Genomic DNA, 72,089 nt, shown 5'->3' with positions numbered 1-72,089 from the left:
TAGATGTTTTCTTTATCTAACACAGAAACTCCTTGTATTAGATGCAGGCTGTAGGAAACAATTTACCTTTGCATTCTTCCCCATTTGCCTTTTTATGATCATTCTGGGCAATTCCTACGGTGAATATGCTGCTCATTTTTTGGCTAGACAATTAGTAACTTCACTAGCCACATCTGTCACTGTATTTAGGTCATGGCCAGATTGGCTTGGAGGTGGGCTTCCAGAGCTTAAAGTCAGGACATAGGATAAGGTTTCATACTGAGGAGCTGTAATGGAAACAACTCACTGACGCCATTCCTCGATCCAAGATGGCGGCGCCCTGTCCTCCCACATGGTTCTTCCTGGTCGCAGCACTGTGACACCAGCCCCTTCTCGCCAGCCGATTGAACTCCAGCGCCGGAATGGACGCCAGTGTTTGAACGATAGCGTAAACACACCAGCGTCAACATCATGACGTCATCACGTCCAATTTTTGCGCCAAAGGAGGCCTATTTAAAGGAGCCTGAAGACTGCAACAATGCCCAAATATAGGTTTCTCTTTGTGCATTCCTGGGTGAGATTCTAGTATTGTTATATTGTTTCCTCTGTACCGACCTTTGCCTGTTTAACCGTTTTGACCCTATCCTGTCTGGCTTGAGCTCTTTGCCTGGACTCTGACCATTCTATTGCCAAACCCTTTTGTATCTTGAACTTTGTTTGTTGAACTGCCTCCTCCTTGGTCCGCACTCCATACTGAGCCTTCGGGCCCTTACAGGAACAGGCCAAAATGCAATAGCAAGGTATCAAGTGTGCTGTCAGATTCAGGCATAGGTCAGGTCATTGATGATGATTAGAACAGGCAATCCCAAGAGTTATAAACTGGTTAATCAAGAATTTTAGCAAACATACACAGACCCGGATTTCTCAACAGGTTTGCACAAACCCAAGTCTCCCACACCTGTCCCTCCTCCCTCCTTGCTCACCCCTTTCTGCTTGCCCTGCTTGTTTGTGTGTGTGCTCTCATAGTTCTGGTGACATTGTGAGTAAGAGATTTAAACAGCTGAATCTCCTGCATGCCAAGTTATTAAAAAACAACTGTATGCAGCCCCTAAAATTGCGCTGTCCTAGGCCAAGGCCTTTGTGGCCTTCCCACAAATCTGAGCCTGAATATACATCACGGAATGTGACAGTTAAGACCTACATTCAGGCATTTAGGCAAATTCACTAAAGGAAGAATTTTTGCTTGTGGAGGCTTCAACACACTTTGCGCCACTTCGACAGCCTTTAATTTGCTACCACTACACTAATTCACTAAAATGCGAAGTTGCTTCTCGGCAGCTGAACACTCGCAAAGTTTCCCTAGCGTAAATTCATCAGCGAGAGCATTTCATAGCGATCTTTCGCCAACATTATTTTCTGCCAACTTCGTTAGTACTCTTACTCTTTTTGAATAGGGTGGATACATATAGGCATTATATATGTTTTTATTAGAGATGTTGGTGCAAATGCACTTACAGTATTATTAAAAATGTTCAAGGGAGCAAAACACATGCAAAAGAGATCCTCTATTGTCCTAGACATGAGCCCACCCTAAAACAAATGTGGCATGCTCCTCAAATGGTTAAAAAAATATTATAACATATATTATTATAACAAAAATATTATAATTTTTTGGCATATATCTTCATCTTTTTAGAGCTAACATAAGCTGGTGAAGGAAACTCTGGTGAAAGGGGTAACGTTATGGAAAATTCTCACTTTAGTCAATTTTAGTGAACGATCATTCGCTGTTAATCAAAATGTACTCTTTCGCTTGTGAATTGTCCTCTACGCCTGTTAGTAAGTTGGTGTTCTCCCTGCGGATTGGATTTCTGCTGAAATTTCACCAGCTACTGCCCTTTGCCCCAAAAATAAAGTAAATCTGCCCCATTGTGCTTGTGCTTCTGGGGCTCTTTTATTTTGATTTTGGCTTCAAGCTGTAGTGCAATGACATCCCATGATAACGTTGTTCAAGATGGCAGGCAGGTTTATCATATGAAGTGATACTGGAATATGTGACCACTGGCTTGAGCTTCTCATAACATAGGGAATGATCAAAGGCTTACATGATGTGAGCACTCACTAAGGCTCTGAATCTGTGCCAAATTTCCTTTTGGCACAAATTTCCTCTAACTATTTCTTATTTGGTATGGTTCTGAAATGGAACCAAAAAAATCTATTAAATTGATATATAGCAGTTTAATGACAAGATTAACTATCCATACCTAGCATAGAGAACCTAAGTAACCTGCAGAGTACATATACAAGGTATGACATAGCAGTGTAGACACTCAGAGGTCATCCTATATAAGGTGTCATTGGCCCACTCTAGGCCTCAACATCTAATCAGCTTCTAACATTCTACCAAACTTACATTTTTACTTCTGTTAAAAGGGAACCTGACAAAACAGTCCACTCCTTATTTCACCTGTTACTAAATTAACCTCTGTAATAAATCATTAAAATTAATAATATTAAGATAAATTGGATGTACAATATATCTGAGCATAAGTATGCAGGTCAAATGCAGGTATGCAGGTATGCAGGTATGCTGGAATCAGGACATTGAGCAGTACATGCTTAGAGGATGTTGGTAGTTGTAGAAAGCTAAATATTGAACATACCTGCACTAGATATAGTCATCTCAAGCTTTAGTAAGAGATACGTGCTTTACTCTTCAGTTCAGTAAATAAGAGAGTGCCTAAAAGATGAAATCTCTGATAATAGGTCCCAACTATCAAAGCATTGCAATATTTAAAGTGCAATGTTTGATTGTAAATCGCTAATTTTTTGGGCCCAAAATTCAGTTTTATTTTAAAAATCCTGGATCATTGAAGTACTTCCTTCAACTCATGTGCTGTGCTTGCTGCTGTGTGCATTTTTTGTATTGTGGATGGCACCACTTCTGGCATCAATCATTACACATGTCTGATTCACTTGGCACAAGTCAGTTGGACCATGGACTTAAGCAACTAAGAAAATCCTGGGATTGCTAGCAAGTCAAAGATGCTGGTGATTCCAGGTTTCCCTTTTGTTTTCCCTTTTCCAGGTTTCCCTTTTGAGCATTAATGATTCAGATGATAACAAACAGGGCATGGGCACTTTATATCAGGATTGCTACTTGTAAAATGAGATGACTGTATATTGTAAAAACCAGAACTTGAAAGGCCAAAAAAACCCCAATGTTTTTGAGCAAATGATACTTGCTATCATATTAGTATGGTTGCTTTTCATTCTGTTGGTTCATCTGACACTTGTGACTTTCCAGAAACTATTTATATTAAAGTTTGGCTTTAGAAGAGACTCTTTTTTTAATAAGAACAAGAAACAGCAGGCAATAAATCGTACAATAGGTTTTCCTGTTCAAGTTTTATTTAAACCATGTTTCATTTAACTAAAGATAAATTGCATATTCTTGCACTTAGCAGGCTTTTATGAACCTGTGTTATTCCCCATACTATAAAAATGCTACATTTTCATTAAATGCTGGTATAACATTTTAGAATTCCCTGTGGTTAATTTAAAGGGACAGGAAGGTCATATATATATATATATGCTGTAAAATTATACCATGGTGTTTTAGTTTTCTTCATTTTATCTCTAGATTGAATGAGCTACATTCATCTGGGGGCTCCTGGCCATGTTCAAAAATGGAACAATGGAAGTCTGTTGTTGCCACCACCATACTTACAGCGGGGATGGTGTGTTCATGATGAAGAGCATGGCATGTAGTCTCCCATGTACCTCCTTGCAAACTGTAGTCAAGATGACATGAGTTTTGGTTAACAGATACTTTTCTTTTGCCATTCTCCAACTGGTGAAGCATCTGGACAACAGTTTCCTGTTTCAATGTTGTCATAGGTGTCTAGGTGGTCTTCCTCACTAGTCTCCTTCTTGCACAGTTACTCAGTTTAGGTGGATTGCCTTTTCTTGACAGATTTACAGCTGTGCCATATCTCTTTCCATATTTTAATGACTTTTCAATCTCCTTACAGGAGTAGAGTGCTCCACCTGTTGCTCAATTAACCTTTTCAAGCCTTGTGCTGCCCAAAACGTTGCCATGTTTTAAAGTGTAGAATGAGCCAATAAAATAACCTTTTGCAACAGTGTGCTACAGCAATTTTGGATTTTGTTTTCAATCTTCTTGTCACAGAGTTACATGCATTAGCACCAATTTGTTAGAATCCCCAATGAATATATTCAATAACTTTTAAACCTTGGGTTGGTGCTTCTATTCACTAAAAAGTGCACAGGCCCAGGAAATGATTCCATTGATAGCCATATATCTTTCCTATCCCAGCAATCACCAGTGCTGTCCTGGACCCACAACCTTGAGGCTAATGTCACATGGGGCTGAAATGCTAAAAAACTAAGGTCAAGAATCAGCCCCAACTCTGGAATCAGCCCCTTACCTTGGCACTCAAATCCATGATGCAATGGATCTGGGTGCAGTCAATGTAAGGGGCTCGTTGCAGCTTAGGGACTGATTCTTGGCCTCCTTTTTTCTATGTCAATGCGCTTCTATGTCAATGCATGCGCATTATGAGCAGATTGCGGCACTCTCTCATTATGCACATGTGTGTGCCCCAACATGGACACTCGTACTGGGAGCTCCCTCCTGGTGTGAGTGTCCTAGCGCTGGCAGGCAACAATTTTTTTAAAAAAAAAAAAACTACTGTTACCCCCAACAAGAGTGTGTGCTCTATTAGCCCGCACCTTTGGTTGGGGATAACATTTTAGCCAAACAGATCCCCTTTAAAACGTTGTGCTAAGTTGGTAGATATTTATTTTGCCTACTAAAACCATTTTGACAGTAATTGCACTAAATTTTTTTAGTCTCTATAGTCCTATATAATGTGTTGCTTAATATGCAGAAACATTGTAAATAAATATATGTGGCTTTGTGAGAGTAAAAAGGCTGCAAATTGATTTTCAGAATAAAAATGTTAGAGTTAGGAATTGGAAAACAGAACTGTTTACATGGTATTGAACCGAAATAAAGTCTAGCAACAATTACTATATAATTGACAAATGTCTAGTTTGAAGACTGGAGTGGCATTTTGGCCAAAAACATTTGAAAGCAGGAGAGCTTCAGTGTCATCAACATTGTTGCTGTTTTACGACCTCATTTACGAACACAGCAGCTTGCACAAAAATGTGGCTTGCATCAATATATGCAGCAAATGTCCCTGGATCAACTTGTACTATGAGCTATCTTCCATAACCCTGTATTCCCTCACTTGCTAAAAAGCCATCCAACCCCTTCTTAAAGCTATCTAATGTATCAGCCAGTACAACTGATTCAGGGAGACAATTCCACATCTTCACAGCTCTCACTGTAAAAAACCCCTTCCGAATATTTAGGCGGAACCTCTTTTCTTCTAATCGGAATGGGTGACCTGGTGTCAGCTGTCAGTGAGGAACCAAGGTCCTGCCTATGTAAATGAGACACAAAGGTGGAGGAAAAAAATGGTGTGACCTTGAAAGGAAAAGGAAATAGAGTCAGAGCACTTAGCGTTTTCAATCTACAGGTGGGAAACAGAAGAATTTAAGAGTTTCAGCTCTACCACCTTAACAGACTCCAGGTCTATGCGTCTAATAGAAAAAAAAAGTGTGGCAAGTGAGGCGGTGTCAACAGACAAAAGGCAAGTGTTAAAGGAGACTGCATTTTGAAAGTGTGCTTGGGTCTCTCAGCTCAGTATCATATTATGTTCATCCCATTGTATCTACCTCCACCCTAATACTGCTCTGCAGAGAGTTGTGTGCTTTCATTGCTATTGCAGAACAAAGCAGTGTAAATAGATCCCTTCTAAATGCTCCAAAGATTTTCTGTTTCCATTTAACTTTAACCATTTGATCCCCTTATTTATAAGCGAAAGTGCCATAGATTCTTATTCTTTGGACAACTTACCAGCTCACAGTTCAACTTGATTAATATTACAGGTTTATTTGGCACCTTATTGAGCACTGGTCGGCTTTTGACACGCAGAAGATAAGGATAACATTGTTTGCAGGTGGAATTAAATGTTACAATAATAAAGTGACACATGCAGAAGTCTGTAGATTTTATGTGCAACTCTTATTGAGTTAAAAACAATGCTCTCTGCACAAAAAGAGACAAATTTCCATTCACAATAGTTTCTGTGGGCTGCTATTAGACCTTACTGGTAAAGTGCTAACTTTGCCTTCTGAAGAAAATTCCCCTGGGGTAAATTCAGTTTATAGTTTTAATTACATCCAACATAAGGGTTAGAGAAGCACATAAGAAGAGAAGAGGGTGGATGAGAAAAAGACTGGATGGTAAGAGAAAAGGAAGAGTGCAGGACAACCCTGGAACTGGTAAAGCGAATAAAAGATAAAAATTAAAGGGGCAAGAGGGAAAAGAACAAAAAGAATAGAGAAGTATGAGGCATTGGTAAAAGCTTTTTTAGACAGGGTAATCTCGAACCGTTGTATAGGTTATTGGTTGTTTACAGTATATGTATGTAAATTGCATGTATTCCATTTATTGTACAACACTGCAGAATATGTTGGTACTTTATAAATACATTGGAACCTCAATTTCACATCCCCTAATTTTAAGTTTTCCCTCATTTTCATTGTTGTTTTGTGGTCCTACCTATATATTATGCTTAATATATTTTACTGATAATTTACACAATTTTTTCTGGTCCTCTGTAAAATGGGGGTTCTACTGTATTAGCAACAAAAACACAGTGTAAATAGATGCCTTACGTGCATGTAACATGACTGCATAAGGCTACAGACCATTGCCCCGGGTCTCTAATATGTTTAGCGACTCCAACGGGGGAATGTAATAAAAATCGCTAACGGAAAAACTATTCGCAATGCGAAAAGTTATGCCTTTGCGCAAACAAATTTTGCTTTGTGCGAATTTAATATAGCTTTTGCGAGCCCGGAAACTGTTTAGCGACCACTTCCGACAGTGAAAGACCGTTTGCGAATTTTATAGTTTGCGCCAATGCGCAGTCAATGTAATAAAACTTCTTACTGAAAAAGTCGTTATGTTTGCTCCAGAAGATTACGACACCTTCAAGCACTTCTTATGAGTGCGCAATTAAAATTCGCAATGCGCAATTAAAATTCGCAATGCAATAACAGTTTAAGGAACAATATTACATTGCGAGTTGTGGATTTTTAGTCTTATTGGTGCGAATTATTTTGCTCTTTGCGACTTTTATTACATTCCCCTGCAAATGTTTTATATTAACATATAAAGGAAGTCATTCTGGCTTACTCAGATCAATACATCCCAGTCATTATTTCATTATTTTGAAATCACCATAAAATCCACATTATGCTTTGTCATGCTGAAATAAGGTCATGAAGTTTATGAAGTAAGCTCTGAGGCTTTGCATAACTCAAGCATGAGTTTCTGCCCTCAGTATTCTGGTTTTACCCACACACTCATCATGTTCTGCAGCCAGAATGATTTTTTATGTTTCTTTGGAAATTCTCAAAAAGTCTTTCATGCAGGGGTTTGTTGATGCAATATTATTATTATGAATGACTAATCCAAATACTTCCCAACATCAATTATGCACTGCCATTGCCTGCCAATGGGATGCTTAGTGCTGACTGCTGAAGGTCAAAGACATATTAAAGGGCTGCAGACCAACAAAGCCTTATCTATATATTGTTTCTTGAAAGTGTACCCTTATGGATGCTAACAGTGATGGCACATACAGTGGAATTCTACTGTACCTCACCTTGTGACCAAGTACAGAGTTCTAACAAAGCATCCATAGCATCTGCAGAAGTCACTTACTTTCCATCTTCACCCCATTTTCAGAATAGGTAAGGGACATCTTGGATGCTTACATGTATAAAGGACCTCTGTGGTCCATAATATTTCAAATCTAAAAATCGGGATGTATGTCCATTATACAGTCAGGGGCGTAACTATAGAGGAAGCAGACCCTGTGGCTGCAGGAGGGCCCCCCCCCTCATTGATGAGCAATTTGAACATATATTGGTAAAACAGGACAAACACTGGATATGTTGGGGGCCCTAAAATTAATTTGCTGTGGGGCCCAGCAACATCTAGTTATGCCACTGTATACAGTAGTCCCCAGTGATGTCCAGCCTGTTCAGTTACAAGTTTGATCTGTTATCTGATAACCTCTGCAGCTTTTTGGCTGTATCATTTTCCCTTCCAAAATAAGTACAATAAGGATATTAGTGAAGTAACTATAGAGATAGATACTGCAGGTTAACAGGGAGCCTATAAGGGGGGGTTGGGGGAGACCAGCGATGGACATTTTGTGTGCGCCGCTGGGGTCTTGTGGTTTCATGGGGGGCCCTGAAGTGCTAGGGAGAACTTGCGCTATGGAGACTGTTGCTCTCTACAGTTTTGCATGTCATGCCATAAGTAATGATGTACAAGTGACACCTATGTTCCTCCCCCCACCACTCTTAAGTTGAATCCTGCCCTAGGCAGCGCTCGAAGTGATAAAAAACCCTGATTTTTACACTTTGTACAGTGCATTATAAACTAACCCTATAGCATTTTGCGACCCCATCCTCACATTCTTCCATTGGGGGGTAATGGAATTCTGGTGGAAATCAAATGGTCCCAATATCCATCAATTTACAATGAAACAAAGTGAGGATCATTGTGAGTGTAAGGTGGGTTGGGGAAAGGTTCATATGAGTATCATAGTTTCCTTTTAATCTGGGGAATAAGGGTTTTAAAAAAAACACATTTATATGTATTTCTGAAAGTTCATGTAGTGTTTATGCACCTTTTTTTATATAACCCAAACTGAATGAGCATATGTCAACCAGGGGGTATACTTTCTCTATGAAGCTGTTGGAGTGACATTCACATCTGATGGCGTTGCTTGACTGTACAAATCTGCCATTTCCATAAAGTGTCCCACTAGAAATATGAATAAAACATTTCTAATTTGGCACCTGTTCAGGTAGTTTTTTATGTCTATGTACCTTAAAAAAGAATCTGTAAGATGACATTTAATGGCACCCTATAGGTTTCTCTAAAAGTGCTGACTTCTCAAAATGGTCATTTTATGAAACTTACAATACTTGGTATCTGGATTTTATATCACACTGTCTACACAATCTCAGCTCATTCGAAAACATTTGTTCAAACTCAACAAAGCAGTTGCAATGCAGTAACGCTCCCCTCTAGTGGTTATCCAGGTATCTGACTCATGCGAGCAGGAGGATTCTGTAGCATTCCAAACAACACGTATAATGAAGATCAATGAGATGTTTGTAAGAAACCTTTTTGCCAAGTTGCACTACACAATGTAAAAATGAGGCACATCTAACTTTCTTGGCAAACTACTAATTGAATTTGCAATGATAATTAAGAATGGTGTGCACAAGGAGAGTGTTTAGGCCTAAGTACCTTGGCACCCATAAGGCTAGGGCCAGATGATTGTGAATATCTGAGAATCCACTGCCCCTCTGCTCCTGCTCTGACTACACCTGGAAGCATTGTCTCAGCTCGGATGCAAGCAGATGTAGTGGTTTTCGAGCACAACTGGTCTGTGACGATTTGATGCATGCCACTATGGGACCCCTGGAGCTACAGAACCACCTGGTTCAGATATATATAGATCAGCAGACGCAACTGCACTTAATTCAGAACAGGACGGTAATGGCACCAAGCTCATACAGTGCCAGGAGCACATGTTAAATGGATGGGATTTTCGTGCAATTGAAATTAGCGACATGCAACCGTGCTTGCAGTTGTAAATGGCCCCTTATATCCACATAATGTTGTCCCAGCCTCCAATGAGTTGGAAATTCATTGGTGGATTGTAAGCAGAAATTAGCTAAATAAAAAAAAATATTTAGAACTTGACTTGTAATTCTGTCCCCTAGACAATTACTACTATGTAGGGTAAGGGGTAGGGGATTTTAGTAGAAAGGGGTTGTTTCTCCTTTAAGGGATCACATTCAAAATGTTGTCCTAGTGAATGGCATTATGAGCAGCAATCAGCATGGCTTTATGAAGGATAGGTCATGTCAGACAAATTTGATGAGGTAATTAAGATACTGGACAGATGATGAGGTAATTAAGATACTGGACGGTGGGGGGGGAGCAGTAGTTGTGATCTATTTGGATTTTGCCAAAGCGTTTGATACCGTGCCCCTCAAACGACTGCTTTCTAAATGAAGGTCTGTTGGGCTTAATGAAGTCGTTTGCACATGGATAGGAAACTGGCTACAGGATCAGGTACAGAGGGTGGTTGTTAATGGGACATTCTCTATTTGGAGTAAGGTTCTTAGTGGGATCCGTCAGGGCTCAGTATTTTGTCCATTTTTATTTAACTTGTTCATTAATGACTTAGGGGGTATTGTAAGTAATTGCAGATTACACAAAATTATCCAGCCCAATTAATTCATCCAGGATGTGGCATCCTTGCAACATGATCTTGACAAACTGGCAATCTGGGCAGCTAAGTTGCAGATGAAATCCTGTTGGTTATCTGATTTGTTCTGGTCTGACTTTGAAAGGGGAAAACCACAATTTTTCATGGAAACAAAACCTTGAATTTGTGAGATTGTGTTAAACGTCTGAATAAGAAATTATTCCAACTGAGACCTTCTGAAGTCAATGGCAGGTGTCCTGTTGATATCCTGATCTGAGCTGTGTTTCATTTAATAATCCAAAGATTTTGTGGTTTTGGGCGCCAAAACCAAAAAAGTCACAGTTTTCGGCAATAAATCTGAAAAATACATGATTTTATCAAGTTTTTTCCTGCACAAGAAAGTTTTGGAAAAATGTATTGATAAATAGGGGGAAAAGGTCAGTGCGGATTTGGTCAGAGTAGTTTTCAGAACATAGTGAGAACTTTTCGGATTTTGATAAATAACCCCTTCAGTGCTGATAAATGTAAAGTCATGCACCTGGGATGAAAAATTTATTATACCCTTAATGGAACTGCACTAGTCAAATTCTTAAAGAGCAAGCAACGGCGTCAGCAGCTGCAAGGGCAAATAAGTTCTTGAGCTGTATTATAAAGGGCATAGATTAGCAGGAGTTATTTAGTGTTATTTTTCCACTGTACAGAGCACTGATTAGGCCCCATCTAGAATATGCTGTACAGTTTCGATAGCTTTAAGAAGGGGTTGGATGGCTTTTTAGTAAGTGAGGGAATACATGGTCATGGAAGATAGCTCATAGTACAAGTTGACCAGGGACTAGTCTGATTTTGGAGTCAGGAAGGAATTTTTTCCCCCTCTGAGGCAAGTTGGAGAAGCTTCAAATATTTTTTTGCCTTCCTTTCTTCTGAATCAACTAGCAGTTAGGCAGGTTATGTATAGACTTAAAATGTTGAACTTGATGGACGTGTCTATTTTTTTTAAACCTAACTACTATAGAAAGACGAAAGACTACTACTATGGAAATAATTTTGCAGGCTTGCAAGTGTATATACATGCAAATACATATATAGGATCTATTATGCAGAATGCTATGGAGTTTTTTCAGAATTTGGATCATCATACCAGAAGTCTGCTAAAAATAATTTAAACATTAAATAAACCCAATAGGATTGTTTTGCCATCAATACTGAATTCATGCAGCTTAGTTACCATCAAGTACAAGATACCGTTTTATTATTACAGAGAAAAGGGAAATAATTTTTAGTAATTAGAATTATTTACTTACAATGGAGTCTATGGGAAATGGCCATCCAATAAATTTGGAGCTTTCCCGATAAGAGATACCAGTACGTGCAAAAGAAAATATTGTTCACACAAAGGAAAGTATATTTGCATGGTGTCTCTGATGAAGTACATAGTTACGAAACGCGTCAGACCATGTGTTAGCATTTCTTCTTTTAAACTGATGTAACCAATAAAGGATGAATTTTTAACCAACAACCTATGAGCGATCCTTTGACTTTGGAGTGTGCCGCAACGACTTGGATGTGTATATTTGCATGGTGCACAGTTTTCTTGAACAATCTTTATTACATTTCCACTTTAATGAGTAATGCATTTGCCATCTTAGAGACTTCCTGGACATATTTTGAGCAGTTGTCAAATGGAGTGCTGGGAATAAGTGCAATTTCCTTCCGTGCTGATTATATGTAGGAGCTAACTGTAAAATACTGATGGTTATATGATTCGCTCATAAAATGATGAGAATGAAACCAGGAATATATCATTTTTTTTACGATCCACAAAGTGCCCCCTTTGTTCACACCTCAAAAAAACTGCTGGAGGGGCACCTGCACCGTGTCACAGTATGAACTGTTCATCTTAGATTTGTCCTGATAGGAAGCATAGGGAAGGCAGAATACAGGGAAACCTCAGTGTGCCATACTCTGCCTGTCCTATGCTCCCTGTGTGTGTCATAATCTGCCTTCCAATGCTCCCTGTGTGTGCCATACACTGTCAGCCCTATGCATACCCTACTCTACCTGCACTGTGCTTCCTCATGTGCCCTACTCTGCCTGTACTACATGTGGGATGTGAGTCTGGTAAGGTTTGTTCACATTTGGAACTATTGTTAGGGGCCCCATAAGTGTCAGGTATTGCTGGGATTCAAGCCGGGGACCTTTGGGTTTCTGGCTCAATGCCTTAACCATTTGGCCAGGTGAGCAGCTTGTAGGGTTGTTCGCTATGTGTAACCTGGCCTCTCCAGCCCCAGCCCAGCTGCCGCCTGATTAGTTACAATCAGCCAATCAGGGCTGACTCTACCCTATTTAAGGTCAGCCCTCCAAACACACCTTGCCAGAGCATTGTTTCCCAAAATAGCAGTGTGGCATTGTCGCTAGCTAAGGGTTTCAGCTTTTGCCTTGTTCTGTCCTACATTGAACCTTTCCTCCTTATCCTTCCTTGTTCTGTTCCTGCCTGGTCTTTCCCTCCCAGTTCTGCTCCAGATCTACCTTTCACCTTGTCTTAAATTATTTCAGCCTTGACCTTGACCTTGCTTGGTCCTGATTTCTGCTTCCTGTTCCACCTTGTACCTTGCCCTGTCTTCACCTTGTACTGAAGAACAAAGATACCAGCACACAAGGCTTATTTGCAGGGACACCCTTGCTTTAAAGGAACAGTAACATCAACAAATAAAAGTGTTTTAAAGTAATGAAAATATAATTCCCTGCATTGGTAAAACGGCTGTGTTTGCTTCAGAAACACTACTATTGTTTATATAAATAAGCTGCTGTGTAGCAATGGGGGCAGCCATTCAAAGGAGAAAAGGCTCAGGTTACACAGCAGATAGCAAATAAGCTCTGTCTGTCTAATGGTCTTATCTGTTATCCATTAGTTAACCTATGCCATAGAGGTGTGTTTCAATTTCCGCCATTGCTCCACAGCAGCTTGTTTATATAAACTATAGTAGTGTTTCTGAAGCAAACATATCAGTTTTACCAGTGCAGGGCAACACTACATGATATTTTCATTACTTTAAAATACTCACATTTTTTGGTGTTACTGTTCCTTTAATTCAAGGTGCGGAAGTGCAAATTTTCGGGGCACGCCCCTTTCTCAAGCATACATTAGTGAACAAGGTATATATGGGTATAACAATTAAAATATTTGCATACATAATTAGAAATGTTTTTTTTCTCTTTTAAAAAAGTGCATGAAAAATCAACACAGTTGCAGTCCACATATGTCCTCTCATGTGCACGTAGTGGTGTATCCAAACATTGTCCGTAAATAGTGAAAATGTCCCAGTTCCAATAATGGTATAAAAAAACATAAAAAATGTGGTAAAGTATTTTTACAAAATCAGTAGTGTAAACGTAAAGTGCAACATAGTAACGCAGCTGCAGTTACATATAAAGAATAAAAACACAAAGCGGCAGTTAGTAGAACTAGAGACTTAATGGCAATTAAAGTTTATACAAATAGTTACAAGTAGCTACAAAATAACTCTTCCTGCATGTATGGGAAAGGGAATATTTATCTAGCACTGGGTGGTAATCAGAAAGGTTTTCTTATCTGTTAAAAAGAAAACGTCAAGGACCTTTTTACCTCAATTCCTCATGAGAAAGGGATCGAGTGTACTGGGATGTATCTGTCACAAGGGAATTTACCCACCCATATGATTCATTTTATATGTAACCTGCTTGAAAATGTCTTAACTAAAAATTATTTTCAGTTTATAGAGGAATATTATTTAAAAATTACAAGGCTGTGGCATGGGTGCCAACCAGTGGCGTAACTAGATATTACTGGGCCCCACAGCAAATAATTTTTCAGGCCCCCAAAATGTTTAGAGGTTGACTTGTTTCTCCAATATTTATTGAAATTGTATATGAATTAGGGCCTCGTGGGGCCCCTATACCTCCTGGGCCCCCCTGCAGCCGCAGGGTCTGCTTCCTCTATAATTATGCCCCTGGTGCCAACATGGCGCCCGCATATGCAAATATTTTCATGGACAATCTCGAGCAAATTTTCATTTATTCTAATGTACATTTTGCAAAGTTCATTCATGGTTACATGCGCTATGTAGACGATACATTTTGCCTGTGGTCTGGCACACAGGTTGATCTTCATGAGTTTTTGACATATTTGAATCAGGTACACTCCACAATCAAATTCACCTTGGAGTTCAGTCCCACTGAGATACACTTTCTTCATGTAAACATTTTGTTCACAGGTACATCTTTTACCACCTCACTTTACATCAAAAACCAACTGACAGAAATAATTTATTGAGACCAACTTCTTATCACCCTCCAGGCTTGTGCAAAGGTTTGCCCAAAAGCCAGCTACTTAGGGTGCAGCGGATAACCTCCACTGATGCCCTATATGACAAGGAATCAAGTGAGATGGTGAATACGTTTTCTGAAAAAGGTTACGATAAAAATAACCTGGAGACCAGCAGGCTGAGTGTATGAACCATTCCCAGGAAGGATTTGCTTTCTAAAAAACCTGTAAATCATATTATGACACAGAGAATTCCCTTCATTTCAACTTTCGATAGAAATTCAAAAGCTTTTCGTAAAATAGTACTTAAATACTGGCCCATTGTAAGTACTGACCCTAAATATGGCCATCTGTTCCAGGCACCCCCAATGTTCTCATACAGACGTGGCAGAAACATTGGCGACCTTATCAAAACTAGACCTGTCGATCGGCGAAAATGCCTGGCTTCGATTAACTCTAACGGAACTTTTGCTTGTAGAAATTGTGGCCACTGTAATGGCCTAATACCTGGCAACATGGTCACACACCCCCTACACGGTACTAAACATACCATAAAAGGGTTTTTTCACATGTGACACCAGTGACATGGTTTACTGCATTAAATGCCCATTAAATGTAAACCTGGGTGCCTTTTTTCTTCAGGATTTTACAATAGTTTTATGCTGTTTGTGCTGGTTTTTATTTGATAATCCAATAAATATGAGTTTTCAGAGTGACAAGTTCGAAAAAGTTGCACAATTTGAATTGACTATCGATGTTGTCACGGTTTTTTGTTGCACCGATTTTTCTGAAGTTTTATTGGTGAATTAAGGGGATTTATATTTGGTAGAATGAAAAAGTCGAGTTTTAGTAAATAACCCCTATAAAAGAGCACTATAAAAATCAATGATCTGAATATGTCATTGGTTTTTGTACCAAACAGCAGCTCTTAAAATGCACTATGCCCAATTAAAATTTGCAATGCAAAAATTCATTACACACGTTACATTGTGAGTTGTTTTGTTCTGTATGAGGATTTTCCCCCCCGTTTATGACTTTTAATAAATTAGTTCCATTTCATCATCTACTAAATCACTAATCCTGCATATAAGAATTACATATGTTCTAATTAAAGGGGACCCGTTGCCTTAAAAAAATATTCAAAATCCTTCAAAACTTCCTAGTCAAGCAAAATGAACTTAAATTACATTATATAAATTATTTGAATCTTGTTTCCTTCAGTCTGGGAATTCATAATTATAGCAAGCAGGCAGGAGCCATTTTGCGGACACTGTTATTAAGAAAAGCCTTGTATCATCTCAGAATCTTTGTGCACCAGAATGGGGGACCTGATGTCCATCCCCATGCCCTGGTTACACAATTAAATGGTGAAGAGAGCAGTGGGATGTGCGGAGAGCAGTGACATATAGGAAGTGCTGAATGAAAACTGAAAGTAATTGTCTGCTCCACCTCTATACCTAAGGCATAGAGGAGGGGCAGACAATATTTGATTGACAGCTGAGATTTTTAAAAGAGCTTACAACAGCTATGAATGCTTTAATAAAAAATAGAAATTGGATTTCATGTTTAATTTGAAAAAGACTTTTATTATACAGATTTTTGTGTCTGGGTGACAGGTCCACTTTAAGAAGAGAAGTGTGAATTAAACTGGAACATTCATCATGTTATGAATGATATATCAAATATATATTTAATATGTTTACCACAAAATAATTAATGAATTAATGTATTAAATAAATGAAGAAGTCAATTTCCCATCTGTCATCCATAATTACTTAAAATAGGAACATATGCCATGTACATCCCATATCCTCTTAATTAAAATGAAAAAGAAAGAAAAAGAAAAGCATCCGTAAAACTGTCCAGAAAAGCATCAGCAAAACTGTCAAAAGAAACTTTTCTTTTTTTTCAACTTACAGTGGAACCCCCATATTACATTTTTCAAGGGACCAGGAAAAAATAAGTCAAATCTGATCTGAATTCTGTATGTTGCTGTGGGTGCTGGATCAAAACTTTTACATAAATCTTCATATAGACCCACACTCCAATGTTCAGTGAATTAAATATTCTTTATTGCATTCATCTGTGTATCCAACTTTCGGCTCACTTTATGGCCTTTATCAATCCTTGTCGCTGTTGTTTGTCTGGCAGTTTAGTAATCCAGAAGCAGATTCTGAACTGTTACAATTTTCTACATTTAATTGTTACAATTAGTTGATACATTTCTCAGCAACAACTGTGAAATATCGGCTACCCCTCCCAGACCTGCTTTAGAAGGTGAGAAATTACACTTCAATATTAGAAAAACAGTCACAAATAGAAAGTAGAAAGTCATTGGAAAACAACTAAACTGAAAAAAGTGTTTGAAGGTGAACAATCGCTTAATGACCAATAGTATTTCAGGTACAGGTATGGGATCTGTTATCTGGAAACTCATTATCCAGAAAGCTCAGCTACTGGAAGGCCATCTCCCATATTCCCCATTTTTAATCCAAATTTTAATTTTAATTATTTCACAATGATTTACTTTTTCTTTAGTAATAAAACAGTACCTTGTCCCTGATCCAAATTAAGAAATTATTTATCCTTATTGGACGCAATACAAGCCCATTGGGAAAGATATAAAGATCCAAATTATGGAAAGATATGTTATCTTGAAATCCCCAGGTCCCAAGCATTCTGGATAACAGGTCCCAGACCTGTAGTTTTCTTTGAAGCTGAAATCTTGGTTTTTATAGCATGTGTTTGCTAGTCGTCATGGTTTAAATCTTTCTGATGGCTTCTTTAAAGTTACTTTCTTTAGCTCCACCTCCACTTCAGTTGAATGCTGCAACTTTTTGGAGACTTCCCAATAATATTTCATAGCTTCAAACTGTTCTAAAAACTGACTAAGGCTCATTTATGCATATCCATTCACTGGCTTTTAATCAAATTAAAATTACTAACCCATTCAAGGCCCTTAACAACTAAAATACACTATTTCATGCAACCTACATTCTTCTTCTGATCTTCACCTTTCGTCTCCTCTTCATCATATCATACCATTCCTGACTGCAAGCAGGGTTTGAACTAGGGGTTGGCAGAAGAGGCACATACCAGGGCACAATGGGGGGCACTAGGCACGTACCTCTTCTGTCAGTTGCCCCTAGTCTGTGCCCTTTTCTCTCCACTTTTCTCACTGATCCTTTAACCTCCACTTTCAGATGTGTTGTTCCTTTGTGCACATGCATGGATTCGGTGGAGGGGACACTTGGGGACAAGCAGCCGGCTTGGCACGGGACTAACTGCAAGCCTTTTGTGACTCTTCACTATTAATTGTTTTTCGTCTGTATTTAATTGTAAGTTCTTGTGAGCAGTGCCCTCCAGTCCAAGTTTATAATGCTTCTTTAATTATTGGAAGAACACTGCATAACTTGGCGCTATATGTTATATAAATGATGATGATTTGGCAGATATTTCTATTCTTTTGTAGCAACTAACAATTTCAAATGAGCTTTATTTAATATATAATTATGATTTGGGCTGAAAACCCAAACAATGACGGCAAATATCATATTTTCCTGGAACTCATTATGTACAAAATAAATAGATCCTTTTATTCTATGTTTTTGCTGGCCTTTTACATTTGAAGAATAAAGTACAAGTAAATAAACATTTTGGCCGTGATAACAATTGTCAGTTTGCAATTGTTTCCTATTTTACATTTTCACATATGGCCCTTCATCCCTGTAGGAAAGAGGCAAATGATATTAGGGATAAGGATAAATTTGAAACTGCTCACTTGTCTTGAAACACGCCATGTTCAAAATGTCTTCCCCCCACAGCAACATACAGAAAAATCTTCTCCAAAGAATAACCACATATTCAGATCTCAGCGCAGGTTTAGGAATGTAATTTCAGCAAATTATATGTCTTTTAAAACATATTTTTATAGTTTGGATGGTTGCAAAAGAGATGCAAATTACATTTCTGAAATCATTTCTAAGAGTAAGGATCAGAATAGCTTTAGAAAAGTGTCCCAGGAGGTAACACATCACCGTACCAACAATTCTCCCCCAAAGAACCATTATGCTAATTGTGTCCTTCATGTGGTAAGTACATTTAGTTCACTTGCCTTGTGCATGCTCTGCTCCTATTGGAGATTTCTGGGTTTTGTACAAAGGGGAGACAATAGCTTTGGAATTGAGAGGAATTCTGAGACATAAAGATTTGATTGCTCTGAGATCACAAAAGTCTCATTTACTGCCAGCATTGGAGCAAAAAAAAAAAATTGTTATCCAAAATATTTTTTCTCCTTTTAATCGGTAAGTGAAGAAATATTCTGGGAAAGTTGTATGTCTGACAAGCATGATTTGTATATTGCAGGGGCCACACTGCACAGCACAGGCCACAAAAGAAACTAGTGGGAGTGAAAATTGGCTTGCACGGGTGTGTGCATACTAGAATGCATGACATGCTTACACTAATGGTGCAATGATAAATCTGAATAAACTGTGCTGGCAAAATAGGGTAAAGATACTAAAGAAGAAATGTGGCTATTTTTTTAAATTTATGGTCACTTGTAAACCTGGCATCTAGTGATAAAGTTATTATACAGCTTTAGCTATACACATTTTGGGTGTTCCTAAACTAGAATATAAATATAAGGTTACAACAATATAATTCCAAACAAATTTTTTTTCCAAAGAAAAGAAAATGTAATTCTAATCATCTTTCCGATGTACATTAACTGAAAATGTGAAAGTTATTTCTATAGTATCCAAGGGCAGTATTTGATAGATGATAGATAGATAGAAAGATCTGTACATTTTTACAAAACAGTAATAATACACTGCAAATAAAGCACTGCAATAAATATACACAAGAATAGTTAAGGTACACTATTCTAATTCTGTACAGCTCAATTAGCTTTGCTAGCCAAAAATCAAACTCCCACTATGACCATATAGACCTGGGTACATTAATTCTGGGTCTAACACTAAATTCCAAATGATCTCAAATAGGGGAACAGGGTTGCTCACCAAGAACCAAGAAGTCCTTCACCTTAATGAACAACTGAACATCAATTAAGTATGTCAAAAGGAAAGTACATTAACTGAATATTCTGGTTTGAAAGTTTAGGAAGGTATTTACTAAAACTCGACTTTTTCTCACTGTAAAAAAAAAACGGACCAAAATCCCAAACCCAAATCCCCTTAATTTACCTATAAATCTGATCAAAAAAGACAGTTTTACGCTTAAACTGTGCAACTTTTTTGAGTTGTCGCCATAAAAACTTGAGTTTTCCAGATTATCATAATGAAAGTAACCAAAAGGCAATTGTTCTACCTATTTAAATAACTTTAACATTTACTTTAACATTTACTGAACTCCATGCCCCCCCCCCACTTTCATAGTCTATTAAAAGGAAAAGTATCCCTGTATGTAAAGGACTATGAACCCTTTTTTGGATACCTTGAATTGGACTTTTCTACATACACTTTGGTCCTGACCTATTACTGCTGCTAGGCCCTGACATAGGGCAATGGATGGATTACATTTTGTTGTTTCTCTTATTAATATACTTCTGTAACATAGTAACATAGTAACATAGTAAGTAAGGTTGAAAAAAGACACATGTCCATCGAGTTCAACCTTTTTTTTTTATATATATTAACTACCTATCTGCCAGTTGATCCAGAGGAAGGCAAAAAACCCATCTGAAGCCTCTCCAATTTGCCTCAGAGGGGGAAAAAATTCCTTCCTGACTCCAAAATGGCAATCGGACTAGTCCCTGGATTAATTTGGACTATGAGGTATTACCCATAACCCTGTATTCCCTTACTTGCTAAAAAGCTATCCAACCCCTTCTTAAAGCTATCTAATGTATCAGCCTGTACAACTGATTCAGGGAGAGAATTCCACATCTTCACGGTTCACACTGTAAAAAAACCCTTCCGAATATTTAGGCGGAACCTCTTTTCTTCTAATCGGAATGGGTGACTTTGTGTCAGCTGGAAAGACCTACTGGTAAATAAAGCATTAGAGAGATTATTATATGATCCCCTTATATATTTATACATAGTTATCATTTCACCCCTTAAGCGCTTCTTCTCCAGCGTGAACATCCCTAATTTGGCCAGTCTTTCCTCATAGCTAAGCTTAGTTGCCCTTCTCTGTACCCTCTCTAATACAATAATGTCCTGTTTGAGTGATGGAGACCAAAACTGTACGGCATATTCTAGATGGGGCCTTACAAGTGCTCTATACAGTGGAAGAATGACCCCCTCCTCCCTTGACTCTATGCCCCTTTTAATACAGCTCAAGACCTTATTTGCCCTTGATGCTGCCGACTGGCATTGCTTGCTACAGCCAAGTTTATCATCTACAAGGACTCCAAGGTCCTTTTCCATAATGGATTTGCCTAGTGCAGTCCCATTAAGGGTATAAGTGGATATTTTTACATCCCAGGTGAATGATTTTACATTTATCAACATTGAATCTCATTTGCCACTAATCTGCCCAGATTGCCAGTTTGTCAAGATCCTTTTGCAAGGATGCCACATCCTGGATGGAATTAATTGGGCTGGATAATTTTGTGTCATCTGCAAACACTGATACATTACTTACAACACCCTCCCCTAAGTCATTAATGAACAAGTTAAATAAAAGTGGACCCAATACTGAGCCCTCGGGGACCCCACTAACAACCACCCTCTGTACCTGATCCTGTAGCCAGTTTCCTATCCACGTGCACACGACTTCATTAAGCCCAACAGACCTTAGTTTAGAAAGCAGTCGTTTGTGGGGCACAGTATCAAACGCTTTGGCAAAATCCAAATAGATCACATCTACTGCCCCCCCACTGTCCAGAATCTTACTTACCACATCATAAAATGCAATCAAATTTCGTCTGACATGACCTATCCTTCATAAAGCCATGCTGATTGTTGCTCATAATGCCATTCATTAGGACAAAATTTTGAATGTGATTAGTGATGGGCGAATTTATTCGCTAGGGGCGAATTTGCGGCGAATTTGCGCGATTCGCCGCCAGCGAATAAATTCTCGAAACGCCCGCGAAAATTCGGAGAAAAAATTCGCCGGCGTCAAAATTTTTTTTTCGAAAATAACGGGCGCCGGCGTCAAAAACGGGTGCCGGCGTCGAAAAAACAGGCGTCAAAAACGGGCGCCGGCGTCAAAAACGAGACGCAGGCGCCGTTTCGAAAATGTGATGGGCAAATTCGCCCATCACTAAATGTGATCCCTTAACAAGCCTTCAAATAATTTGCCCACCACAGATGTCAATCTTACTGGCCTATAAGTGCCAGTCTGAGATCGTAATCCCTTTTTAAATATTGGAATAACATCAGCTTTTCTCCAATCCATGGGCACCATACCAGATGACAGTGAATCTGAGAAAATCAGAGCTCTTGTTATATGTGGTCAGTGCAGATCTAATATATGACAAGTGCCAATATATGCAAAGGAGTTTGGAACTGATGCCAGCCCATCAGTTTTTAACTGCCTCCAACTAATCCTTCAGCATGTTGCTCTACCTCAGAGCCCACCCCTGTTGCCTTGAGCAGTGATCATAACACCCAAAGGGAAGTCAAACATGAGAGCTTTAAAATAATAAAAACTTTTAATCTTCAAAAACCACAAAATAGAAGAGTAGCTCCCATTGTTCTTACAATACCATTGTCCAAGGCATAAGTTAATTAAGCTAATTTCCCTTTAAATATGATGCACTAAATATAAATAATCATATTTTTGTTTTTGCACTGTAATATTAACATTAAAAAAATTCTGCAAAGCTTTACCAGAATATATTCTGAATGCATGTATCTGATATCTCTCTCTTCTCCGTTGTGTTGGTAGAGACAAGTTCTCAAGGTGCTTCAGTAACTGATTCACCACTATTTCTGCTGATGCCACTTTCTATTAATATACTCATTTGTACTGGCTGTGAAGACATTACAAAATATTGCAATATGTTGTAGGATATGACTTTGAGGAGTAGTTTAAACACCTTTTTTAGAGGATAAAAGAAGAAAATGTTGCTTGCAGACATTCGGTATCACTGGTCGGTTCTTTTGCTTTACCAAATAAATCTCTGTGATATTTTATGCATTAAAACTAAAATACATTTCTTTAAAATGTAATTATTTTTTGAAAGAAATCTTAAAGCAGAATAAAGAACCCCATGCATTTATTATCCACTCTCCTCTGCAAAGGATCCTTTTCCCCATTAGAACCACACCAGGGAACACACAGCCCTGTTCTCCTGCACCTGATCTTTTACATGCAAAGCTGTGCAGTAGGGTTGATGGCCACCATGTTTCCCTGGGTTGAGCTTTTTGCAGATGTGGCTTAGGTCATTTTACTATGCATTGAAATTTGTGACTCTCCCCCATTATACCTGATCATCTAAAGATTATATACAGATTATACATTGTGCGACTTCTTTGTAAATGATCCAAAGAATCTTCCATCAATTCACCATCAGTTGAATGGGTTTGATTGTTGCAAAGGCTGAAAACAACGGAATCTCAATAATTATCTATGATGCAAAATGTAATTTTCTGATCTTTCTACATACATTTTACTGTGCTCATCCCATCTGGTAACTATTTATACACTGCATCCAGGAGTGTTATGTCCTATCCATCCTAGGTTCCCATGCTAGGTTCACTGGAGATTTCAATAACCTTTTACATAAACATATGTTAACTAATTATGTTGGTAAGTATGGAATTACAACAAAAAAGAACAAAATGGAAGAAAAAACATTTAGTAGGAAACTTTTTTTTAGCTCTTTCTCGTGAGTAGTTAAAGAAAATATCAGCAAAAGAGGGGATCGGCACCCTGACAGCATAAGGTAAAGAAGGAAATTACCGGCACTCAGGACATTGATGCAAACGGGCCAAGCCCTGCGTGTTTATTCAACGTAACGTTTCGGGGGCGTACCAATTCGTCAGACTAACAAACCACACCAATGATGCACATTTAAACTCACCATCATGCATAATTAATTAACAATAAATTAGTATACCTTAACCTATTTGATTAGAAAAATTGTGGCAAAAAGTCCATATTTAATCCAATCATGAATCCAGTAACTAGATAGTCCAAAAAATTCCTGATACCTTTGAAAGTCCCAAAAACTTTTTTTCATATAAATATAAAGTCCAAAAAAACTTTGAAAAATACCAGTGCAGTAATTCTTTAACAAAATGTATCTATGGGGAAAGTTAACATTATTTTACAAAAATAAAAAACAATATTTCACATTGCACAAGCTTGAAACATTACCGTGCCCTCATCTATGCATACCATATTGTTACAAAGAGGAAATTGCTTTTATCTTGCCCTTGCAACATACCGATTCAATTCTCATATTGAGAGAAGAAAGAAACATATTAACAACTTTATAGATAACAGGCCAAATTGAATTCCTTATTCAGTCCCCGTGGGACTTTTGTTTGTAAATATATTTTTCCAATATCCAAAATGCCTAGCAAGAGCAGTTTCCCTTTTCTTTTTGTTCGTCTCCTTCTCCTCTTTCTGATGAATAGTAGGTCTACTTGTCTGCAAGTCCCAAGGGCATTTTATGCAGTAAATGACTGATTTGGTGTCACAAGTAAACCACCCCTTGAGCTTAATTTTTGATCCCTTCGGGGGATGTGTCACACTCTCCCCTGCAATGATCCCACTGCAGTGACCACAATTGTGGCAAGGATAAGTGCCTTGTAGTTTGCTACTTGTCAAAGTTCGACCTCCCCTATAAGAAAACAATTTGGGTGTATTAAATAATTTACCATATTTAACATCTGCATTCACCACTCCCCAATATTTCAAGACAATTTTTTTTTTTAATAATCTTTGAATTAGTATCAAATGTTGTTACTAATGATGTTACTGTTCCTTGTTTCTTATCGGATTTGTTTTTTTTAAGCATATCACTTTTTGCAGTTTGTTGTACTTCACTCCTGACCCTCATTAGTTCACTCTGTTTATAACTCCTATGTTTATAACTCTTCTCCTTAAACTTTTGTATCATTCTTACAGAATGTGAGGGTTATTTATCAAAATACAAAAAGTTCTCATTATTTACTAAAAACTACTCTGACCAAATCCACACTGACTTTTTCCCTCTATTTATCAATACATTTTCAAAAAATGTTCTTGTGCAGAAAAGAAATCTGAATTTTATAATTTTTTCAGATTTTTCACCCGAAAGCTACGATTTTTCATAAAATCGCCTGAAAGGTACAGACTTTTGACACCATCAGACTTTGATAAATCTTCAAAAAAAAGTGTATTTTCCCCTTAAAAAGTCAGAAAAAACTGGAACTTAATAAATAACCATCTGTATGTCTTGCATTGTGAAGGGCTCTTTAAAATATTTCACACTGTTTAAAGTAAATGAAACACGTTGGAGCAGATTTATGAATTCTCATGTGAGTTTAGGGGGCACATTTACTTAGGGTCATATCGAGGGTTAATTAACCCTCGATATTCGACCGAAGTAAAATACTTCGACTTCGAATATCGAAGTCGAAGGATTTACCACATTTCCTGCGATCGAACGGTTCGAAGGATTTGAATCCATCGATTTGATCCCAAATTGCCTAGAAAGCCTATGGGGATCATCCCTATAGGCTAACATTGATGCTCGGTAGGTTTTAGGTGGCGAAGTAGGTGGTTGAAGTTTTTTTTAAAGAGACAGTACTTCGACTATCGAATGGTCGAATAGTCAAACGATTTTTAGTTCGAATCGTTCAATTTGAAGTCGAAGTTGTAGTCGAAGGTCAAAGTAGCCAATTCGATGGTCGAAGTAGCCAAAAAAAAACTTTGAAATTCAAAGTTTTTTTCCTTCTAATCCTTCACTCGAGCTAATTAAATGTGCCCCTAGGTGTGCTTTAAGTGATTTTTTTTGCTGTACCTTTTTTTTAAAAGAAAAATGTTGGCAGGTTTTAGAAGATTTTGGCTGAAAACACAATTTACATGAATCATGACAAAGTATATGTATGAATTCATTTTGAATTGTATACTTTTCTGTGACTGTTTTTTTTTTTTAAAAAAAACCTTAAGCAGGTTTTAGGTGGGAACAATTTTATTCTATAAAAATAAAAATACTTAGTCACAAAAGGAAAACGCAATTGCAAAAAAAAAAAGCGAACGCAAACATTTTGATGACAGTATTGCTTTTAAAAAGGGATTGTGACGTAGATGCAACTAATAGAAGCACTTTCAGACCAACACAGTTCAGCAATGTTTCACTTTTCCATTAAAAGTTATCTTGAAAAAACAAATATTAAACATTACAAAAAATTTAGGATAGAGGATAATAGATTCTAGAATTCAAAAGGCTATTAGTAAATTTCAATTAGTCATCAACAAAAATAAGCTTCCCCTATAATACAATATAATGATACATGATGACAGGATAAAATGAAATAAATTCTGGGTCTCAACAAAGGTGTCGCAGAATGCAAAAAAACAGGCGCAAGTCACAATGTTTTTCTCACTTTGCACCCTGTTCTAGCCAGGAGCACAACCACGGGTTCAGGTCTGGACCTGAAATTTCATACATGCAATTAAATTTTTTAATTTATTCAGCAGCACTCAAAAGGAGAACCTCATTTAATCTATACATCTCTCCCTGGACATAAGTGCTGAACTAAAGGGTGCTGGGTCATTTGTAAATAACCCCTGCTGTGTTGCAAACAAAAATTGGGAAAAGTGTAATTTTTTTTAGAGAAACATGCAATAACACAAGGAAAACATTTATAAATATTCATGCAAAAAGTCTAACTAGTTGAGAATGTCATGAAATTGTTTAAAAGAAAAAATATGTACAACATAAATTTTTTTTTTTTGCATGAATGTAATAGCGCTGTACCAATTTAACATGTTTTTATATGCTCATGCCATTAACATATATTTGTTTTCTAAAGTCAAGTCTACTATATTCACTGATTTCTAAGACAGTAAAGTAACTTTGTTTTGCAAAATATATATATAATATATTATAATACTTCTAAGAATAGCTTTCAAATGATATTTTGTGTGTAATTGGTAACAATCAAAACCTTCAAACCTTTATGCACTTAAACTATAAAACGTGACACACGGCTATGTCTTGATTAACTTCCTGGCACCTCCTTCAACCGAAACTTATCTTTTGGTTTCAGGTGTAATCTCAGGTAATATGAATGGGATTCTGGGTAGTGAGTGCTTTTTACCTGCAGTCTAATTATTGTTGGGTTCTAAAGGACTTCAACTCCCAGGAAACACTACACTCTGGTATGTCAAGGCACAGGGAAGGGCTAAGGGAGTTAGGTGTGTCTGAGTTTGTTCTGTCTTGCTTAACAAGGTAATCATTACCCACAGCAGACTTTTCGCTGCATTAGGTAAACAACAGAGAGTAAGACGGCATGCAAAAGAAATGCAGAGACTCCTGCACCTGACCTGAAGCTGTTTTGCCCCAAAACGTAAGCCTTTTTTTATGCTGTTTTTGTTCAAACAACTTTAAATTAAACATCTTTTTCACACTTGCAGATTCTCATTTAACCTATTCATTTATTGGATATACAGTATGTAAAGGGGGTCTTGTTATGAATTTTCAGGAGGTCATCCTGCTTGTAATGGTGAATGATTTTTAAACTCCAATATATTGCATAAAGTACAATTTAGAACAAAAGCTAGTCGAGTTTAGTAGTATAGAAGTATTCGGAATATATTTGACTGATGGTTCTGTCCTGAGAGTTTGGTAAATGTTAGACGTTTGGTTGTGTTACTGAACTATATAATAGGTGTTTGGTTTGTTTGTATTTAATTTCCGGAATACTATATATAGACCTTCAGTAAAGATGCCTTCCAGAATTCTATTGTGAGTGGTGTATCAGATAGTAAGTGATTCCCATGGGAATGGGTGCTTGGCAGGAATTTTGTGGAACTTTTCAGGGTGCCAAAATGTACCAGATTGAGTGCTTCTTGTGCCATAGTCATGTTCTTGATGTGCCTAAAAAAGAAAGCAAATTCTTTGTATTCTGACAATATCATCCCTTTCACATCGCACATGAAAAGCTTTAAATAGTCTAAGAAAACTACTATGAAAGGGTCTGAACCCTTTGAACACTCAAGTATCATCTAGGGCAAATTTTGTGATTTAAACACAAAACAAAAGTAAAAAAAAAAAGAAATAGTGCCAGCTTAGATCTACTGAGATGCCATAGAATCTGACTTTTCATGACACAAGAGTCATAAATATCCAGTAAATGTTATCTTTACAAACAGTGTTTAGTGAAGACATTATAATCAGTGCTTAGTAGTAGTTTGTGTCACATGACCTTCTAAAACTTGTGTATTATAAGAAATACTGTACATAAGCTGTAAAATACAAGGATAGTAGAAATCAGCTCGGAGTATTATGACCTGTATACAAGGGAATCATTTATATAGTACTTTTCTCATATGAGACTCAAAAGCTCTCTGGCTGTGTCAGAACCAGCAACAAATACTGATTCATTTTTAGTTCTTTTCATGGGAGATAAACATATAAGAGAATTTATACATTTATCTTTCCGTAAAGAGCTATTACAAAAGCTTTTACTATATTTTTGTAACTACCTGTGTTGTTGTCAAATAACTCATAGCCTGGGTTAGACCATAGCCTGGGTTAGACCATTTCTAAAGGCCATACGAGGGACAGAATCGAATCATACTTCAGGTCATTTATTCTAGCTAAAACAGACTCATCAGCTGTCTTACTATAACCTACTGTATAATCTTATCCACTGTGAGGTCTTATACTGTTTATGACTTCCTGCCAAACTGACCATGTAATATAGTCTACTCCATAATCAAAGACCTAACCCATCTACTTGATTTTACACTCTATCACTCTATTTATGTGAATTGTATTTCTAAAAATGCACTTATTACTTTTTATTTCAATGACCCCTTGTTTGTTACTACTAATTTATTGTTTTGCTGTACAGTGCTTTGTCCTCAAGGAGCACTTTACACATAAAAATATACATACATACATACATACATACATCACCACTATACACTACTATTTTATTACTATAAACTCACCAAACTATTACGTTTTAGTTCCAAGCGCTTAGAGTGGCTAAGACGCCATCCCTAAAACAAAGGCCTGTAATTTCAACCAAAAATAGACTTGGACTCAATGTTTGTATCTAAGCAATGGCCTCGGCCCTTATTGATTTAGTATTATGTTAAGCATTATTGTACAGTATCCTATGCAATGTATGGAATCACTGAACTCCCATAAGCCCAGGAAATATATTATGATATAAATTATGCCATTGTCTCCCACACACTTTAGGCAACAACCACATGGTGTAATTTTTCAGCCTGCGCTAAAAACTGCTTCTCTGCTCTGTCCTACCTTCTTGTCTGTCTGCACCCATAGAGTCTACACTGTGTTGGTCTGGGTGCAGACACATATATTGGATTTCTGCACCAAAATGCATGAGTGTGCAAATCTGCTCCAAGGTCAATGCAGTGTCTCCAGATGCAGACATACCAATGTGCAGATCTAAGCAGAGATGCAGTCTCTTGGCCTGTACTTACACGGCCGTGTGGCAGTAGCCTTACACGACAAGAGATAACCAGAGCTTACAATTAAAAAGGGAAAGAAAGCAGGACATAAGATCAGAATATCATAACCTGTCTTTACCTCACATTTTATTCTCAAACTGCCACCACTTTTTTTTAAAAATAAAATAACATATATTGTGTAAAGGTTAAAACGAAAGTAAGAAGTACAAATAAAATAGGGATAGTTATTAATTGTCTGACTTATGTAAAATGACAATAAAAGAACCAAATCCAACTAACTACACAGATGATTCAATGAAATGGGCAAATTATTAAAAATGGTGCATCTTCCAGGGAACTGCTCTCATGGCCCCCATTCCTTAAAGTATAAGTGAACCCACTTTCTTTCTGATCCTTGTTTGTATGACTCCTAATATCTGGTTTCCACACACAACAGTCCCCAGAAACTGCCCTAACAAAACTTAGCAATGTATATAGCAAAATAAATGAAGGAGTGTAACATAAAATACAACTGACAAATCTAACAATTTATAAACCTAAACAGGTATCATTGAGTCATTGTTGTGATTATAAAATCCGACAAAAGACGGCCTGTAATTCCAATTTTAGCTGTTGAAAGACAAAGGGCACTGCCACTTCAACAGTTGGCCAGACCAAAGTAAATCTAAAAAATAAGAGGGAAGGGTACTCTCCTTAGTGCTGTAAGCTTGACAACATTTATTCCAGAATAAAACTGCACTTACTGAAAAGAAGTATTAGGTTCATCGCTCATCAAACTTGATATTGATAGGTTCACTCAAGCTTGATTTCATCCCTGAGGAAACCACACAGTGATTAAACACATTGGACTGTGTTGGAGTATTGCTACATGAGTGAACCTAACACTTCTTTTCTGTAAGTGCAATTTTATTGTGGAATGACTGTTATAACACTTACTGCACTAGGGAAAGCTTAGTACAGGTGTAGGATCCGTTATCCGGAAACCCCTTATCCAGAAAGTTCCAAATTACAGAAAGGCCATCTATTCAAAATTTTAAAAATGATTTCCTTTTTCTCTGTAGTAGGAAAACAGTTGGTTGTACTTGATCCCAACTAAGATATAATTAATCCTTATTGGAAGTAAAACCAGCCTATTGGGTTTATTTAATGTTTACATGATTTTCTAGTAGTCTTAAGGTGTGAAGATCCAAATTACGGAAAGACCCGTTATTCGGAAAGCCCCAGGTCCCAATGAATCCTGATAATAGGTTCAATACCTGTAGTAGGGATGCACCGAATACACTATTTGGGATTCGGCCAAATCCCCGAATCCTTCGTGAAAGATTTGACCAAATACCGAACCGAATTGTAATTTGCATATGCAAATTAGAGGCGGGAAAGGAAAAAGTGGAAAAAGAATGTTTTACTTCCTGGTTTTGAGACAAAAAGTCACGTGATTTCCCTTCCCACAAATTTACATTTGCAAATTAGGATTCAGATTTGGTTCGGCCACACACAAGGATTTGGCCATATCCAAATCCTTCTGAAAAAGTCAGAAACCTGGCCAAAATCCTGAACTGAATTCTGGATACGGTGCATCACTTAGTAGTGACCTAACAAAATTTCTAATTAATTTTTTCTTACTCAAGGATTTTCTCTGCAGGTTTTGGCACTGCTGATCTCTCTCCAAACTGTCCATTCTCCTAGCACCATTGACACTGCCTTCTCATGGAAGTCTAACTACCTTTCCAACCCCAATTTTATTGCCTCATATAATGGAGCATATATTTTCTTTTATTTATTTCCATGGGTGAATCATGGATCAGGCTTTGGTCACTTGTTATTGGCAGCCTACAATTGCTGTCTAATTAATTAGTTAGCTTAGCTTCCAGTACCATATCTGTGACAATGTATTTTATCTCAGACCTAAATTGTACATCCATGATGGATGCATGGCAATTTGGGGAAATAATGAAGTCGATGACTTTTCTTATTCCCTGTCCAATCTGTATTACAGACTGCTTAGGGCAGCCCTTTGTTGGAAGTGGTAAAACAGCCACATGATTTAATAAGAGAAAACATAAGCAGAGTTCTCTATTGAGCCTTTAACAAGTTGAAAACCCCTTGGTTTAACCTAAACCTCTCTAGGATTGAACCCCCTTTTTAATCCTTTAGTGAGTTAAAAAAGTGTGAAATCATTGGTATATACTATACTGTAAAGAGAAGTTTTAGAAATTGCCATCTTTCATTATATCTCCAGCATTTAATAAAATGCATACATTGATCTGGATGCTTATGTTTAACAATATTTTCCTGTTTCCATTTAATTTTTCAACTGTGTGTTACAGCAGAAACTGCCTACAAAACAACCTTGTAGAGCAGCAGACTGAAGTGGTGGGGGGAAGTATATTTAGCAGCAGTAATCTTATGCATTATATTGTACAATGTTTCTAACAACTCGGTTTTATAAAGCATTATTATAAAAAAAAAATAGTCTAATATCACAGTGTAAGGCTGAAGACACTCAAAATAGCCGTACTTTTTCTTTGTGAGCCATTGTACACAGTGTTGTGGTCTATGACTCAAGAGGATTCCATGCGGTGCCATTGTTATGTTGAAGGCGAAAACTTTTTTCATTTTGCTGAGCAAAAAGACTGATGGCTTTATACCGCAAATACGCACACTTTAATTTTTTTTTTTTAGATCTTCTTTAGGGAGAATTTTTGTACATGAAAGACCTTGCTTTGTATAAAGATAAATGCATTTAAGAAGTTAGCTACTGAATAATACAATTTGAGACTGCTGAAGGGAGAACCTTCAAAGATGGAAGATTAGTTTTACTAACCCTGACAGCAAAGTCCTGTGTGGGAATAAGATACCGCAGAGCAGAATGAACATAAGACAAGTCTCGTAAGAACTGTGGCAGAAAGAAGGTAGAACTCTGAATATCATCCTAGCACCATCACAAGCAAACTTGCACTAAACTATCCAAGGTCTTGATCTGTATATAGTCTTGATTTGTATATGATCTCAAGACCGTATATATTTATATTAGCACATCTCAATAGGCCTGACAATGCTGGACATAATAACTTTATAATTTAAGATTCAAAAGTTACATGTTGCATGGCTGTGACAATTGCTTATCCCCGAATTCAAAGATCACATGAGGAACGAATAAACTGGATATAGATTTACAACAGGCTTTCATGTTATGAATTGCAAATGTAGGAAACTGAATGTGAAGAAGGCTGATTTAAAACATTTAATATAATGTAAATTGTACCAGTGCAGTTATCAATACAACCAATAATCAGTTAGTTTTGTGTAGACTTCTATGTTAGAAAACTAATGTAAAGATAGGATTGGCTGCTATGGATACTCTACCATCACAATGTATCTCCTACATTAATCAAGTAGCCTCAGGTCTCAACTCAATAAAGGATTGATTATAAGTGGAAAGGATGTTAAGTATGAAAGACAGAGAGCAGGTATAGAAAGGAGGTTTCATAATATCGTTTTCAAAAATAGAAAGAATCAGTCAAGTGTAACTAAGCCACAATTAAAAGTGGTGTGCTAGAAAGCACTTTCAGAAGAGTCAGTAAAGTATGTATTGTGTTTTCTTTTTGTAAAATATTGTGCAAGTGAAAGTTGCCTGAGGGCAGTCTAGCCTAAACAATGGAGGAAGGTTCTGGCTGGAGACAGAGGAATACTTTGAGTTTTATCTATTGGAAGAGCTTGAAGGCAGCTCTGAATTATAAGCATGGGGAATATATATAGGAAGAAGTAGTGGCTGAGGGCAGTTGATCGTGGGCTGGATGGTTTGGGAGGCAAGCTTGTTATCTTTGAAGGAACCATAGATAGGACATTGTGGGGGTCATCTGTATTCTAAACAATTTAGTTAAACTACAAGTCACAATTACTCTTGCCATTGTTGTACTGGAAGAAGGTTTGGAATACCATTTCCACTATAGGTGCTCACAGGTTGAAACTCTTTCCTCGAGGTGAATAGTGCACATCAGGGTTTACTAATTTTCATACATATGAAGAAGCATATTTAATTTATATATGTTCATTATATTTGTTAATAACCCAATGCATGCTTATATTTACTTTCATGCTGAAACTCCTGCTCATTAGCTTTTAGTTTTGGGGGTCCTGGTAATGCGGTAATTAGGTATTTATTGGATTAAAACATATTTAGCTTGTAAAGCCTTCCAACTACTTCCAAAAGTCTTCAAACTTACTATATATATATATATATAATATATATAAAAAAAAGTGATTAGTAATATCCTAAACATTATAACAAGGCACATGTTGCAGTGCTTTCTAACTTACTGAAAAGAAGAGAAAAGAATATTATTTTTTTCGGTTCACCAAGGATTTGGGGATTCGGAAATTGCTTCCCTCCTTGTATTAATTGTCTCAAAGCATATTTCTCTTCTTATTACAGTAGGTCTGTACCTGCTCTTTTCTAAACTAAGCACCTGTGCAGTCATTGTAGAGTTTTTGCTGATATATTTTCCTATTTTGATTATGCACTCTCTGTATTGCCCTCCAGTTACCTGTTTCTGTTTTATGGATGTATTGCTACAGCCAAGGTATCCAACAGAGATACTGTATTTGAGGTTTGATCTCAGCAGCCTATAATGTGGATGTATAACTTCCTTATACAGAAATCCTTATAATAGCTCTTCTTATATGATCTATTATTTTGTTTGCTTCTTTACTTTTAAGTCTTCATGAGAATCTATATACCTTCCTGCTGTCACTTCCATAAAATTACAATTAATTCTGTATTTGGCTTTTTGTAGCCTAATATTTTATATTTTATTACACCAAGGTTAAGATTAGAGATGTCGCGAACTGTTCGCCGGCGAACTTGTTCGCGCGAACATCGGGTGTTCGCGCTCGCCGGAAGTTCGCGAACGTCGCGCGACGTTCGCCATTTTGGGTTCGCCATTGTTGGCGCTTTTTTTTGCCCTCTCACCCCAGACCAGCAGGTACATGGCAGCCAATCAGGAAGCTCTCCCCTGGACCACTCCCCTTCCCTATAAAAACCGAAGCCCTGCAGCGTTTTTTCACTCTGCCTGTGTGTGCTGAAGAGATAGTGTAGGGAGAGAGCTGCTGCCTGTTAGTGATTTCAGGGACAGTTGAAAGTTTGCTGGCTAGTAATCGTTTTGATACTGCTCTGTTATTGGAGGGACAGAAGTCTGCAGGGGTTTGAGGGACATTTAAGCTTAGGTAGCTTTGCTGGCTAGTAATCTACCTTCTACTGCAGTGCTCTGTATGTAGCTGCAGTGGGCAGCTGTCCTGCTTCTGATCTCATCTGCTGACTGCTGCAATAACAGTAGTCCTTGTAAGGACTGCTTTTATTTATTTTTTTGTTGTTTTACTACTACTACTACTACTACTACTATAAGAGCCCAGTGCTATTAGTCTAGCAGTGTTGGGGAGTGGGACTGGTGTGCTAATCTGCTGCTCCTAGTAGTTCAGCAGCACCAACTTTAATTTTTTTTTTTTAATATTCATTTTTTTTTTATTTTACTTTTTTTTATTTTACTACCGCTGTAGTAGTGTATAAGTTGACCTTTTAGGCATTATTTGCCCTGTAGGCATTATTTGCACACTGTTTTCTTCAACCCGCCATCGAGCTGTGTGACCTTGTTCACATTCTGTCTAAATATCCATAATATTACCGTCTCCAGAAAAAACACCGGAGTCACTTTTTTCAAGCAGCCATAATATATTTTACGTAATCCGTATCCACCGCTGTAGTAGTGTATACGTTGGCCTTGTAGGCATTATTTGCACACTGTTTTCTTCAACCCGCCATCGAGCTGTGTGACCTTGTTCCCATTCTGTCTAAATATCCATAATATTACCGTCTCCAGAAAAAACACCGGAGTCACTTTTTTCAAGCAGCATTCATATATTTTACGTAATCCGTATCCACCGCTGTAGTAGTGTATACGTTGGCCTTGTAGGCATTATTTGCACACTGTTTTCTTCAACCCGCCATCGAGCTGTGTGACCTTGTTCCCATTCTGTCTAAATATCCATAATATTACCGTCTCCAGAAAAAACACCGGAGTCACTTTTTTCAAGCAGCATTCATATATTTTACGTAATCCGTATCCACCGCTGTAGTAGTGTATACGTTGGCCTTGTAGGCATTATTTGCACACTGTTTTCTTCAACCCGCCATCGAGCTGTGTGACCTTGTTCCCATTCTGTCTAAATATCCATAATATTACCGTCTCCAGAAAAAACACCGGAGTCACTTTTTTCAAGCAGCATTCATATATTTTACGTAATCCGTATCCACCGCTGTAGTAGTGTATACGTTGGCCTTGTAGGCATTATTTGCACAGTGTTTTCTTCAACCCGCCATCGAGCTGTGTGAGCTTGTTCACATTTTGTCTAAATATTGATAATATTATCGTCTCTAGAAAAACCACTTGAGTTACTTTTTTTCAAGCAGCATTCATATATTTTACGTAATCCGTATCCACCGCTGTAGTAGTGTATACGTTGACCTTGTAGGCATTATTTGCACACTGTTTTCTTCAACCCGCCATCGAGCTGTGTGAGCTTGTTCACATTTTGTCTAAATATTGATAATATTATCGTCTCTAGAAAAACCACTTGAGTTACTTTTTTTCAAGCAGCATTCATATATTTTACGTAATCCGTATCCACCGCTGTAGTAGTGTATACGTTGACCTTGTAGGCATTATTTGCACACTGTTTTCTTCAACCCGCCATCGAGCTGTGTGAGCTTGTTCACATTTTGTCTAAATATTGATAATATTATCGTCTCTAGAAAAACCACTTGAGTTACTTTTTTTCAAGCAGCATTCATATATTTTACGTAATCCGTATCCACCGCTGTAGTAGTGTATACGTTGACCTTGTAGGCATTATTTGCACACTGTTTTCTTCAACCCGCCATCGAGCTGTGTGAGCTTGTTCACATTTTGTCTAAATATTGATAATATTATCGTCTCTAGAAAAACCACTTGAGTTACTTTTTTTCAAGCAGCATTCATATATTTTACGTAATCCGTATCCACCGCTGTAGTAGTGTATACGTTGACCTTGTAGGCATTATTTGCACACTGTTTTCTTCAACCCGCCATCGAGCTGTGTGAGCTTGTTCACATTTTGTCTAAATATTGATAATATTATCGTCTCTAGAAAAACCACTTGAGTTACTTTTTTTCAAGCAGCATTCATATATTTTACGTAATCCGTATCCACCGCTGTAGTAGTGTATACGTTGACCTTGTAGGCATTATTTGCACAGTGTTTTCTTCAACCCGCCATCGAGCTGTGTGAGCTTGTTCACATTTTGTCTAAATATTGATAATATTATCGTCTCTAGAAAAACCACTTGAGTTACTTTTTTTCAAGCAGCATTCATATATTTTACGTAATCCGTATCCACCGCTGTAGTAGTGTATACGTTGACCTTGTAGGCATTATTTGCACACTGTTTTCTTCAACCCGCCATCGAGCTGTGTGAGCTTGTTCACATTTTGTCTAAATATTGATAATATTATCGTCTCTAGAAAAACCACTTGAGTTACTTTTTTTCAAGCAGCATTCATATATTTTACGTAATCCGTATCCACCGTTGTAGTAGTGTATACGTTGACCTTGTAGGCATTATTTGCACACTGTTTTCTTCAACCCGCCATCGAGCTGTGTGACCTTGTTCACATTTTGTCTAAATATTGATAATATTATCGTCTCTAGAAAAACCACTTGAGTTACTTTTTTTCAAGCAGCATTCATATATTTTACGTAATCCGTATCCACCGCTGTAGTAGTGTATACGTTGACTTTGTAGGCATTATTTGCACAGTGTTTTCTTCAACCCGCCATCTAGCTGTGTGTATTATCGTTTCCAGAAAAACCAACTGAGTTTTTGTTGTTGTTGTTGTTTTTTTAAAAATAATGCCAGGCAAAGGCAGGCCGCCACGCAGAGGCCGTGCTAGGGGCCGTGCTGCTATGCAATCCTGTGGCCCTAGCAAATTTCCCAGTTTTAAAAAGCCAATGACCCTGAACTCCCAAAATGCTGAAGAGGTAGTTGACTGGCTTACACAGCACACCCCATCCTCTACCGTTTCTAACTTTACCACAACATCCTCCTCATCCTCCACTGCTATGGCCACCCCACGTAACACTTCCTCCACCACCGGTGCCCCTTCTTCACTGGGGTCAGAGGAGTTATTTTCCAATGAGTTTCTTGAACTGAGTAATGCGCAACCATTATTGCCAGAAGAAGATGAAGGAGATGAGGACCTTACACCAGATTTAATTCTGGCAGAGAACACGATAGAGATGGACATAATGAGTGATGAGGAGGAGGTCCCCGCTGCTGCTTCCTTCTGTGATGTGTCAGAAGAAATTGATGCATCTGAGGAGAATGATGATGAGGAGATTGATGTTTTGTGGGTGCCTAGTAGAAGAGAGCAAGAGGAGGGTAGTTCAGATGGAGAGACGGAGAGTCAGAGAGGCAGTAGGAGAATAAGACTTAGAAGAAGCAGGGAGGACAGCCCGCAGGGATCAGCAGGGCAACAACATGTATCGGCACCTGTGTTCAGCCGGCCAACGCACCCGCCATTGCCGCCAATACCGCCAACTCCGCCAACTTCTACTGTTACCGCCAGATCGCACACTTCCAAAAAGTCAGCAGTGTGGGATTTTTTTAATGTGTGTGCCTCTGACAAAAGCATTGTAATTTGCAATGAGTGCAGTCAGAAACTGAGCCTTGGTAAGCCCAACAGCCACATAGGTACAACTTCTATGCGAAGGCACATGAGCGGCAAGCACAAAGCACTTTGGGAGCAACACCTCAAGGCAACAGGCAAACTAAAAGCCACACTCCTTCTGGTCCAGCATCTTACTGCTCTACCTCTGCTCTCCTTGACCCGTCTGAACCACCCTCCACTCCGCCTTCCACCTTGACCACCTGTTCCCATTCCCAGTCATCTGCCACCAGCCAAGTTTCTGTGAAGGCCATGTTTGAGCGTAAGAAGCCAATGTCTGACTGTCACCCCCTTGCCCGGCGTCTGACAGCTGGCTTGTCTGCACTCTTAGCCCGCCAGCTTTTACCATACCAGCTGGTGGACTCTGAGGCCTTCCGCAAATTTGTAGCAATTGGGACACCGCAGTGGAAGGTACCCAGCCGCAATTTTTTTTCTAAAAAGGGAATACCACACCTGTACCAACATGTGCAGAGCCAAGTTACCGCATCTCTGTCACTTAGTGTTGGGCCAAAGGTCCATATGACTACTGACGCATGGTCCTCCAAGCATGGTCAGGGCAGGTATGTCACCTACACTGCCCACTGGGTGAACTTGGTAATGGCTGGGAAGCAGGGAATGGGTAGCTCAACAACAACAGTGGAGTTGGTGTCACCGCCACGGATTGCACGCGGTTCTGCCACCACCTCTACTCCTCCATCGCTCTCTACCTCGTCTTCTTCTTCTTCTTACTCTGCTGCTGGGTCCTCCTTCTCCTCCTCCACACCTGTGCACCCCCAGCTCCCCCTAGGCTATTCGACGTGCCAGGTACGCCGTTGTCACACTGTCTTGGGGATGACGTGCCTGGAAAGCAAAAACCATACCGGATCTGTACTCCTGTCATCTCTGCAGTCACAGGCCGATCGGTGGCTGACCCCACACCAACTGCAGATCGGAAAAGTGGTGTGTGACAATGGAAGCAATCTGTTGGCAGCGTTGAGACTAGGCAATTTAACACATGTGCCCTGCATGGCACATGTGTTAAATTTAATAGTCCAACGTTTTGTCTCCAAGTACCCAGGATTCCAGGACGTTCTCACCCAGTCCAGAAAGGTGTCGGCCCATTTCAGACGTTCCTACACAGCCATGGCACGCCTTGCTGACATTCAGCAGCGCTACAACATGCCAGTCAGGCGTTTGATTTCTGACAGCCAGACTCGCTGGAATTCAACGCTCCTTATGTTGGAACGTCTGCTGCAACAACAAAGGGCCGTCAACGAGTACCTTTTTGAACTGGGTGGTAGGACTGGATCTGCACAGCTGGGGATTTTTTTCCCCCGTTACTGGGTGCTTATGCGCGATGCCTGCAGGCTCATGCGACCTTTTGAAGAGGTGACAAATATGGTCAGTCGCACCGAAGGCACCATCAGCGACCTAATACCCTTCGCTTTCTTCCTGGAGCGTGCCGTGCGACGAGTGACAGATGAGGCTGTAGACCAGCGTGACGAGGAGCTGGAAGCGCACGATTTCTGGTCGGAATCACCAGAACGAACCCAGGCACCTGCTGCAACGCAGGGAGAGGTGCCAGAAGTGGAGTCAGAGGAGGAAGGTGGCTTTGTGGAGGAGGAGGAGGAGGACCAACAGGAGCAGGCTTCCCAGGGGGCTAGTGGTGACCTTTTGGGGACCCCTGGTCTTGTACGTGGCTGGGGGGAGGAGACCGTGGATGATGCAGTCCTTGATAATGAGGAAGCGGAGATGGATAGCTCTGCATCCAACCTTGTGAGAATGGGGTCTTTCATGCTGTCATGCCTGTTGAAGGACCCCCGTATCAAGAGGCTTAAGGAGAAGGACCTGTACTGGGTCGCAACGCTACTAGACCCTCGGTACAAGCATAAAGTGTCAGAAATGTTACCAACATACCACAAGTCCGAAAAGATGCGGCATTTACAAACCAGCCTGCAAACATGTTGTACAATGCTTTTAAGGGTGATGTCACTTCAGGAACTCATCAACATTCCAGGGGCAGAGGTGCCAGTAATCCTGCCACGAGCACACCTGCAAGGACAAAGCCCTTTGGCCAGTCTGTAACGTCAGACATGCAAATGTTTTTCTGTCCAAGGCAGCGCCACAACCCTTCTGGATCCACCCTCAAAGAACGCCTCGACCGGCAGGTAGCGGACTACCTGGCATTAACTGCAGATATCGACACTCTGAGGAGCGATGAACCCCTGGACTACTGGGTGCGCAGGCTTGATCTGTGGCCAGAGCTGTCACAATTTGCCATGAACCTCTTGTCCTTGCCCAGCCTCAAGTGTGCTCTCAGAAAGGACCTTCAGTGCAGCAGGAGGGATTGTAACTGAGAAGAGAACTCGCCTAGGTCACAAAAGTGTCGATTACCTGACCTTTATTAAAATGAATGAGGGGTGGATCTCGGAGGGTTACTGCACGCCGGAAGACTTGTTCTGACTTCTATGCAGCTGTCCTTCTCTTCAAGCCTCATGACTCCACCACACAGCTGTCCTTTAGCGTCCTCCTCCTCCCTCCGCCACCGTTACAAACTAGGGTGCAAACCCTACTGGTTTAATTTTTTCTGGCCTCTGTGCTTCAGTGGCTGCAACCAAAAAAACTGGGCAAACAATGTCTACAAGGTCAACGTATGGCAAAAAATGACTATTTTCAGCATTTATATGGCATATTTTTTCTGGCAACTGTGCTTCAGTGGCTGCGACCAAAAAAATGCATATTTTCTGCATTTATATGGCATAATTTTTCTGGCCTCTGTGCTTCAGTGGCTGCAACCAAAAAAATTTATATTTTCAGCATTTATATGGCATAATTTTTCTGGCAACTGTGCTTCAGTGGCTGCGACCAAAAAAATGCATATTTTCTGCATTTATATGGCATAATTTTTCTGGCCTCTGTGCTTCAGTGGCTGCAACCAAAAAAATTTATATTTTCAGCATTTATATGGCATAATTTTTCTGGCAACTGTGCTTCAGTGGCTGCGTCCAAAAAAACTGGGCAAACAATGTCTACAAGGTCAACGTATGGCGAAAAATTACTATTTTCAGCATTTATATGGCATATTTTTTCTGGCAACTGTGCTTCAGTGGCTGCGTCCAAAAAAACTGGGCAAACAATGCCTACAAGGTCAACGTATGGCAGTTGTTTAAAGAGAACAGTAGATTACTAGCCAGCAAAGCTACCTAAGCTAAAATGTCCCTCAAATCCCTGCAGACTTCTGTCCCTCCAATACAGAGCAGTATCAAGCAGATTACTAGCCAGCAAGCTTACTATCATCTGTCCCTGAAATCCACTAACAGCTCTCCCCCTACACTATCTCTTCCAAGCACACACAGGCAGATTTTTCAGATACATTTTTGCCCTTGATCCCCCTCTGGCATGCCACTGTCCAGGTCGTTGCACCCTTTAAACAACTTTAAAATCATTTTTCTGGCCAGAAATGTCTTTTCTAGATGTTAAAGTTCGCCTTCCCATTGAAGTCTATGGGGTTCGCGAACCGTTCGCGAACCGCTCGCATTTTTGCGCAAGTTCGCGAATATGTTCGCGAACTTTTTTTCCGACGTTCGCTACATCCCTAGTTAAGATCACATATGCATCCAATAAAAAAACCCACCTTACTTTGTGTAGGAGGGTAAAGGTTTTGCCAACATTTATTTCAGTTATTCCTCTATATCAGGTATCCCCAACCTTTTTCACCCGTGAGCCACATTCAAAAGGCGTGGGGGAGCAACATAAGCATGAAAATAGTTCCTGTGGATGCCAACAAAGGGTTGTGATTGGCTATTTGGTGGCTTATGTGGACTGGCAGCCTACAAAAAGCTCTATTTGGGAGTACAACTGTTTTTAAGCAACCAAAAGTTTCATCAAAGCCTGTAATTCAAAGCCCCTGCTTTGAGGCCACTGAGAGCAACATCCAAGAGGTTGGGGAGCAACATGTTGCTCATGAGCTACTGGTTGGGGATCACTGTTCTAGATGGATTTTGGCCAGTTAAGAGTAGAGGAGGAGTGCTTCTCATTCCTGGGTTAAAGTATTTCCCTGGCAGTTCAGTAACTGGCCAGTGGTGTTAGCATTCACCTTTTCTCCAAAGTCTACTTCGCCTTGTTTTACCATCGCGAATGAATTGTTAAGATGAAGCAACATTCTCAACATTACTATGTCAGTGACAGTATATTCTGTATTCAAAAAAAGTAATTAAATAAATTAAAAATGGCGTTTTTTCATATTTCAATGTGGGATTTTGTTTAAAAGTTGTAACTGTTAAATATATGTTATATACACACTTTACCATTTGAAGTGCAAGGGTAGGTTTATTTTTAGGACAATAGAGGATTTGTCTTTATTTTGCTTCCTTAATAAATACATGCATATGACCTGTATGTAGCCACCATATTAAAAGTGATGTAAGCATAAGTATGTTAACAAAGTCTCAGTAGGAAGAACTTAATGCAAGAAAAAATTTGCTAAGAAATTTCTGAGGAATACGCGTAGTTGTAGAGAATTAACATCTGACGTAGTTGTGCAAAGTATGGCAAAGCTTTCTGAAGCGATAATTCGGACCGAAGTAAATGTGTCCTAAAGTCTTTAAAGTGCTGTTTTTTTGTATGTTCGCATTAATATATTTTATTGACAGCCTATCCTTATTTTTCCTAGCCAATAAACTGACCACCTTCTGTATATTTGTACATACTGTAACAGTATGTTTTAATGCAGAAAATGTAAAGTTTGGTGATACCTTTAATTGGCTAACTGAATAAGTAACAATTGCAAGCTTACGGAGCACACAGGCCCCTTCTTCAGGGAAACTACAAATGAAAGGCTGGAAAGGCACATCATATATATATATATATACTGTTAGATCACTGATAAGGGGTGTATGGGCAATAAATTAGAAAGTTACAGATAGACAGAGATAACTTGTAGAGATAATAAAAGTAATTATGGTGGTTTGTAAATAGTCCAGGGGTCTGGATTCAGTCAGGTCACATAGCTGGAACTAGACCAAGACAGAATAGGTTAAGGTTAACACAACAGTGCAAATTAGGTATTGGACAAGATACAGGTACATACAGACTACAAATAGGCATTGTGACCTGTAAAGATAATACAATATTTCAGCCCAGATATTGATAAGCCCCCTAGGGTAAGCACTTTAGCTTGAGTATGTGTTAACAAAGAAATACCTGGAATAACCAGTACTTCAGATAAGACTATTGTAGGTATAGCATTCACACAATATTTTGAGGCAATACACCATCATATCTTCCCAACCTCACCTTAGAAAAGATCTTAATTATTAATTTAGCAGGCTCTCTCCATGTATTCCCCCAGGGTGAAGGATAGCAGCCACCATATCTAAATACATGCTGAATGTACGCATGTATGTACAGTATAACTTTATTTATGTAGCACTACCAGCATCTGCAGTGATGTACAATTTTACAATGAAGATATATAAACACTGGGAGGACAAACATTGTAATAAATAAGTATAATGGCCATGTGCATTATTAAGCTGGCCCCTGTGACCTGAACCATTATCACTCATTCCATCCAAAGCTACCATCACTGATGCCAAAACCAGTGCAAACACAGGCTTTACATTATAAATGGTTAGAGCATGATCACCACAGAATAGGAAAGGCCACTTGCTCAGATATAATGAAGACTATCACATTTGAGAAAAGGTTTATAAACACTTAGGGGCAGATTTATCAATAGGGATGTCGCGGACTGTTCGCCTGCGAACTTGTTCGCGCGAACATCGACTGTTCGCGTTCGCCGAATGTTCGCGAACGTCGCGCGACGTTCGCCAATTTGGGTTCGCCTTAGCTGGCGTTTTTTTTTGCCATTTCTCCCCCAGACCAGCAGATACATGGCAGCCTATCAGGAAGCTCTCCCTCCTGGACCACCCCCACACCCCCTGGACCACTCCCCTTCCATATATAAACTGAAGCCCTGCAGCGTTTTTTCATTCTGCCTGTGTGTGCTTGGAAGAGCTAGTGTAGGGAGAGAGCTGTTAGTGATTTGAGGGACAGTTGATAGTAACTTTGCTGGCTAGTAATCTACTTGATACTGCTCTGTATTGTAGGGACAGAACTCTGCAGGGATTTGAGGGACATTTTAGGTTAGGTAGCTTTGCTGACTAGTAATCTACCTTCTACTGCAGTGCTCTGTATGTAGCTGCTGTGGGCAGCTGTCCTGCTGCTGATCTCTCATCTGCTGACTGCTGCCTGTAACCCAATAGTCCTTGTAAGAACTGCTTTTATTTTCTTTTTTGTTTTTTTTACTTTGCTACTGTAAGAGCCCAGTGCTATTAGTCTAGCTGTGTTGGGGAGTGGGACTGGTGTGCTGCTCCTCCTAGTAGTTCACCACTACCAGCACCAACCAGAGTCAAAATTGTTACAAAGTATCTTATTTGCACCTGTTAGCTGTTCTGAGCTCTCTGCCAAAAGCTAATTAAGTTAGAAACTGTTTTTTTTCTGGCTGTTCAGTGCAGAGAAAAGAGGGACTGGTGTGCTGCTCCTCCTAGTAGTTCACCACCACCAGCACCAACCAGAGTAAAAATTGTTACAAAGTATCTTATTTGCACCTGTTAGCTGTTCTGAGCTCTCTGCCAAAAGCCAATTAAGTTAGAAACTGTTTTTTTTCTGGCTGTTCAGTGCAGAGAAAAGAGGTACTTTCCAGTACAAAAGAGGGACAGGGGGTTGAGTGGTCAAAAGAGGGACAGTTGGGAGGTATGCAAGTGCCACCTAGCTGTGTGAGCTTTTTCACATTCTGTCTAAATAACAATAATAATTCCGTGTCCGTAAACATCACCTGAGTGATGTTTTTACAGCAGCAATAATATATTCCGTATCCACTACTGTATACGTTGCCCTTGCAGGCATTGTTTGCCCAGTCTTTAACCAAGTGCCACCTAGCTGTGTGAGCTTTTTCACATTCCGTGTCCAGAAACATCACCTGAGTGACGTAGTGTGATTTCTGCCCTTTACAGCACAAAACGCAGCGCTGTGTCAACAATGTATTTTTCAGATACATTTTTGCCCTTGATCCCCCTCTGGCATGCCACTGTCCAGGTCGTTGCACCCTTTAAACAACTTTAAGATCATTTTTCTGGCCAGAAATGTCTTTTCTAGCTTTTAAAATTCGCCTTCCCATTGAAGTCTATGGGGTTCGTGACGTTCGCGAACCGTTGGCATTTTTGACGCAAGTTCGCGAATATGTTCGCGAACTTTTTTTCCGACGTTCGCTACATCCCTATTTATCAAGGGTCAAATTGAAAATTAAAAATTTTAAATTTTAAATTTGTATTTAGAGTTTATTTTAGTGTAATTCGACTAGGGAATATTCAAAATTCGACTAGAGTTTTAAAAAAATCCAAAATTCGAATTTCAAAATTTATCATGTACTGTTCAGTTAAGAATTCAAATTTGACTATTCTAAAACCTGCTGAATTGGTGTTTTAGACTATGGGGGACTTCCTACAATCAATTTGGAGTCGTTTGGTGGACTTTTGAAAAAAAAAAAATTTATTTAATTTTCTTTATTTTTTTTGGTGGAAAAACTCGAATTGAATTCGATTTGAGTTTGCTGGTTGATCCTATTCACCCAAATTAAAAAATATATATATTTTTTAATAAATTTAGATTGGTTGTTTTTTTTTTTCGAATTTCGATTTTATGGCAGTTTTCATAAACTCTCATAAACTCGAAATTCGACCCTTGCTAAATATGCCCCTTACTGTATGTATCTTAGGTATGGAAATAAGCATAAACTTTTGTCCAACTGATCAGCTTATTGGGGGCATCATCATATAAAGTATAAAATGTAAAACAGGTATAACATGATTTTTTGTCTTTGTTCCTTGCTCGTATATGATAGATGAAGGGTGTGTTGCAGTGTAAACATGCAAGGCATCTTCTGCCGATGTTATGGGTGGAGCTTGGGTTAAATATAGCTTTCAGTATGATGCAGACAGTGGCATTTTAAGACAATATTACAACTGTTCCTTTCTTCTGTTTTGGTGACAATTTAATATTTGCAACATTTTTGTTTCTTACCTCCCTAGTTTGGCATTTAAAAGGACTTTTCCCCTCTCGTTCTTCATGTTCTGCAGGTCCTGGCTAGCAACTAAACTATGACTAGTTTCTTTGGGCCGTGATGGTCCTAACAACCAGGCAGTGGTTTGAAAGAAATAGATAACAAGACAAGCCATACAATCTACAAAGCTCTCTCTTTTCTTGTTTTAAAGAAGGCTTTAAAACTAACATAAAATCGCACTTTGAGTTACCATTCTGCTTAAGAGATAGGATAACCGGTAGCTCAATCTCACGTGAGCCTGCAGCTTTCTGTTAGACAGAGGAGAAACTGCACAAAGACACCATGTTTCTCTTGCTTCAAGAAGACAAAACTTTATTAACACTTTTGCATTAGCAGACAAAGATCATGTTCCATTACACTGTGTCAGTATCAGATTACTATGGGAACTATATGAGAGCACACACATTAATATATATCTTAACACCCCTACTGGCTAGAAAATGGTTTTAATGTGAGAATAAAGCAAAATAGAAAATGTACTACATAAATAAATGTAATCATTCAAAATAATACATTTAACAAGTACCATATGTTCTAGCTTTTGACATCAGGATTTTTCTGAGCACGTGTGCTTACTCTCTTTCTGTATGGGTTAACCAGATGCACAGATTCCAGATTGAACCAAGAAGCTTGTCCGCCAACAAATGCTCGTACACTAGGCATGACAGTAAACTCCATCATCAACAATAGTGGGAATTCCAGAGATTGCTCCCCAATAATTGTGTTAATTGTAAAAATATGTATAGCCTTTGTTATTTGTTGCACAGAACAATGAAGGGGTTGTTCATCCTTAAATTAACTTGATATGATGTAGGGAGTAATATTCTGAGACAATATGCAATTGGCTTTCATTTTTTATTATTTGTAGTTTTTGAGCTATTTAGCTTTTTATTCAGCAGCTCTCCAGTTTGCAGTTTAAGCAGTCTGGTTGCTAGGGTCCAGATTACCGAGCAACCATGCATTGATTTGAATAAGATACCAGAATATAAATAGAAGAGGGCCTGAGTAATAAAAAGCAGTAATAAAATTAAATATGTAGCCTCGCAGAGCATTTGTTTCTTTCGTTGACCCCCATTTGAAAGCTGGACGTAGGCAAATAATTCAAAAAGTATAGAAAATAAATAATAAAGACCAGTTGAAAAGTTACTTAGAATTGGCTATTCTATAACATACTCAAAGTTTACATAAAAGTGAACCATCCCTTTAAAAGAATATTCACGTTAAATTTGATCCCGCCCCTTAGGCTTTTCTGAGTAACAATAAAAAAGGAATGATCTAACTTCAGATATATAAAATTGACTAAAAGGAGGGGATCTGACTTCCGTCAGTATTTAATTTTGTATAGGAGAAAAGAAGAAAAGTATCCCCATCTTCTTAATCAGAAAAATTACAAAAGAATATATATTATCACTGTGTGATTTGTTTTCAGTTAAACCATTAGGTCACGTGATCCCCCTTTTTTAAATAATTGATCCCACAAAGTGCTAGTGCTTAACCTCAACAAGTTAACATTAAATAGGGTAAAACTAAGACACAATTAATTTTCCTTTTAAATATTGTGTGTATTTGGTCATTTCTAACTCATAAATAATTCATTTAACATTGATTAATAAATTACTAACAACCAGCTAAAACACCAATAAGGATGGTAAAGTGCCACCAATTGTGATCGATTCACATATAAATTACTTGGGGGCCGATTCATGAAGCTCGAGTGAAGGATTCGAATGAAAAAAACTTCGAATTTCGAAGTATTTTTTGGGTACTTCGACCATCGAATTGGTTAAATTCGATCGAATTCGATCGAATTCGAACGATCCGAAGTAAAAATCGTTCGACTATTCGACCATTCGATAATCGAAGTACTGTCTCTTTAAAAAATACTTCGACCACCTACTTCGGTAGATAAAACCTACCGAAGTCAATGTTAGCCTATGGGGAAGGTCCCCATAGGCTTGCCTGTGATTTTTTGATCGAAGGATTTTCCTTCGATCGTTGGATTAAAATCCTTCGAATCGAACGATTCGAAGGATTTAATCGTTCGATCGAACGAAAAATCCTTCGATCGATCGATCGCAGGATTTGCGCAAAATCGTTCGACTTCGATATTCGAAGTCGAACGATTTTAGTTCCCAGTCGAATATCGAGGGTTAATTAACCCTCGATATTCGACTCTTGATGAATCGGCCCCATAAAGTGCAATTATAAATATCTCTGATTCCAAGAAAAGGTATGAAAAGGAAATTGGTAGAGGGGTGGAGAAGTCCCGTATTGTCTAGCTGATTGTTTTACTAACTGCGGGACCCCACAAAGGAGGAGAAGTCAGTGCTTCTGGAACTGTGGTCTCAATTCTATTTTAACTAGCTAGATTGAGAAGCTATCTTGTCTAAAAAACACACAAATTCCAGAGCACTTATAGTGAAAACAGTAAAACAAGAATACAGATGAGGAATCTCCTATAATCTGAGCAGAGAGAAGAGCCCAGATCACTAAAAACGTTTTTTGTAAAAAGAACCCCCCAAGGTTTTATCTAAAAATGGTATAAACCAGTGAAAATGGCAAGCTTTTCTGAGTAACTCTAGCTTCAGATTCTGCATTACACTGGGAACCTGCGCTCCCATGATGCCATAGATTATGTCACTGGAGCGATTCATAGGTCAGTGCTTTCTTTTACAACTTTTAGTGAATGGTGCAAAAAATTTAAAAAGTCTCGCATCTGGCAGGTTAAAAAAAGTTAAAAGGTTGAACTTGATGGACGTGTGTCTTTTTTCAACCTAACTTACTATGTTACTTTGTGGCCCCGGTCTTTTTATGAGACACTGCCAACAAATAGGGAAAGGGAGGGACTTGGTATAAAGAACTGATTATGTGTCCATAAACTAAATCACCTAATTCTAGGTAAAGGGAGCTGGAGGTAGTAAAGGTAATCTAAAATAATGCTACATTAGCACCATTTTTCTAATTAATAGAATCTGTAAAATACTTTATTGTACCAGTCCTATTTCACTCAGCACATGAACACTGCCAGCTTTTAGGCACCAGAGTATGGGCGAAAAGAAAGGATATGCTCATAAACACTGACATTTCAATAAAGCGATTTATCAGGGAAGGAGAAACAGTACAAAAAAGATAATAAATCAAAAGCACATTTTTGAAAAACAGAACTGGAAAATCTCTGGAAAATTATGGAATAGATTTAAATTATATAAAGAAGCAATATAAATTAGAAGGCATTATTCTAAAAGAGAAATGTAACCTTAAGGAGTAACAGCTAAAACTATTTAACAATATTGTAATGAAAATCATCATTAATTATCCATAACCCCATGCAAGGTATCATTTGAGCAATTGGATGCATTTTTTAATATTAGCGGGCATTTACAATGTCAAATCCTCAGGGTTCATTTCTACCAGGCAGACAGGTATCTGCTCAATGCTGGCTATAGATGCAGAGTATATATAATATGTTACACAATCTAAAATGATAATTTTAGTTTTCCAATGAACAATGGCTATTGTAGTTTTTGTTTCCCATTTTGGATTTAGACTGATTAAATTAAAATTAAATACAGTTTGTAAGTATCATTGTTATAAATAAGTGAAGTGAGATAACAAGTAATATATTTTTTAATATCTTTTTTAAATATCTTTTTAATATCTCATTTTCAATTGTCGTGCTATTTCTTTTAGAAGATGTCAAAAGGTCGATTAAATTCTTCTCGTTCTGCTGGAATCTCAAGGAGTAAATCAGAAGGGACATTGATTGACTTTGATGACCCAAAATTCCCAACCAACAATGCAGGTAAATTATAGATTATTCTATTTGACAATGATGATTTATCTCATTATTGCAAAATGAAACATTTCTAATAATTGGTGTGAAACAGAAAGTTATAGCTATGAATCAGATGTTTGCTTTCATCATTATGATAGCAGAATTTCTCTGATTATTTAAATAAAAAAACTCCAAAGACAAATTAGAATCCACGTTTGGACCTTATTTATTATTAAAAAAGCACAATTTAATCGGATTGGGGACAAACACGAAAAAAATCGAGCGTGTCATAGAAGTTTTTTCCTTAATCTCTCGATTTTTTTGGGGCTTTTTTTGTTGGCTTTTCAAGGCTAATTCCAGCGCAGACCACAGAAACTTCCGAATAGCCTAGGAACCTCTTCCATTGACTTATATACAACTTTGGTAGGTCTGAGATGCCGGGTTTTCAGATTTGGACTTTTCCCATCCTCGGGGGTATAATAAATCTCAAAAAAAGTTTCGTTTTTTTCTTGCTAAAAAATAGGATTTTATAAAAAACTAGAATTTTTCAGTTTTTGCCATTTTGACTTTAATAAATAAACCCCTATATATTTATCAGCAATTTAATGTCCATAAAACAGCAGCAAATACATATTTTGAGTTTTAATATCCCAGTACTGTATATTGCCAAATTTGTTTTTATTTTAAACTCTGTATATTCAAGACCTTAGATGATCTCATGTTGGAAAGGATATTGCTCTAATTCTTGTATCCACAGTTTCAAGTAATGTTTATTCATACAGAGGTATTTTTCATTAAAAAAACACAAAACATTGCACTGTATAAAGGTTTTTTTCTGATTATTCTCAGAAAGAGAAAGCAGCTCAGCTGGATAAATCCCACAAATATATAAACAGAAATCACCACAAATGCAAGCAATGAGAAAGGAAATGATTACTAAGTTTATGAGTTTCAACATAAAAATGATTCATTTACAAAGAAAAAAAAAATCTAGTAAAATACCTAACAAGGGTTTCCCAATACCCCTTACAACTGTCTATTTGAAAGTCACTGCGTAAATAAAGGAAACCATTGTATTTATTCATGGGTCTAATAATACTAAGGACAACAAATACATTTTAATTTAAAATCTCTTTTTGATCTTCAACAGGGGCTTTCCATAGTGCCCAGGAGAGCATTCTTCCTAAATCTCCCTGATAGATCACTTCCAAAATCTGTGAATAAAAGGTTTATGTTGTCCAAATGTGAGGCATATGGACAATATTTTTATGAAAAATTATGGGGCAGATTTATCAAGGGTCGAAGTGAATTCAAGGGAATTTTCGAAGTTAAAAAATCTGAAATTCAAAGTAATTTTTTGGATACTTCGACCATCGAATAGGATACTACGACTTCGATTCGAAGTAAAATAGTTTGAATATTCGACCATTCGATAATCGGAGTACTGTCTCTTTAAAGAAACTTCAACTTCAATACTTCACCAAATTAAACCTGACTTTCGATTAGAAGGATTTCATCGAAGTCGAAGTAAAGCCATTCGATGGTCAGATTTCAAAGTATTTATTTATCACTTTGAAATTCGACCCTTGATAAATCTGCCCCTACATGTATAACAGTAATTTGGTATAACAATGCATATTTTTATCGAGTTTTATTTGCTTCTACCAGGTGGGATGACTGTGTGTGTGTAAACCCAGATTAAAAGGATTAAAAAAAAAACTAAATTATACACCTGGGGGCAGATTTACTAAGGGCCGAATTTCAAAGCTAAAAAAACTTCGAAATTCGACCCTCGAATTGAAATCCTTCGACTTCGAATATCAAAGTTGAAGGATTTTTAGCACTTAGAAAAGTGCTGTGGAAGGTCCCTTAGGTTAACATTGCACTTCGGTAGCTTTAATTTGGCAAAGTATGAAGTCAAAGTTTTTTTAAAGAGACAGTACTTTGATTATCGAATGGTCGAATATTGGAACGATTTTTACTTCGAATCAAAGTCTAAGTAAATTCGAAGTCGTAGTATCCTATTCGATGGTCGAAGTATCCAAAAAGTTACTTCGAAATTCGAACTGTTTTAACTTCGAAAATTCACTCGAGCTTAGTGAATCTGCCCCTTGATGTAAATAGTATTGGTAAAGGTAAGGAGACCACTTTCGGAAGTATGCATTACTAATAACCTAAATAGAGAATGCATTTTACCTATTATAATGAATTTCAGTGTGCAATGTCAAGCACTGAACAATAATCTATAGAATCATGTGTTGACTTTCCACAGAAGCTCTTCATTTGGCGCTCTTTTTAATTTGCAGTAACTTCCTTTTATACAAGGTCGATTTTTCTAATTTGTTCCTTTTACCTACCCTAATGCCCCCTGCAGATTACACTTGCAAGTACTGTTTCCCTAGATCCAGTTTGACATTACCGTTGCAGTATGCAGCCAGTCCAATACTTGCTTTCATTATTCTGATCTAGAATCATTCCTCACTGTTGCAATGAGCTTATGCAGTTATGAAAATTTTGTTAGTTAAACCCCCAAAAGATAAGAAAAAGCATTTAAAAAAATCATTGGCAATTCGACATACATGCCAACTTTCTCAAGCCTTGAGTCCTTGACTTCTCCATTACCACTATTCATTAATACATGTTTTGTTGCATTGGTGTTTTTTTGAGTTGTCTACTTTTTTTTTGTCTTTTAGATACCATTAGTAAAGAAATAGGCTTACTTATCGACTGGCAAAATGTATTTCAAGATCATTCAAAAAATTCTTCAAAGCCTAGCAATCCTTTCTGGAATGGATTGTCTGAATCCAACCCTTTTCTTGATGATGTTGTTCAAGCTAATGCATTTTCCAAGAGCAACACACATACATCTATCTTGAAAGAGGATCCGTTTCTGTTGTTTGCAGAAGCTAGAAATTCAGTAGCCTCTTCAGGGGATGAGCTTGATATTAATAATCTATTAAAGAAGGCTGCTTCGCGGAAAGGTGCAAGATCTAAGAGTGTTTCTGATCTGAGCCTGTTAGATTACAAGGAATCTGATGTTTCTGCTGGTTCAAGTGAGATTTTGGCTCCTGATTTAGACTGGCTTCAGAATGATCGCGAGGCTTATAAAATGGCATGGCTGAGTCGTAGGCAGCTGACACGATCTTGTCTTGATTTGGATATTATGAGTCAAAGTCCAGGTTGGGCACAAACACAAGCCACCGATATGCACATATTTTGCAAGATAGACCACCAAGGAGGAGCCGTACAACTTCCTGGCTCTAATATAACGATTCATGTTCCTGAAGGTCATGTGGCTCCTGGGGAATATCAAGACATCTCCTTAAAAGCACTTCTAGACCCACCTTCATCACTTAACAATAATCTCTCAACAACTGTTAGCCCTGTCCTAGAAATTATATTGAGCAACATCAACACATTAGAAGTTCTTTTACTTGAAATGAAAATTGCCGCTGAGGTTAAAAAGGATCCCTACAGCCAAGTAATGACTGAAGTTGCCACATTTTATAGCTACAACAAAGAAGGACCTTATGAGAAGCTCTCAGGTGGATATATTTACAAGGACATGTTACAAATCAAATTGCCCACACTTAGCCGCATTACATACATTGTAACAGCCACACAAGCTAAATCCATTCAGCCCCCAGCAACCAGTATTTATGATTACATTCATAAGAATATAACAGTGGCAGTCTTTGGGCCGAAACATATTCATCCAGCCTTCACCACAGTTTTAGCGGTGATAGCGCACAACTATACTCCTGAAATTCTTACAATAGATGACATTAAGAAACGGGGGAAAAATATGCCTCCAGTTGTCTTTCAGCTCTGGCAAAAACATCAATTAGTTCTGGATCAGATTCAAGATCTGTCTTTCTGTTTTGTTCCAAATATCTCTAGCTTTGAAGTGAAAGCAGCAGATAATCAAAACCGAATTAAAGAGCAACAGCTGAAAATAGGTAAAATGATCCGGATACAATTTCCATTTTCACTTAGGGATAGTGGTGAAATTAGTTCTTTTAATTTCAGGGTTCAGATAAAGGGCAGAGACAACAAATCGCTGGTATCAGAATTTGATGTACAAACACCTAACCCTGCACCGAAAATACAATGTTCATCCACTAGTCAAACTCACTTACAGAAAAGGAAAGAAATTATTTCGGCTCCTCTGCTCCAAACAAGCACTTTTAATTACCCTAAATTTCAAGATAAGTCTTTAAAGATAAACAACTATGCAGTGTCTTTAAAAACTGTTTTGCGCCAACAAAAAATGGACTACCTTCTTGAATACTTTAAAGGAGACACAATTGAACTTCTTGGAGAAGACAAAGTAAAAGCCATTGGTCAGGCCAAAATAAAAGAATGGTACGTTGGAGTTCTGAGAGGCAAAGTTGGGCTTGTCCACTGCAAGAATGTCAAAATTATCTCCAAGGAGCAAGTTATTGATTTTTCAGACTCACAGTTCACAACCCAGATGCTTTTGGAACAAATTACTCTGCCGTTTAAAAAACTTACCTACATTTATTCATCATTGCTCTCACTTGTGTCTGAAAAAGTTACTGACTGGAGAGGTCTTGCTGATGTGCTTGGCTATTCACATTTATCATTAGAGGACCTGTGTCATGGACATACTGAAAAGAACTCAGAGAGAGTCTCTTCTGTTCTCAAAAAGCTGAAAGAGGACTGCCATGCTGATTCCAAGAAGAGAAAATTCCACTATGAACTAATTATGGTAAGTGCAGTGTTGTGAACTATTTTGTATAACCAGTAATGAAACTAAAATTGAGTCATTGAATCTATTAACCAGAATGCTCGAGATCTGGGGTTTTCAGCACGAGGGTTCGTTCTGTAATTTGGAGCATCATTTCTTTAACAAATAAAGATCAATAACAGGGGTTTGTCATTAAAATGGATTTATGTTATCTAAGATATTATTATAGACAAGAGGCTGTCATTTAAAAAAAATATATAAAAAAATATATGCGATTAGGACTCACAATTGTATTTCCATTCTGTATTATGGGGGTATATATATATATATATATATATATATATATATATATATTGTAACAAAGCAGCTGGGTTAGTTATAGATGGGCGATATGTTTCTCCCAGGGTGTTATATAATACAACACCCTGGAACATGGATTAATTAATACAGACCAAAGCTGCAAGGTAATTGCTGCAGCTAAAGAACCTGACTGACCTTGGGAGGAGGGACCCCTCCCACCTGAGAGTGAGAGAGAGAGCAGAAGCTGCACTGCACAAGGAAGGTACTGATTACCAAACTTTTGTGTTATATTTTGATTCTTTTGTTTTAAGTTGGTGTTGGGCAAGCCACCCAACTGTAGTTAGGCTGCCAACTGTGTTTAGTCAGCGCTCTGGTGCAAGGGTTTATTTTTCCTTGTTTTGTTTTGCTTGTTACTAAAGACTGTGTAACAGAATAAACTGCAGGCACTTGCCTTTAAGAGGAGCGACTACTGTGACTGTTTTTACCCTAAAAGACTGTGGAAAGCAGCCCCAAGACACTGACCCAGGTACCCCTACAGGTCTAGTTGTCACACGTGGTGGAGGATGCGGGCACCACACTAAAGTCTGAGGGTAAAAGTACAGCAGTTTCCAAAATGGAGGATGTGATAAAAGCTCTCATTCAGTCTACTGCAGTGCAGCAAGAAACGAACAGACATGCTGCTGAGACAAACAGACATGCTTCCCAGAGTGTTGCTGCTTTGCAGCAGCTGGTTCTACAACAAGGAGAAAGTGTTGCTTCTCTTGCCAAAATCCAGCAAGAAAGTACTGAAACACTAGTGCGACAGCTGGCAGAGGTACAGGCCGAGGCCCGTCAGGAACAGCATGCGGCTACCAGAATGGTGCAGCAGGAAATACAGGCCTTGTCAGACAAAGTCAGTCTAAACCCTGAATTCACCCAGCATGGGAAAAAGCTCATACGTGCAAGCCATTACCTGCAAAAGATGGCGGCTACTGATGATGTTGAGGCATATCTACTAGCCTTTGAACGCACCGCTGAGCGAGAAGGGTGGCCAACTGGTGAATGGGCAAGTTTACTGGCCCCTTTCCTGAGTGGAGAACCACAAAAGGCCTATCATGATTTGGAGCCAGCAGATGCCAGTGACTACAGCAAGTTGAAGGCGGAAATACTTGCACGTCTGGGAGTGACAGCTGCTGTTCGGGCCCAAAGATTCCACTCGTGGATTTATGTTCCAGACAAGGCTGTCCGGTCGCAGATGTTTGATCTGATACATCTGGCACGGAAGTGGTTACGGCCTGACCTCAACTCCGCTGTACGTGTGGTAGAGTCGCTTGTGATGGATCGTTTCCTGAGGGCTTTACCAGCTTCATTGCGACGGTGGGTAAGTCAGAGTGACCCCCAGGATGTTGACCAGCTTGTTGCCTTGGTTGAAAGATATGTTGCTGCTGGAGAGCTGGTTAATCCACCGAGTGCTGAGAGATTCCCCAGCTCCAAATTTCGCACAAGGTCTGTTAAGACTGCCCCAAGGTTAAAGGGCGATGAAGATCAGGGTGGCAAAGACAATAGACAGTGGTCTGATAATACAGTAAAATGTTTTAAATGTTTTGAGTATGGACACATGTCTAAAGACTGCCCTTTAAATGTTGAACCTATGCAATGTGATATGAGTAACAGGGGTAAACCTTACTCTTTGCTTTCAAAAAAAGCAGAGGCGGATGTTGTTTGCTGTTATGCTGAGAAACCACAATGGTGTACTGTAAAAGTAAATGGGAAAAAGGTACAAGCGTTACTGGATTCCGGGAGTATGGTAACCTTAGTAACCCGGTCCCTTGTACCCCAGTGTGAAATTGATCATACAAAAAGTGTGGGAGTTGTCTGTGTTCATGGGGATAGACAGGATTATCCTACTGCGCAAGTCACCCTGGCAACCCCATGTGGGTCTGTGGAATACCAAGTTGGAGTGGTTCCCCAACTTGCACATGAAGTTGTGTTAGGAAGAGATTTCCCTTATTTCCTTGATTTATGGGCTTTTGTTAATAGTAAGTCACAAGAATCAGTGGGGGATGCAGATAACCTCGAGTATGTATTTCCCTTTGCTGATGTACAGTGTGATGAGGCCCCAACCCCTCTCCCTGCTTTGGTAGGGGATAACACAAGTAGTGATAATGAGCCCCATACTTCTGATGAGACAAATAAGGAATTAGCTGACCTAGAAGTCAGTCCTCTTAATTTTAAAAGTGCTCAGTGGGAGGATCCCACTTTGGTGGAACCAAGGCATAATGTTCAGGTGACAAATGGGGTTGTGAATAACCCAGGTGTCTCACTTTCATATCCTTATTTTGAAGTGTCTAATGATCTCCTGTATCGTGTAGAAAAGAGAAATGATGTTGTACACCAACAGTTGCTGGTTCCCCAGGTGTTCCGTAATGCTGTTCTAAGGCTGGCACATAGTCATGTATTGGGAGGACATTTAGGGGTAGAGAAAACAAAGGAACGGGTTTTAAGGAGGTTTTACTGGCCTGGTGTATTTGCCTCCATTAGCAACTATTGTTCCTCATGTCCTGATTGCCAGCATACTGCCCCCCTGAAAGTTTATAGAAGCCCCCTTGTGCCTCTTCCAATAATTGATGTTCCTTTTGATAGGATAGGCATGGACCTTGTCGGCCCACTTATAAAATCTGCTAGGGGACACCTATATATTCTAGTTATTGTGGACTATGCCACACGATACCCTGAGGCTATTCCCCTACGCAATTCATCAGCAAAGACTATTGCAAAGGAGTTAATGTTAATGTTTAGTAGGGTGGGTATCCCAAAGGAAATTCTAACTGACCAAGGGACACCATTTATGTCTAGGGTCATGAAAGAGTTGTGCAAGTTGTTGCAAATAAAACATCTCAGGACATCTGTTTACCACCCTCAGTCAGATGGCCTTGTCGAAAGGTTCAATAAAACTCTAAAAACCATGCTCCGCAGAGTAATTGACAAAGATGGGAAAAACTGGGACTTCCTGTTGCCTTATTTAATGTTCTCAATCAGGGAAGTTCCCCAGTCTTCAACAGGGTTTTCTCCATTTGAATTATTATATGGCCGGCACCCCAGAGGGTTGTTGGATATAGCGAAGGAAACCTGGGAGCATGAAACTACCCCTTTCCGAAGCGTTATAGAACATGTGGCTCAGATGCAGGATAGGATTGAGGCCGTTATGCCGATTGTACGTGAGCATTTGCTAAAAGCCCAGAGAGCTCAAAGAGACTCATACAATAGGAATGCTAGATTGCGTGTATTTCAGCCAGGGGACAGAGTACTTGTTCTAGTCCCTACAGTAGAAAATAAGTTTCTAGCAACTTGGCATGGCCCATATGAAGTAATGGAGAGAATTGGAGAGGTTAATTATAAAATACGACAACCTGGTAGACGTTAACCTGCTAAAGCCGTGGAAGGACAGGGAGGTGTTAATGGCATCCCAATCTCCTCTTGAAGTGGAGAAAGCACCAGAGGTAAACATAGCCGATACCCTGTCCACTCCCCAGAAACGTGAAGTCAAAGATTTTGTGAACCGTAATAAAGATGTGTTCTCAACAATGCCCGGGCGAACTAAAATAATTGAACATGACATTGTCACAGAGCCAGGGCAACGTGTACATCTCAAACCATATAGAATACCAGAAGCTCGTAGAGAGGTTGTTAATAGGGAGGTAAAAAAAATGCTGGAGCTTGATGTGATTGAGGAATCCCAAAGTGAATGGTGTAGTCCCATTGTCCTTGTCCCAAAACCCAATGGGGAAATTCGATTTTGCAATGACTATCGCAAGTTAAACGCTGTATCTAAATTTGATGCTTATCCCATGCCCAGGGTTGATGAGCTGGTAGAGCGGTTAGGGAAAGCAAGGTACCTCACAACTATTGATCTGACAAAAGGTTATTGGCAGGTTCCTCTTACGAAACAAGCAAAAGAGAAAACTGCATTTTCCACCCCCGAGGGGCTGTTCCAGTATAAAGTATTACCTTTTGGCTTACATGGGGCCCCTGCAACTTTTCAAAGAATGATAGACCGAATCCTAAAGCCACATGGTAGGTATGCTGCTGCTTACCTTGATGACATAGTCATTCACAGCCCAGATTGGGAATCCCACCTACCAAAAGTTCAAGCCGTTCTAGATTCAGTTAGGAAAGCTGGCTTAACGGCCAATCCAAAAAAATTTACTATTGGGCTTGAGGAAGCCAAATACTTGGGATTTTCCATAGGAAGGGGTCTAGTTAAACCACAAATCACAAAGGTGGAATCTATTCAGAGCTGGCCACGACCTTCCACTAAGAAACAAGTTAGGACCTTTCTGGGCTTAACAAGCTACTACAGAAGGTTCATACCTGATTTTGCTACTATTGCCAGTCCTTTAACTGACCTTACTAAAGCAAAAGCTCCTGTAATAGTACGTTGGTCAGCAGAAGCTGAAGAAGCTTTTGTTAGGTTAAAAGAAGCCCTCTGTGCACATCCAGTCTTGGTGGCGCCTGATTTCACAAAGCGATTTGTCGTGCAAACAGATGCCTCGGATGTTGGCTTAGGGGCGGTTCTGTCACAAGAAGTGAATGGGGAGGAGCACCCAGTGAACTATTTGAGTAGAAAACTTAGTTCCCAGGAGAGGAACTATTCAATTGTGGAGAAAGAATGCTTAGCCGTAAAATGGGCTCTGGAATCGTTGAGATATTATCTCTTGGGCAGACAGTTCAGGCTTATTACAGATCATGCCCCACTTACATGGATGAGCCAGAACAAAGACAAAAATGCAAGGGTTACCAGATGGTTTCTGAGCTTGCAGCCGTACAGTTTCACTGTGGAACACCGGGCTGGAATAAAACAAGGCAATGCTGATGGGCTGTCAAGGTTATACTCTTTAATGTCCATGGTCGCTCACCCCTCTAGGTCTGAGCTGGGGGGGGAGGATGTGTAACAAAGCAGCTGGGTTAGTTATAGATGGGTGATATGTTTCTCCCAGGGTGTTATATAATACAACACCCTGGAACATGGATTAATTAATACAGACCAACGCTGCAAGGTAATTGCTGCAGCTAAAGAACCTGACTGACCTTGGGAGGAGGGACCCCTCCCACCTGAGAGTGAGAGAGAGAGCAGAAGCTGCACTGCACAAGGAAGGTACTGATTACCAAACTTTTGTGTTATATTTTGATTCTTTTGTTTTAAGTTGGTGTTGGGCAAGCCACCCAACTGTAGTTAGGCTGCCAACTGTGTTTAGTCAGCGCTCTGGTGCAAGGGTTTATTTTTCCTTGTTTTGTTTTGCTTGTTACTAAAGACTGTGTAACAGAATAAACTGCAGGCACTTGCCTTTAAGAGGAGCGACTACTGTGACCGTTTTTACCCTAAAAGACTGTGGAAAGCAGCCCCAAGACACTGACCCAGGTACCCCTACAGGTCTAGTTGTCACAATATATATATATATATATATATATATATATATATATATATATATATATATATATATATATATATATATATTAGAACCTGTTCTGAATATGTGAATACAAATAAATACATTGAATCATATACATTATATTAGAGCTAATCAACCCTGTAAAAATGTTTATATCTAAATACTATACAGGTAGGACTTTGATCTTGCTGTGCAATATGTTGCTAGTAAGCTTGCAGCATAAATCAAAGCATAAACCAGAAATGTAATATCTACAGAAAGTGACATTATGGTACAGGTATAGGATCCATTAGCCAGAAACCCGTTATCCAGAAAGCTCTGAATAACAGAAAGACTGTCTCCCATAGACTCCATTTTATCCAAATAATGAAATTTTTAAAAATGATTTCCTTTTTCTCTGTAATAATAAAACAGTACCTTGTACTTGATCTAAACTGAGATATAATTAATCCTTATTGAGGCAAAACCGGACAATTGGATTTATTTAATGTTTACATGATTTTCTAGCAGACTTCAGGTATGAAGAATTACAGAAAGATCCCTTATCCAGAAAACCTCTGGTCCCAAACTTTCTGGATCGCAGGTCCCATACCTGTATTTTAAAACTGGTGCTGTGGACTTACAATCTGTGACCCTTTAAGAATTAAAGCATATTTACCTTTTCAGCAAGCAAAAGATGGGTAGACAAGCAATCACAGACTCCACAAGAGCCACAAAAAAAAAATTAAAAAAGCTTTGTTTGTGACATCACTAATATCATCATCATCATCATCATCACCATCATCATCATCATAACCTAACACATTTCATGCCCAAAGGGAACTTACTTATACACTAGTTCTAGGAAATAAAGATTGTTTGTTTATTTACTGTGGAAGATACAGTATTTATCTATATGTTTTGTCCTAGAGTCCAACAGAATGATGAAATGCATTAAAGGAGAACTAAAACCTAACTAAAGAAGTAGTCTAGAAATGTTGAACATTATGTTTTGTGCTTCTGTACCAGCCCAAGGCAACCTCAGCCCTTTAGCAGTAAAGATCTGTGTCTCCAAAGATGCCCCAGTAGCTCCCCATCTTCTTTTCTGCTGATTCACTGCACATGCTCTGTGCTGCTGTCACTTACTGAGCTTAGAGACCCACTCACAATATACTGTATGCACAGAATATAAATGTCACAATATAAGGCTGATTAGTAATTAATACAGATAATTATGACATATGAAACATGCATAGAAATCAGTGCATTTAGCATCAAAATGTAATAATAAGTTCTGTAGCATCAGCTTATATTACAGGCCAACCTCATTTTCTGCTTGATAATTAGTGACAACCCCTAAGCTTAGCTTCTCAACAGCTGCTCAGAGCCCACTGAGCATGTGAGTGTCACAGACATTTTCCAAGATGGTGACCCCCTGAGACAAGTTTGAAGTCCTGGATAGTGATGGGCGAATTTATTCGCCATGCGCGAATTCGCGGCGAATTTGCCGCCAGCGAATAAATTTGCGAAACGCCCGCGAAAAAACGGACGCCGACGCCAAAAACAGGCGCCGGCGTCAAAAACGGGCGCCGGCGTCGAAAAAAACAGGCGCCGGCGTCAAAAACGAGACGCCGGCGCGATTTCGCGAATTTTTCGCCGTTTCGTGAAATTCGCGAATTTTTCGGCGAAGCGAAATGGCGCAAATTCGCCCATCACTAGTCCTGGATCATTGCTGCTATTGTGAAGCTGAAACTTTAGGCTGGTGCAATAAGTTCAGTATATAAAATATGGTATTTTTAGCCATATTCATTTATAGGGTTTAGTTCTCCTTTAACAAAGTTTTTTGTTTGCTATGAACATATGACGAATCAGAATAATCCATTATGGTTTTTTTATGGGATTGAATGCTCCTAATGGAATTGCTACAATACTTGCTAACCAGCTAATCTGACATGTGAAATTCTCTGTGCAGGGCCTGCTGAAGATGGATTGCCAAGGACTGGTGGTTCGTTTAACACAAGACACGGTTATTTTGACAGCAGCTGTTCAGTTAGGTGTACGCTGGCGAGAACTTGCTGAAAAGCTTGCAAGACTTACCAAGCAACAAATGGAGGCTTATGAAATCCCTCATTATGGGAGATCTGGGGAAGTTAGTGTACAGGTAATGCAAATGAAACAGACTATACAACCTTGCTTATGAAGGTTAATATACCTTTACAACATTAATTGCAGCTCATAGAAATTAAATGTGTAATATAGGTATGAGAAATATACACAGCCTAGCGTAGATTGTAAATTATATGGGTCACCTGTCAAAGCACAGTAGTATTTATCATTTTTGGTTACTCTTTGATCTGTGCCACACCTCGATGTACAGTATTCTTTTAAAACAAGAGGCACTGAAATCACTTCAAGGGAATTCTTTTACTAATTGAAAATATTGCTAAAACTGGTGTATGTCATAAAACGATTCCAGCTTCCAAATTAAGATCTGCACCTAAAGGGGTTAAAACATTTAAAATGATGTTTGCATAATTTGAGTATAAATTGGAATGTGAATTGGAGTATAAATACATTATGGGGCAGATTTATCAAGGGTCGAAGTGAATTTGAGGGAATTTTCGAAGTAAAAAAATTCGAAATTCAAATTAATTTTTTTGATACTTCAACCATCAAATAGGCTACTACGACTTTGACTTCAAATTCGATTCGAAGTAAAAATACTTTGAATATTCGACCATTCGATAATCTAAGTACTGTCTCTTTAAAAAAAACTTCGACTTCAATACTTCGCCAAATTAAACCTGCCGAAGTGCTATGTTAGCCTATGGGGACCTTCTAGAGCATTTTTCTAAGTTTTTTGAAGTCGAAGAAAAATTGTTTGATGGAAGGATTTTACTTCAACCACAAAATTTCAATGTATTTATCACTTTGAAATTTCGACCTTTGATAAATCTGCCCCTATGTATTGACAATTTGCAGGACTGAGTTCTGAGATAGAATTCTAGTTTGCACTAAGTTAACTCGCTTAATAAGGTACAGCAAGACAGATTGCATAGGAAAATTATTTAATTTAAAGGAGATTTATTGCAAAGTTCCAGTTTCTATTGTGGCACTTAAGATGCAGAGTCCCAAATTAGACGGAACTAGACTATGAAGTCAGTGACCTTAACAGCTTAGTTACCTTTACAATTTTCAGACTGGGATGAGATGAAAAGGGTGAACTTAAAAAATTGAATGTGGGGAGATTTGACCACTGTAGATTATTTTTGCATTTTGGCAGGTCACCGAAATGGATCTCTATAGGAGACAAGCAGGGGTTTTGTTACCACTGCTGTATCTGTCCTGCTTATACAGGTATGGGATCTGTTATCCGGAAACCCATTATCCAGAATGCTCCAAAGTACACAAAGGTCATCTCCCATAGACTCCATTCTAGCCAAATAATCCACATTTTTAAAAATGATTTCCTGTAATAATAAAACAGTAGCTTGTACTTGATCCAAACTAAGGTATAATTAATCCTTATTGGAAGCAAAACCAGCCTATTGGGTTTATTTAATGTTTACATGATTTTCCAAGATTCATATTACAGAAAGATCTGTTTGATGGTAAGCCCCAGGTCCCGAGCATTCTGGATAACAGGTCCCATACCTGTACCTGTAAAGACCCTATGGGGCCGATTTATCATTGGTTGAACTGAAAATTGGAATTTGAAATTCAAACTTTAAAATTTTTTTTTTTATGGTCAAAACTGTCAAATTCGACTAGGGAGTTATTCAAATTCGATTTAAGTGTTTTAAAAAATTTTAATTTGATTTTCGAGATTTTTCATACTCTGGTCATTCAAGAATTCGAATTTGACTATTCGCCACCTAAAACTTGCCAAATTGCTGTTTGAGCCAATTGGAGAGTGATCAATTTGGAGCTATTTGAAGCCTTCATGACATTCAAGTTTTTTCGGAGAAAAACAAAAAAGAGGTTTTTCGGAATTGTTCAATTCATCCTAATTTTAAAATTTCCATTTTATTAATAAGTTTCAATTGGTCAAATTTCGATTTAATGGGAGTTGAGGGGAGTTTTTAAAAAACTCACATGAATTCAAAATTCAACCTTTGAAAAATGTGCCTCGATGTGTCATAGTCCTAGAAAAAAATTAAGAAATAATTGAAGTGTTATAACCGCTTCACAATCTGTTTTGTGGTAATGGACAGGGATAAACACATTTTTGCCTGATACAGATTTGCTGAACTGTATTAAATAACCAGTAATGAAGAGAGTGGAGAGAATTTTTACAATCCACTAGAATTTTTTATGTGCTGTGTTTCACTGGAAAAAAATCCGATTTTTTTTCCAGCACCAGAAAACATGCACATTGACTTCAATGCATTTGGCACAAGTAAAAACGCCTGTTGACTCCAATTCATTTTGAGCTGATTTTAAGAGCTCCAAAATTGTTGCTGTGAAATCCAATAAGTTTTATTGTTGACTAAAATAAATATGATTAAGAGATGAAGGATGAACAGAGAGTTTGCCAGGGGGAGAAATTTAGAAATCCTATACAAATGAATTCTTGTAAACTGTCTACTCAGGCTTTGAAAAATATTTTTTCCTGTTTAATATACATTTTATAGGTTTATAGGAAATTGTAATTTAGAAAATGTGTCTAACTGCATCTTCTTAACCTTCTCGCCAGATGATGTGGAAGCCTGCTTTTGACTTCTTGTACACATGGGCTGCTCACTATGGAGAGAGTTACAGAGATGTGCTCCAAGACTTGCACTGTGCATTGGACAAGATGAAATACCCAGAAACCAGACACTGGAGGGAATTAACTGGAATCCTCATTTTTGTGAACTGCCTTGAGATACTACGGACAACAGCTTTTTCCAAATTCCAAGACTGAGAGGCAGGGTTATTCCTTTCAGGAATCCTGCAGGTTTCCTGAAAGGTCCCCAGACATGTCTAATTTGAAGGAGTCATCTAACTGGCTGAGAAATATCAACATATATATTCAATATTTAGAATTGTCCAACACTTCAGTATTCATTGATACAGACCAGCCAAAACAATGACTGTACAGGAATGTCCAATATCAGAGAAAGCAATGGGTAATGCTCATTTTAAATGATACTTCAATAAATATTAATACTGATTAATATTTATTGAATATGCATTCACTGAAAAATCTCGAAGCCTTAATGGCATTTTTCTCAAATCAACCCCTGAATGTCAAGTGCCTCAATTATTTGTTTTTGTCTGAAATCTATACCTTATGGTGGGTTGTCTTTCTTAGCCACATTGGAGAAACCGCAGACCTCACAAAACCAAAGCAGCGTGTCCTGCTGCCCGGTGATAGGGGAATCGGCAACCTCCCAGCCAAGGTACATAGAAAATTCACCGGCACACAGGAATTCAGTTAGCAGGGCAAGCCCTTGCTATTTTATTAATGCAGCACTAGGGATGTAGCGAACTGCCGATTTGGTGTTCGCGAACGCCGTTCGCGAACACCGGCAAAAAATGCGAACGTTCGCGAACAGTTTGCGAACTTCGAACACCGCTAAAATCGTTCGATTTGAACGATCGAAGGATTTTAATCGTTCGATCGAAGGATTTTCATTCGAATCGAACAATCGAAGCCATTCGATCGAATGCTTTTCATTTAATTGAATGCTTACAATCGTTTGAACGAATGGAAATCGTTCGATTTTTAGCGGTCGAAGGAATTCGAATGGTCGAATGGTCGAACGATCGAACGCGAACTCAAAATGCGAACGTTCCCAAACGTTCGCGAACATTCGGCGGACGCGAACGGTCGAAGTTCACTTGAACTAGTTCGCGGGCGAACAGTTCGCTACATCCCTATGCAGCACTAAGGGCCGAAACTAGGGGTAGGCAGAGTAGGCACGTGCCTAGAGTGCAAAGCTGGGGGGGAACCAGGCACATACCTGCTCTGTCGCCTACTTCATGTCTGGTCCCCTCACTCCCCATCTTCCTGCAAGGTGTTTGGAATTCCTGCGCATGCCAATTTGCGCTTGTGCGCATGCGCGCCGGCATTAACACGTGCATGCGCGCCTGCGTCAACTTGCTCATGTGCACGCTCAGCTGGCGCCACGGCGGGACAGGTTGCCTAGGGCACCTGCCCGGTGTGGCCCGGCTCTATCAGCACTGCATTCCTGTGTGCCGGTGAATTTTCTATGGGTTGTCTTTCTTGGCAGAAAAAGTTACTTTTGAAAACCAAGCACTAGAAATTACTTTCTATTGCTATAAGGCTTTTTTTTTTTTTGTAAGTTATATTTTTATTGTTACAGAGTCGACAATTATGATTCAGCATTCATACAGTACTTGAAAAAGAAAACAGTACAGAATCTCCACAATATTAATTATAATTCACATCACATGCTAACGTTAGCCACAAAATTAAGCGAAATGTATAGCCTATTATAAAATATCAAAAGATACAGCCTATGAGACTCTATTTTTCCAACTAAGGGGGAGTATAGGAGGGGGATAGGAGAGGAAGGGGAAGGGGGGAAACAGGCAGGAGGGATGGGGAGTAAAAACTGCGCCTAGTACAATTCTAAACTAGAAGCAACAAGGAAATGTTCATTCTGTTGACTGACAATGATATATAAGTCCATAGTTTTGTATGTAATGTTAGGTAGTTGTCCCGTAGTCTTATAACATCTGGGTAAGGGTCATGGAGGTTGTATATTTGTAAATCCTTGAAATTCCCAAATTGCCCAAAGTGCCAAATTTTGATTCCGTATACATGCTATCCTATATTCAAACTCCCTATTATAATAAGTTCTTTGTAGCACTTCTGCAATAGTTGGAGGGATAGAAGATTTCCAATTCTTGGTGATTGACAGCTTGGCTGAAGTGAGTACATAGTTCACTAGTTTTTGGGACTGTTTGGTTAAGTTGGGAATAGGTTGTCCTGGTAGAAAGGTTTTTAATATCCTTTTGAACTGGAGCTGGGATGAGTTTGTTTATTAATGAAGAGACATTGTCCCAATATTGCTGAATCATGGGGCAACTCCAGAATATATGGCTGTAAGGCTTTTTAATGACTTCTGGCAGTATCTTATTACTTGACCGTTATTAATGAAATGAAGAATGCCGGGTCTGCTGTCTTGGCAAGCAATACTGTGTTCAGCTCTTGCACAAAGAGACAAATCCATTAATATTGTGTATTTTTAATATTTGCTAATGATAAAATCAGGGAACTCATAGAGGGATAGATGAACTAAGTCCTGGGGTGTAAAAACAGGACTAGGGGTGGATTCTCTGCACTTACATGAATTATTTTACAAGTATGGGACCTGTTATCCAGAATACTTGGGACCTTGGATTTTCTAGATAAGGGATCTTTCCATAATTGTGATAACTATATTTTGTCAACTAACCATTCAAACTATTTTTAGGGATCGATAGAAGGATTTCTGTTCGATAAAAAAAAAGAAAAACTTGGAAAAGTGCTGTGGAAGGTCCCCATAGGCTAACATTGCACTAATTTGGCGAAGTATGAAGTCGAAGCTTTTTTTAAAGAGACAGTACTTCGATTATCGAATGGTCGAATAGTCGAACGATCTATACTTAGAATCGAAGTAAATTCGAAGTCGTAGTATCCTATTCGATTTCTGTCAGCTGAAATATGTCAAGAACTGTTTGTGGAAAGGCAGTCAAATGTATTCAATGTCTTTACATGAACCTAGCCTTTTCATATGTGTCCTATACTTCTTCTAGATTATTCTTCTGAGAGTTTGACTTGATTTTTATGTGTTTTGCTTTACATGCCAACATAACTGCCCTTTGAAAGTGTTTCCTACAGAAAACATAACCTCTTTTAAGAAGGGGTTAATCTCTTGAGTTATCAGTATTGTTACAATGCCTATTTAATACTAATGAAAATGATGTTTTACTCTGTGCCTACGCTATCTTGCATATAGTGCATGCTGGGGTTGTTCGTCATTCATGCTGTCTGTACATATGTCCCATATGTATTTCTATAGAACCACTTTTATACTCAACATTAACATTGATCAAACAGACTGGCTAAAACCACGGCAATAAATATATACATTTACAAATATTAAGTGCTATGTATTTAGAGGCACACTAGGAAGGAGGTCCTTGGGTTACTACTACTAAACTTTTTTCCATACACAGTCAATAACATTAAATTGACCAAATGGAAAACATTGATCTACTATATTTAGGGGACAATTGGCCATGCTGTTACTTCTGCATAATTATTGACACTGTTACTGTGAATATCTTAGATACTTTTTTCAGCTAACTCATTATTATTATTAACACATATTTGTAAAGTGCCAACATATTCCAAAGCGCAGTACAATAAATAGGTGGAAACACTAACCATACACATAATATACTGTACATAAAAAAAATAACCCATACAAAGGGTAAAGAGGGCCCAGAGATTTTTAAGCAGCATGGTATCCATGTAACCAGCAAGTTAACACTGATGTATAATAGCATATATTGGTACTATAATAGTAGTATCTTATACTGTATATGTGATATCATTGATTCCCTCTACTGCCTAAAAGGTAGCCATTTACTATTTTGTTACAACAATTAAAATGTTACAAAAATGTTCCACTATTGCATATTTCATTGGCACTCAAGGGCTCATTAATTAGTTTTATCCAAGTCATTCGTACTGTATCTGACTGCAGGGGCAGATAGTCCGAGTCATATTGTATGTCACTGAATAGTCTGAACTTACTTTAAAATTCAATAGCCGCATATTGCAGTGCATTGATCCATGCAGTCCAATCTGACTGGCAGTAATAACAACTGCACCCTAAATGCTGGTCTGAATGAGCCATCAATACAAAGGAGTCTATTTCCTTTCTATTTGCTTGAAACGGGACATAATAAATGCTCAATGTGCCAATCCAATGCATGTAAATTGCATTTCTTTCAGATAGGACCATTTGCTATAAACATAGTTGTTTATGGTGCTACAACAGATTCCTTTAATATTTTTAAAACCTGAAATATCACAAATGGTATCTTCCTTTGTTCTTGTTTTACAGTTCTAATATTTAATGTAAATCCTTCTGTAAGATACTCGTCTTGTAAATATGTATATACATGTTAAACAAGGTTACTTACCTCCAATTAGGGCTATATTTATGTGCTAACGTGGCTATAACTTTGTGCAAGTTGTTTCAGTTAAATCTAAATAAAGATTGTCAAGAAATATTTCAACCTTTTAAAACGTATAAATATATATATATTATGGTAAGAAGTATTATTGTGTCAATGCTCAACATCATAGTTCAGTCTTTATGACAATGCAATGATTGATATACGCTGACTCATTAATGAGTAGGGATGTAGCGAACCGCCGATAATGTGTTCGCGAACGCCGTTCGCGAACACCGGCAAAAAATGCGAACAGTTCGCGAACACCGGCAAAAAATGCGAACAGTTCGCGAACAGTTCGCGAACTTCGAACATCCGAAAATCGTTCGATTCGAACGATTGAAGGATTTTAATCGTTCGATCGAACGATTTTCGTTCGAATCGAACGAAAATCGTTCGATTTTAGCGACCGAATGGTCGAATGGTCGAACGATTTTGACGCGAACGCCTATTGGCGAACATCGCGCGACGTTCGCGAACTTGCGGCGGACGCGAACAGCCGATGTTCGCGCGAACAAGTTCGCCGCAGAACAGTCCGCGACATCCCTATTAATGAGCTTAGGTGTCTATTAAGGATGCACTAAATCCAATACTTTTTGCTAGATTCAGACTTATCCTTTTGTGTTCTGCAAAACAGAAGCCAAACACTTAGAGGCAAATTTATCAAGAGTCGAATTTTGAATTGAAAAAACTTCCAAATTCAAAAAGACCAACCGAGATTAAGTCAAAGTTTTTTTTGGTCGAATAGGTCCATTTTCGATTGAATAGGTCCGTATTCGGCCAAATTTGAATCGCACGAATCAAAGGAATAGTCAAAAAGAACTTTGACTTTTCAAAGTCCACCAATTGACTCCGAATAGGTTCTAGGAGGTCCCCCATAGGCTAAAACAGCAATTCGGCAGGTTTTAGATGGCAAATGGTCAAAGTTGAATTACATGATAAATTTCGATATTTGAATTTTCAAATTTTTTTCAAATTCAAAACAAATTTGGACTATTCCCTAGTCAAAGTACACAAAAAATAGCTTGAAATTCGATTTTTTCACTAGAAAATTCACCTCGACCTTTGATAAATCTGCTCCTAATACTAAAGTGACACACGACAAATGCAAAAAAGTGTGAAGTTTTTGCATTTAATTTGGCATATTTCAAAGAGCCAATTGCTATATTTAAGCAAAGAGATTCATCTCACCCTTTAAAAACACTCACCAAAAAATAGTTTCCCTGCCAGAGGTGCAGACTTATAGACCCATGAATAAGTCCATGCATTTACTGTAGCTGTATAATTGAATTATTGAATATATACTGGTGGTGCTCTATTGCAGAGGTGGAACTAGGCGTAGGCAGAGGAGGCACCTGCCTAGGGCGCAATGATGGCGGGGGTGCGCTGGGAAGGTACCTGTTAAAATGTCTTCTGCCTACCCCTAGTCCAAATTCACTCATTTTTGCTGCTCTCCCCTCTGCCACTCTCCCATCCCTCCCCTGCCCTTCCCTCTTGTACACCACATGCGCGTGCACTGGGGGGACGTGGTGGCTGGCCAGGTTGTCTAGGGTGCCCGGTCAGCTTCTGTTGCTTATAGAGGGACTCTATAAATTCAATAAAACACAATCCAAAATGCACATATTCTGCAATGTGTAATAGTTATGGTGCTTTTTAAAGATCTCAGCATTTTGTGGGCCATAGCTTTTTCTAGTAATGAGCATCAAGGCACATATGCCACACACACGTGTACAATGAGCGTGTCGGGAGAAGCACTGATATGTGCATCACTAAGCATTGCCACCCTCACCGGGAACTCCCTCCCAGGATGGGTGGTGTAGTACTCATAGAGTGCAAAAGTTTGCAGAGAACTATTGTTTCTCCCAACATTTTGGCTGATAGGTTACATAGTTAGTTACATATAGTTAAATCGGGTTAGAAAAACACAAAGTCCATCAAGTTCAACCCCTCCAAATAAAAACCTAGCATCCATACACACACCCCTCCATACATTCACACAAATTATATATACCCATATCTATATCTATAGCCTTTGATATTATGTCTGTCCAAGAAATCATCCAAGCCATTCTTAAAGGCATTAACTGAATCAGCCATCACAACATCACCCGGCAGTGCATTCCACAACCTCACTGTCCTGACTGTGAAGAACCACCTACGTTGCTTCAGATTTATTAAGGTTCAAATGGTAAATTTGAATTTTCAAGTTGGATTTTTGATCAAAACTCACAAATTCGAGTTGGGAATAATCCAAACTAGAATTCAAATTTGAATTTGAGATTTATCATACCTTGACCATGGGAACAACTCGAATAGTACGCCACCTAAAACCTGCCGAGTTCATGTAGAAGTCAATGGCAGAGGTCCAGTGACCCATTTGAAGATGTTAATAGCATTCTTCACATTCGAGTTTTTTTCAGAGAGTTTTCAGGTCGGTAATATTCGTTAGAGTTTTAGACGTTTGAGTTTTTTCTTATATAAGATACTATTCGAGTTTCGAGGTCATTCGAGTTCATACGAGGTAATAAGAACTCTATCAATTGACCTTTGATGTACCCCTAAATGTCCATTTGAGTGCATACCACTCACTAAC

General features: G+C 38.6%; 1 protein-coding gene across 1 annotated transcript; it reads left to right on the top strand.

Annotated features, from left to right (window-relative positions):
* The first annotated feature begins 26,987 nt into the window (after positions 1 to 26,987).
* Positions 26,988 to 65,773, top strand: macc1.S (MET transcriptional regulator MACC1 S homeolog). The gene is made up of 5 exons (XM_018269212.2): positions 26,988 to 27,161; positions 49,813 to 49,924; positions 52,591 to 54,629; positions 62,289 to 62,477; positions 65,013 to 65,773. The coding sequence occupies exons 2-5, from the start codon at positions 49,816 to 49,818 to the stop codon at positions 65,220 to 65,222; spliced, it is 2,547 nt and encodes an 848-aa protein (XP_018124701.1). The 5' UTR covers positions 26,988 to 27,161; positions 49,813 to 49,815; the 3' UTR covers positions 65,223 to 65,773.
* The last annotated feature ends 6,316 nt before the right edge of the window (positions 65,774 to 72,089 follow it).

Source organism: Xenopus laevis, chromosome 6S (assembly GCF_017654675.1).
Source record: "Xenopus laevis strain J_2021 chromosome 6S, Xenopus_laevis_v10.1, whole genome shotgun sequence".
NCBI classification, from domain to species: Eukaryota; Metazoa; Chordata; class Amphibia; order Anura; family Pipidae; genus Xenopus; species Xenopus laevis.
This window is presented reverse-complemented; position numbering and strand designations above follow the sequence as displayed.

Coding starts and splice junctions, on each gene's coding strand:
- macc1.S (XM_018269212.2), top strand. CDS start 49,816: ATGTCAAAAGGTCGATTAAATTCTTCTCGTTCTGCTGGAATCTCAAGG. Junction 49,925..52,590: donor ATTCCCAACCAACAATGCAG/GTAAATTATAGA, acceptor TTTGTCTTTTAG/ATACCATTAGTAAAGAAATA. Junction 62,478..65,012: donor CTGGGGAAGTTAGTGTACAG/GTAATGCAAATG, acceptor CCTTCTCGCCAG/ATGATGTGGAAGCCTGCTTT.